The following is a 71,576-nucleotide window of genomic DNA, read 5'->3' on the forward strand; positions in this document are numbered from 1 at the left end:
CCATAGACGAGGAAGGACGGTCGGAGTTGGGGATCCGACGCCTGGGCCTGAGAGGAACCATCCAGGACTGTCCGAACCCGGAAAAGAGAAACTTTGGACTGTTTTCTGTAATAAATCTTGGTGAACCCTCATTTTAACTGTGGTTTTTAACTCTGCTCAACCTGATTTTAAAAAGAACCTGTGTATTTTAGTTATAGAGTCCTGGGCTCTTCAACCCAGGTGGCGTTGTCGGCAACACTTTTAAACTAAATTATTATTTTAGTTTATTTTTTAATTCAAGCAAACCTCGCCCCGTGACATATTTTTCTGGCGTCGTCGGCAGGATCAGGTACCCGAGCAGAGTTGAAACCAAGGGATTTTGTTTTACACTTGTTTTTAGTGGTTCCTACCCTTTTTTAACAAGTTTTAAAATTGATTATGTCTGTATTTCCTGGATGTGTACAGACTGAGACTGGGTGTTTTAATGAGAGCATTAACGGGAGAAGCAAAGAGGACTGTTGCAGAGACTGCTAACCTTTAACTGTGGGGGGATGTGACGGGGTCAGTTTTTATTGCATGTTTTCTTTATTATAAGTTATGAAGTACTGTTGCTTTTATTTTGCATGTTGTGTTTTATGTTTTTTCTAGGTTTCGATTGTTGGACAATGTTTCTTTTTTACGAACTGACCCTGAACGTTACAACTGACTAATCAGTTCAACAAGCCACAGGTGTGACCGAACCAGGTAGCCTATTTAGGCAGCAGCAGCAAGAGAGAGACACGGAGCGGAGACAGCGACACAGACGCAGAGGACTCGCTGGGTCGAACAACAGGCAGTCGACGTCCAGGTTGTAACAACGTCCAAGGCAACGAGATGTGTGAAGAAGGTACTACGAGGCCGCGGCGCAGGTCGGTGGGACGAAGTTGACCACTCTGAGCCGCCGCTCCTTCCGGGATCAACATGAGGGAGAGGCGAGCGGCGTGGGTCCGCAACCGGAACAGACGCCATGAATAGAGGACCAGCCAGATGACCAGGGGACCACCAGCGGGACACACCTACCTTCCCTGAAGTGCAGCGGCCTGTGTCTGTTTGGCGCAACGACTCCAGCCTGGGTGAATAACGGGACGTTTTCACCCAGGAAAAGCGTGAGTGTTGTTTTCTCCCATATTGGGCAGCAGACACAGGGGGGACCAGCTGCAGGGCCAGGCGGAAAGGAGTAGAAGTGTGTGCTGGTGTGTTCGGAGAACTGGTGGCTGTGTTTTCTGTATAACAGGCGGATCGAGTGCTGGACCCGAGGGGAAGAGTGGACCATAGACGAGGAAGGACGGTCGGAGTTGGGGATCCGACGCCTGGGCCTGAGAGGAACCATCCAGGACTGTCCGAACCCGGAAAAGAGAAACTTTGGACTGTTTTCTGTAATAAATCTTGGTGAACCCTCATTTTAACTGTGGTTTTTAACTCTGCTCAACCTGATTTTAAAAAGAACCTGTGTATTTTAGTTATAGAGTCCTGGGCTCTTCAACCCAGGTGGCGTTGTTGGCAACACTTTTAAACTAAATTATTTTAGTTTATTTTTTAATTCAAGCAAACCTCGCCCCGTGACACATACAAGTATCTATATCGATTGTCCCGTCACACTGATGACAGATCAAAGGCTGTCGGCATGTGTAATGGAAACTCAGCCTGACTGAATTAACATAGATGAAATAGCAGGACTGTGAGGGTGGATGACTGCATGTCGCTGCTGTGTTGACACTACACACTGTGCCGTTGCGATGATCCGCTATATTTATTTATTAGCGGGCGAACAGCCGCATCGTCACGCGACCATAACGAAAAACTGAAAACAAATAAACTAATCTCTCTCAGCAAACCACAATCAGCCTCGGCATCAGATAGTGAGCATATATTCACATCTCCCATCTCAGGTAAATTCTAAAGAAAAAAGAAAAAGAGAGACGCTCCTTGATGCCTCCTTTACGCACAGCTGCTTCTGATTTCATTCCAGTTACGCATGGTATTTGTTTATGTTGTGATATGTGCACACAGGTTTAAATATTGGTTACTAAATGTGAGCATCTTTATTAATGGAAAATGGGCAACATCTCTCAATATGTCAGAGCAAACCTGGATAACAATATCAGTAACCTCCTCCCTCCCAGACTACTTTTGCATAGTCAGCCCGGACTCTGCGAGCATTGGACTGGACCAGAACATCAGTTTCTTCCCGTCTCACTGCTGCCTCCCTCTTCCACGGTGAAATCAAACTTGTGCCTCGCGCGCAGCGGATTTAAAGGTGAGGAGAGGAGCTCATTTGATTGGTGAAGAATGGACTCGGCTGTGTTAAACCCACTCCACACCTTCTCTCCGCCCTCTATGCCACTTGCGCCTGTGCAATGAACGGAAATTGCAAACTGCACCTGGACACACCTCGTTGGCGAGGCGAAGCGCAGGGCAGATCCGCCCCGCTTGCGCCTAGTTTGCGAAAATAGAGCCCTTTGTCTCTTCCCTGATGTAACTGTGTATCCAGGCTGTCAGAGATGGGCACAATTTTAAGTCCAGTAGACAGTTTTGTATCAGGGTCCCGTGGTCAATTCGGTCGAACGCCTTTGACATATCTGCCAACATTACTCTCACCATTGTTGGTTTGAGTCGGTTTCAGTGAGCCAGGTGTTCATTGCTCTAACTAAAGCTGTTGTGGTACTGTGCTTGGTCAGACAAACCGTTCTACTGTTTTCCCTACACAAGAGGTTAGAGAGATGGGACGCCAATCTGAGATTGAGCCGGGGTCTTCGCCTTTGGGTATTGGACAGACATTTGACTCTTTCCATATGTCTGGAACACGCCCTTGTTGGTAGGAGCAGTTGGCCAGATGTGTGATGACCGGGGCCAGGTCCTCTGCCTGTTCTTTAAGCAGCCATGTTGGAATGCCGTCCGGCCCACTTGCTTTCCGGGGGTCCAGGCAAGTTAGAGCTAGCTTCATCTCACCTATGCTACAAATGTCACTTTGTATGGGAGGTCTAGGTAAAGGGGAAACACATAGGGCCGGATTTACTAAAGGTTTGCGTGTATTAAAACGTGTGCAAACGTGATTGCACGCGCAAACACACGTGGAACCTGATCTACTAACCGGACGCACCGAGGATTGCGTCTCTCAAAAGGGCAAAATAGCGCGTGCAATCCATTTAGCGTGTTTGCCTTGATGAATATGTAAATATGGGCGTTCTGCCAGAACACGCAAAATACTGGGAGGAGTAGATGCAAATCGATTTATTTAGCGAGGGCAATGTGATTTACCAAACCAGGAAGAGATTGCGGTGGCTGTTTTTGCGTCTTTATTTACCACGTCTGAAAACCATGTACTAACTGATACAACTTTGCCAAAACTTATGCGTTTATTGGTTTGATACCTGTCAGAGCCCCGTGATCTTACATCTCTGCATTTCCTCACGTCTGGGTAATTCTGTAACAGTTTTTCAGCCGTGTTAAAAGTCATTTACGCGCCGTTACGCACGGGGCACGTCTGTCCTGCAGTGCGCTCCTCTCTTTTCCTCTCCTCTCCTCCCTCTCCAGTACCTGGCTGCTCAGCTCCGTCTCTCAGTCCCGGTCCCGGACTGAGACACGTCACCGCTGCCTTCACCCGTCTTTGACCCCTTTGGTCAGTGGTCAGAGCGTTTAGATCCGTGTGTCCCACCTGAGCTCTCTATTAATCCACTGGATCATGGGCGGCATACACACACACGTTATAGGTGTGTGATTGTCGCTGCAGCTGCTGCCTGTTCGTCACTATATGACGAGTTGGGCCCTATAGCGATTTGCGTTTATTTATCTAAACAGAGCGCGAGAGAGATGAACACACATGCTGTCATTGTATGCATCGGATCAAATGTCATTCTGTCGTCCGTCCAGCTCTCTGTCCACTCTCTCCATGGCGGAAACGATTACCACGCGCTAAACCCTCATTTACATATTGCGGTTTGCACGTGTTTTCATTTAGCGGGTTACTCTTAGTAGATCACCTGTTTTGCGTGCACTAACCAAACACGCAATATTTTAGAGGGCGCAAACAATATAGCGCCTGCTATCTGGGATCTTAGTAAATCCGGCCCAGAGTCCGTTGTTTTTGTCCATGATTTGGCAAAGAAGTTATTCAGAGCTTCTGCAGCTTAGTTTTCTTCTACTCCCTGTATTTCTATTCTTGCATCAGGTGATTTAGTTCGTCCTAGGCTGTTATTTATAAAGTCCCACCACTCCTTGGGGTTCTTTTTCTTTAGATTTTGCATTTCATTTTTGTAGTATTTTGTTTTTGCCTTATGTATGAGTCTTTGGACAGAGTTTCTAATTTCTCTCCATTTTCCCACTTTCCCCCATTTATTATAGGCTTTTTGTCTTTTCTCTATAGCCTGCTTTATTTTCTCCATCATCCATGGTTTGTCCGGAGTTGTTATTTTTTTCTGTCTCACAGGCATGCATATGTCCATCGCTGTCTGGATATAGTTGTTAAAACTCGCTGCCTTGGCATTGATGTCCTCAGCCTCGTAGACAGCAGACCAGTCATAGCGATGCATGTTGCAAGGGGCTCTTTTCTATCTTTCGTCACTAGCCGGCTCCTCCTGTGCTTCACCAGTTGTTTCTGCCCGGTTGTGTTTATTGGGCTCAGCACCAGACACTTGTGGTCGCTGGACCCCAGGGGGGCAAGGGTGGTTGGAGGGCTATAGAGTTTAGCCATGTTCGTAAAAATCAAGTCTAGGGTGGCCTGTCCTCGAGTCTGACATTTAACTATTTACACCGAAAATCAGGGTGGGAGGAGGTTAACATTTTTGTGGGTAATTTATTAAAATCTCCACATAAATATACATATGGGGGGAAGATGCTTTGATTGCGTCTATGGTGTTTATTAAATACTCCAGAGTTCTGTCCTGGTGTGGTTTTTTATTTGCCCAGGGGGGGTGATATAGATTCCCCACAAAGATAGATGAAACACTGCTGGGGGTCCAACGTGGTTGTATTTGGACCCTAACACACTCAGTGTCATCGCTCTCCAGGTCCTTTCTCCTTTTTGCCTGCAGTCTCTCATGGCAGTACACGGCCACGCCCCCTCCGCTTTTTCCATTCATCCTGTCTCTTCTAAAAAGTTGATGATCCTTAACTGACAACGACTCATCCGGTATGTTATCATGAGCCCATGTTTCAGTAACACATCCGATGTCAGCATCTAAGGTTTTCAGCAATACTTCATATTCATCAGTCTTTTTTTGTCAGTGATCTCACATTACAGAGAGTTAACTTTGGCGTCCAGGCAAAAACAATTCCTTGCAGGCTGCCTCGAAAAAAGAAACGTTAAAAAATACGACTAAAACACATAAAAAACATAACAACGCTGAAGGCACACACCTACGAGAAACACCTGCGGCCTTGAAGCACCACTTGACACACTTGACAGCGTCCAATCAATGCGCGCCTCATTACATATTAATACAATGAACATCCGGACCAGTCAAAACCTCACACTTACTCTCACGAGAGAAAGTTGCCATATGAAAAAGTGTCAGAACAAGCTCTATGTTTGATTTTTTTTTTAATTTCTAAAAAGTTTTAAGTATTGATTCAAAGCATTTCAAGGGGGACTGGATATGTAAAAAAAACAGGTGATGACTCCTTTAAAAGATCATTTGTTGACCACTTTAAGTATTTGTAGGTGACTGAGGGAGTTTTCAGTCATTGTTATTTATTTTCAGGACAGTTTTTTTATTGCCATTGTCAGATAGTAGGAGCAGGAAAATCACCAGGAGGTGGCAGTATAACTGTGTGGACAGCATGCAAAGAGTGTCTAAATTATTACTGCCCACATTGTTTGTGCACTATGGGGATATTTCAAATGTATATATGGTGTATCTATATATATACTATATATACTATAGCTTTTCTTTAATTCAACCACAAAATAAGAATCCTGATTAAGCAAACATTAGAGACCATTGTTTTGTGGTAATTCCAGGATACCTGCTTGAAAAGCATCAGCTGGTCCATAGTAAATGTGTCATTGCCAATATGTCCAGTGCTTTTCACCCGCATCCTCTGTCCAAGAGCGTCATACTTAATTGTTCCTGTCGATGAGACGAGTCCATTATCAGCCATCTGAAAGAGAGACAAAGCAGAATGTGAAGAGCATGCGACAGATCCTTTGGTCCATCCAAAAGTTCATCTGTAAGACAGGTTAATGACTCACCACAGTGAAGCCTCCACTCATCTGCAGTGGAGAAACTGTGAAAGATGAAATTGAAATAAATAAGAAATCAGTTGTTAGTGATCTAAAATAAGACACAAGGTGAATTTTATCTGCCTACTTTGCATTTACATAAATACAGATAAATCTGCCCAACATTTTTAAATAGCATTGAATTCTAGCTTTGTATGTACTGTATGTAGACACAAAGTCATAGGCATCAGTAATACAGTGTCTTTTCACACTAAGTAAACTAATATAAATGACTGTGAAGTGCAGATTTCACACAAACACAAACCTCCTTAACTGCAATCGGCTGTTCAACAGGAACAGTTCATGTCTCGTGTTGTTCATGTATGAGAGAACATCCCTGTGCTTTACAGATTTCACATTCAGATTTTCAGATCCAACTCATTTTGTCTGCAGCAACTTTTTTTCATGTTCATTTGTTAAAACTCAGCAAAAGTACAGCATCACAAGATATTTCTCTAAGGTCACCAGTGAGGTTGTCCATACTCACCACATGGTTTCGGTGCCTGGGCGACGGCAGCTGCCAGCAGCAGGCTGAGGCAGGACAGCACACTGGTGAAGTTCATTTTGAGAAGCCGAATGAGGAGAAGCTGTGAGCGCTCTGGCATCAGGGAAGGACACACACTTCAATATATACCTGCTCACTCCACATGGCTCAGCCCCCTCTCAATTTTTTCTGACTGACTGAATTACAAAATAATTAACAACCCCCTTTTGTGAAAGTTGGTGTGACATAGACCATTGATAAGATTATGCAACGCATCACATGCTTCTTTTTATGTTTCAGCTCATCGGATATACAGAGATATGAAGATATTGTGTTTGCCCTTTAGTCTAAGTCTATTTATGGGTATTATGCCTTGTAATTATTTTTCCACATTAAAGAATAATTAGATTCCATGTTTAGAAACTAATACTTTTATTTTAAATTAAATGTAATAGGCTATTCCAGTTGTTTTTCTATTTTGTATTTACTAAAATGTCTACAGAAATTGTGAATAGGTGTTAGGCAGTCATTATGCAAAATACCATACTGACTAAATTCATGAACAGTAAGAGTCCAGGGTTTGGACAAACTATGGAAAGAATTTTAATGTCCATTGGGGGAAGGGGATAAAATCTTTTTAAATACATACTACTACTACTACTACTGATTAGAAATTCAGAGTAGCTGTACTGCATTTGAAAACTATTTTCTAACCCTTTAGTTGATTTTCTGGACCAATATTCTTACAGTAAGTTTCAATCACACCTGGAAATTCGTGTCTTGTTAAAAAAGCACATTCAGTCTCACTCCATGACATAGCTACAGTTTTTGACCACAGTGTAAATAACGTCAGGTTGAACAGAACAAGTCCAGCTGTGTTTTTCTCAGCCTGCAGGGCTGTGTTTATCTGGAGTAGCTGTCAGTGTTACAGTACGGTGCCTAAAGAGACCTTTTGGTTTTTCTTTTGTTATTGAGTTGAGCTGTCAAGTCTTTTAGATTAAAGTATTTATCACTAAACTAGAGTTACTGAATATTTCTTGAACCCTGTGAATTAGTTTTGCTCTATTACATTAATTTGGTGTCAATAGTGAACAATATGTAAAGGGTGTGTGTAAATACCCTAAATGACCCTGGTCATGTGAGCGTTGTTAAAATGTAATGCAATGAAAATGGAGTCATAGTCAGGTGCTCCATCCTTATCTGGTTCAGAAAGTCACTGAGATACAGTGGACCTGCTCCTAAACGTCACAAATAGTGCAATGGCACAACATGTTAATGGTGATAATAATAAATAACAGTAATTTAGGTGAGTTATGCAATATGTTGATACTGACTGATATAATTGATGTAAATGATAATGAAACATAAATATGTATACAGTACACGAAACAACTTCAGCCCCCAGCATAAATTAGATTTATTTTTTATTTTTAAAGTAGCCTTTTTTGGGGGCCTTTTATGCCTCATATTGATAGGACAGTTGGAAAGGAAATGGGCACAGAGAGGGGGAATGATATGCAGCAGAATCGAACCAGGGCCGCTGCAGTGAGGACTATAGTCTCTGTATATGGGGCGCCTGCTCGACCCAGCGAGCTACAGCGTGTAAATGAGAACATTTAAGTGTAAATGTGAAAGAGAAATACGATTTTTAGACAAGATAATGAGAAAATGCAAGATCTAAGGTAAGTTGAAAGAAATTAGGGTAACTGTTAAATTCAAGGCAGTGAACGAGGTAACATCAGTTTGCTCCATCAACATTATTCAAAACTAATTTCATCCAGATATACAGTAATGGTCAATGTGGCAGCTATTGCTGATATTGTGTAATGCAGAATTCACTTCAGAATCATTATGTTCAATCATTATTTTTTTCTTTTTACCACACTTTCACACAAATTAATAAATGAAATATATACTGACAAAATCATGAGTCTTTTCTTATTTTTTTATTAGCACAAATATATATATATAAAACAGCATATTAAAGAGTAGAACAACAACAAAAAACATACAATGTATACAGTAGATACAGCAATGTGCAGGAGAAACCAAAAAAACAAACAAACATTGGCTTGGCAAGTGGTCCTCCTAAAGATAAACATTCAACACAAAAAATAAGCTTTACAGTAATGTGAAGAACAACATAAAACAGTTAGATAAGAGAGAGAGAGAAGCAATGTCGTGTGGTGAGGTGGTTTATGCATTGCTCAACTGGGCCAATAGAAAATGAATTATTAGTTTCTTAAATTAATTTATGCTTGTGCAGTTTCTAAGGTGGATTGGAAATGCATTCCAAAAGTGCGGACCTCTAAATCTAATTGAGAACTGAGAGAAAGTACAGTAGACTTGAAAAAAGCCCTAGTGTTGAAATTATGAATCTGGGAATTGAACTGAAATACAGTTTGGAAACCGATTGGAAGTAACTTGTGAATGGATTGATAAACAAAAATATATTTGAAAAGTATTTACAGCAAAAATAGGAAGAATACTCAGGGATTGAAACAGGGGTGTGGATCTAGTGAATCTGTTAGAAAATGTTATCATTTTGATGAATCGTTTTTGTAGAGTGAGAACACAGTTGAGGGAGCCCTTGAAAATACTTGCCCAAATAATATTACAATATGAAATGAAAGGATACATCATAGTATAATATAAACAGAAGTCTTGAGTTTGACTTATAGACATAATATGGCCCCTCAGTGGTTATATTTTTTTTTTTAGCCCTGCCATGATTAAATTGGTATTGTTAGTGGTTTAATGATTGAGAGATCACACTGGTTAATCTGACTCGGGTGTGCTTCATGTCTCAATATGAAGAATATGTTTGGTAATGACTGAACATTGACACTTGGTGGTGAACATTTCATTTTCTTTGTGACTGCATGGTTCTATATTTTACTTGTCTTCCCTCTATCTTCAACCTATTCCCACAACTTCAAATGAATACAGTATTTTCCAATGCTTTTATTTGACTTTATTGAAGAGAATCACATTACACCAATACAAATCCTGTTTTATGACACAACAAGAGTGACGTGTGGTTCAACAGGAGGCTGTGCCGAAAAATCAACCTTGGAGATAATGTTAATCTAAATGGCTTTGTATCCCATAATGATCACTGGACCATTTGGCTTAGATTTGACTCCCCTAACAAGAGCATTAGTGATCATTTTAATGAGATGCTCCAGATGTTTACTCCTCATTCTTGGTCTTCATGGCCAGAGACTTCAAGGCAGTGATGATGGTATCTGGTGTCTCCGTCTCCTCCAGTCGAGACTGGGCACAGAAGGGAGGTGGGATGTAGTCCATGGGGTTTGAGTTGCCCAAGACCCAGTTGAAGGTGCTGAAATGGAAACAGAGATTTATTCATTGTTAAAGCAGGCTTCATATTGGGGTATTGGTGCACTGTATCAAATACAGTAATCAACTGTCTTTGTGGATGAAAAATCTTGACAAAGAATCATTCCAATACAAATATTGTTTGAATGTCCATTTTGATTGTCTTCATAAAAAGATTGACATTGTTTTGACTGGCAGTGTTGATAATTCTCACCTGAGGGTGAGCCATCCAGACGCTGGTGAGTAGCTGGTGTAAGTCAATGGGATGCAGCCGATCTCAGAGAAGACATGGCTGTACGTGCCTGAAGACATAAAGTATAGCAGAAGTTACATGTCAGACTATAATTACCACACTCGCTGAGCTGCATAGAATACGTAGTCAGAATCCACCTACAATGTACTCTAGAGGTTAATTTGAATGGAGGTAGTATTTTTTATTCACATAAGGAGGACTTTGCTCCACTAATATTGTTTAAAAATTCATGAAATTTGACCTAGTAGCAGCACTAAAATCCTTTTGATTCATCCTTTTTAAACCCTTTCCAAACCTCTGCAAAACAGCTTTGGTTTTATATTCAGACTTTTTGAGTTTAGCATTTCTTAGCCGAGAATGTAATACAATCTCTTCAGGTTTTGTCAAGACAAAGCCAGATTTTCTTCACTCTGAAACATTGCACCCTCTCACCGTTGTTTGGCAGTTCTCCATACCAGGTGTTGACTAGCATGCCCATTCCCCAGGAAGAGGAGGAGCCCATGAAAACCTGACCCATCAGTTTAGCATCATGGGGCACTTGGAAGGGGACGAAGTCACAATCGAGTGGCTTCTTCTTGCAAGACATTTTTCTCCAGTCGATCTCATAATAGATTTTCTGAAAGGATGCACAAAACCAGATTTGTGTCAATCTGTGGTCACCATGCTGCTTATTGCCTTTAAGTTAGTATACACCTGCAGAATATTAGGAAAAGTTGTTGTAAGCTTTGAGGTGGAATGCAACAGTGACTCATTTCACTACATCTGATACTCCTCCAAATAAGTCACACTTGAAGATAAGATTAGAGACCATCATTCATGGTCAAGGGACACAGACTATATTGCAAAGGGAAAGGTTACACACTGAGAAATGAGAGGGAGGGAACTCTGGGAAATGTGGGAGACAGATTCCTGGTTTGCTCTTTCATTGGATATCAGTTAGGTCACGGTAACAATAAAAGCTAATACACATTTCAGTCACATTTAGAGTGCTGCTCACTCAATCAACACATACAATGTAAAAGAAAAATGTTCAAGTTCAAATACCTGATTGAAAAGCATCAACTGGTCCACACCAATGGTCTCGTTGCCGGAAAACCCATAGTTTCTAACACGCATCCTCTTTCCAAAGGCATCAAAACTTATGGTTCCTGTCGACATGTAGAGCCCTGCACCGCCCAGCTGAAAGAGAGAGACAGAGTAAAAAGTGAAGAGAGGTGCGCTGATCACATGACATGGCTCCATCCAGGAGAGATTACAACTGAGGTAAGGAAAGAAAGAATATGTCATTGACTCACCAGAGTGAGGCCTCCACTCATCAGTGGTGGAGAAACTGGAGGAGGAAATTGAAATCATTAAGAAATCACTTCTGTCACTGATCTAAAGTAAGATACAAGAAGAATATATCGCCCAAATTTTGTAAATCTAGCAAAAATCTGCCATATATTTAAGTAAGGGATAATGTATAGTTCGGAGGTTGTTATGGAGAAATAAACCCCGACAGGTTGTATGGAACCCCGACGCGAAGCGGAGGGGTTTCATTCAACATGAAGGGGTTTATTTCTCCATAACAACCGACCAACTATACATTATCCCGCTTATTACACGGTTTACGAGTGAAATAATTAATTTGAAACATAATTCTGATCAAAATACGACTTTCATTGATTTAAAATTGCATAATTTAGCGAATCTGCAAGACCGGTCACTTCCGCTGTTTTGCCGAGCCTCCTCCCGTTCGTGCATTTGAAGCCTTTGATAATCAATCAGTGGATCGATAGATTACCATACACGTGTTCAGATGTGTGTATTGTGTGTAGTCGTATCTGTCATAAACAAGAGATTAACTTTACTGTTTACGGGGTGCGTTTGTGTCGCGGAGCCGCGGTGCCAGCTGCACAGAGACGAGAGGAGAGCTGTGACACCGGGTCAGAGGCTCTGATCAGCAGGTCTGGTTTCCAGCAGCGATGTGAAGGAGCCTCCACTCTACTTGTAACAAGTTACCAGTCATTTATCTCTAACATCGCTATTAGTCCGACGCTGTTTAATGACGGTAAAAATGAAACACAAGGTAAATATCCTGCATAGTTTCTCTTTTCTGTACTGCGCTGATCAGAGCGCCGTCCCTAGCAACGGTCTGTTATACATGACGACGGTCCGTTATACAGAAATAACAGACCGCAGAACACAGCGCTGGACCAATCAGAGAGCAGCATTCAATAGAGCCGTGTAATAAATAAGGTTACTTGACACATGTAAAACAATTCCATTAATGCATCTAAAACACATCAATTATAGAAAAAGCATTAATAGCTGCTAGTCATTTAATGACATATTTAACCATTGGTACATTGGAAATAATGCAGCTTGTCACCAATTGCTTTAAATTACTGTAATAACTTTAATATTATGGTGTTTGTATAATAAGAAGCACTACTGTGTGCTGTAGCTCTGTCCTCATCTCATCGACAGCAAACAGTCAAAACTTTGATCACTTAAATTATTTGTGTAAATTCAGTTAACTTCCAGCTTCACACACAAGTCAATGACATCAGAACATTAATGATATAAGTAATAATTTAAATATCCTAAGGTCACCAGTGAGGTTGTCCATACTCACCACATGGTTTCGGTGCCTGGGCGACGGCAGCTGCCAGCAGCAGGCTGAGGCAGGACAGCACACTGGTGAAGTTCATTTTGAGAAGCCGAATGAGGAGAAGCTGTGAGTGCTCTGGACTCAGGGAAGGACACACACTTCAATATATACCTGCTCACTCCACATGGCTCAGCCCCCTCTCAGTTTTTTTCTGACTGAATGACCAAATAATTATCAACCCCCTTTTGTGAAAGTTGGTGTGACATATGACCATTGACAAGATTATGCAACGCATCACATGCTTCTTTTTATGTTTCAGCTCATCAGATATTGCAGAGATATGAAGATATTGTGTTTGCCCTTTAGTCTAAGTGTATTTATGGGTATTATGCCTTGTAATAATTTTTTCCAGATTAAAAATTAGTTTCCATGTTTAGAAACTAATAGGTAAATTATATATGCCATTATATATATCATATATAATAATATTCCAGATGTGAAGGGTTTGGACAAACTATGGAAATAATTGTTATGTCCTTTTTAATAAGGGGATACAATCTTTTTATATGTAACTAAAATTCTGTAAAAATCAATTGATTTTCTTCATGCATATAGAATATGGCCTATGTAACTTTCTCTTACAGGTAGAGTCATTCACACTTGGGGATTCAGCGTCTTGCACTATCATTGTGTTTTTGACCACAGGTGTAAATAACGCCACGTTAAGCAGAACAACACCTGTTTTTTTTCTCAGCCTGCAGAGCTGTGTTTATCTGGAGTATTTTTTTTTTTTTTTTTTTATAAACTCTAAACGTATGTGAATTAGTTTTGCTCTATTACATTAATTTGGTCTAAATGAACAATATGCAAAGGGTGTGTGCAAATATCATAAATGACCCTGGTCATGTGAAAGTTGTTCAAATGTAATATAAAAATGGAGTCATAGTCAGGTGCTCCATCCTTATCTGGAGGTTCAGAAAGTCACTGAGATACAGTGGACCTCTGCCACAGTCATTACAATAACAGCAAGTATAATGGAAAAATGCATCTCTGATAAATAATACAAACCTGCTACATGTGTCTTTAAGCACATTTTTTGTGAAATGGGGCTGAAGTGTGGCAAATGAGGGGCGACCATGCAGATCTTATGAATAAAATGACAGGTTTTGAAAGTTGTACTCTGCTGCACAAATGTATAGTTTTTTAAGAATGTTTCTTAATGAGAAATGTGGTATAGATACTTTTTATTGTTAGATATTAATACTTTAATACAGTCTCTTCAATTTTTGTAATTTCCACAATAAATAGGCTATGTGATTCAACATGGAATCATACATTTGTCTATTGTGGAAGTCTGTTTCTAAATGATGAGAAGACTAAAATAAACAATGTATCTGTTTTTTCGTCTAATCATGAGATATTCATTTAAATAGAATAAATTACAGGTAAGGTCTCCTAGGTAAAATAACAAGCAACATCACAGCAGAAAAAAAGAGAAGAAGATTAAATCAACTTGTCAATATCTTTTAAATAAAAAGTGGTGAGAATTTCATCTCAACAATCTGAGCATTCAACAGCACATTTAATTGTGAACATTTATGGTAAATCTCATAAATGAATTGTGTTCAAAATTAAATAGAGATAGTAGGAGATAGTAGGTAGACCTAGAGATAGTAGGTACTGGGTCTACTGGGCTGATGTTAACTTTTACTGGGACCATTTCCATCCCGAGTGACTTCATACTTTCCATTTATCCTGATCCACAGTAGTATATTGCTTGTGTGTAATGATGATTGGATATTTTCCATCAGATCAGAGTTATAAATACATATAAGGTAAAAGGAAAAGGGAATGTGAGACAGATAAACCTGCATCACATGAATGTTCACAGGTTAAATCATGTCCGCTGGAAACACTAAACACTGATAATGATCATAAAGACGAGTCATGCGCTTGGTCTTTATCTGAAGACTGACGGAAGTTTATCAACAGAGCACACACCACCTACAGCATGTCGATACACATCAGAGGCTCTGTCTGTTTTGATGATTTTATTTGTCCAATGAAACATTTTGTTCTTCACCCGCCCCATATAGCCTAGCTACTATACTACACAGGATCATCTAACTGTGTTTGAATATAAAATGCCTCACAGTGTTGACCTGACTCTGTGGCCAAGAGGTGCAAATAGCAAGACTTTGGGACAGAGAAAGACATAACGGGCTGCACTAAGTTCACATATTGTAACACATATAGGCTGTTTTACTGGAATTTGAACATGGTCTGTCTCCATGGCAACGTCAGCCTGCTTTCTATATCTTTATGTGTGCTGGCCCACCACGGGACAGACGTGTAGTCCGCGCACGTTCACATACTTCTCAGCTTTATTTTGATAACCTACTAGGTTGAAAACTTACAGTTTCAATTAATGTCTGTAAAATAATGATAGCTACCCCTTCAGCTCGTGTTTTTCATTGTGCTCTGTAAAATGTGTCAATGAGCTAACCAGCTAACACTGACTAAACTATGGGGCAGCATCACCTGCCAGTCTGCCATCCAGTACTCCCATTAAGCTGGCCTGCTCCTTGCCTTTCCTCCCACCAGAAGCTGCCTTCATCAGCTCGTTAACCATTTTCATGTTTTCCCATAGTCCGTGGCCGTGTTGTAGGCACTGTTTTCTTGTCTGTATACAACATCTATTGCATGTCTACCAGTCCTGGCTGAGGGATCCCTCCTCTGTGGGGGGCAACCGCCATTCCGACATCCCACCAGTCCGACATAGGCCTCCAATTGTCTAAATGGCATCACTTAATTTTCTGTCAAATGTCCCATCATTCCGACATTTTTTGCCGCCTATATGGTCGGAATGACAGTATTTTTTTTTTTTTCTTTTAAACATCCTGCCTTTCCGACAATGGGCTCTATGCACAGCTCCACTACTTCCTGAATTTAAGGCAGTTCCTTGATTTCCTGTCCTACATGGGGTCATTCCTATGTTCCCACAGCCCTATGTTCCCTCAGCCCTATGTTCCCTCATTTCTAACTTTTGTTGTCACTGAAAATTAGGCCCTATGTTCCCTCAGCCCTTTGGTCCCACCATTGGTTGGGTTTAGGCAATGAAGAAAGGAGTTGGTTAAGTTTAGTAAAAAGACCAGGTAGAGGCTAGACAGGCCAGATAGGTAGAGTCCAGATAGGTAGAGAGTCCAGAGGGAACATAGGGCTGTGGGAACATAGGCACGCTCCCTCTTACATTATTGGACAAACTGATTAATCCAGGTGTGTCTGACCATTGTGACTACTCCTGGATTAATCAGTTTGTCCAATAATGTAAGACAATCAAGGAACTGCCTTAAATTCAGAAAGTAGTGGAGCTGTGCATAGAGCCCATTCCTTTAATAGCTTATTTTTTCCTCCAAAAGATTTTGCACTGGTTGGGTTTAGGCAATGAAGACAGGAGTTGGTTAAGTTTAGTAAGAAGACCAGGTAGAGGCTAGACAGGCAGACTAGTCCCTGTCTGCGCTCTGCTGCTTAATTAAGCACAACCATGTGGGTATTCCGCAATCAGCATGTCTTAAAGAAGGGAGTCAGCTGTTGAGTAACGCATGTTTCCTTATATTGAAAGCCTTGTCAGAATGGTGGGACGTTCACATGTTGGAATCGTGGTATGCCGGAGTGGTGGAATTTAGATATGCAGCCTGTACCTACGTCTAGTTGGCCTAGGCTTTTACTTGCACTCCCATGATTTTTGTTTTGTTATGCTAGTCCACCAGTCATGACTTGCTTTAGGGAAGTCAGGAAAGTTCTCCAGCTTATTGTCTAGCACTATCATTGTGTTTACGTCAACGAATCATTGAGATCAGCATGTTGACTGTTGTCCTGTAGACATGCAGGCTTTCTCTACAGTCTAAACAGTAACTATAATATATTTGTTTTGTTATTAAGGCAGGCGCTTTGCACGTGCACATACTGCCCTTTTATGGTGTTGAGCCCTTGTCCCTCTATAATCATGTACATAAACATTCTGTTAGGATGTGAGATGAAAGGCACACATGCTTGTCATGTTGAAATTGGAAAATGACAACCTGTGGTCCGTAGGCTAAAAGGTTCTTGAACCACCTTAAGACTTAGAACAACATGGAAGATATTCTTCACAATGCAGAGTGCTGTCTTCTAGGAAGTGGCTATGTTGCCAAGATATGAAATTTCCAAAAACACTTATGGCATGTGAATGTGTACTTGTGGTGCCCAGTTTTCAAAATGAAAGAAGACAACTTCATGTGATTGAATCGCAGCAACCACAACACCTGTAAACGTGTTGACACTTCAGCATTTCAACACTCTAATATTATATATTATAATACAGTGTGACTCATGACTCTGACTATGCCTGTCTTTGAATTTGGTCGTGTTCATGTAAAGCACACACTTGCACAGTTTCATGAGTGTATCTTGCAGTGGTGAAGCTGTAGCTGGAGACAGGCAGAATATGTCCACAAACAGATAAACACCTGCCAGTGTACTCAAAAGCCCCGCTGGCTTGGCTCATGCTGCAGTAGGTCTCTCTGGGAACACATTTTCCATGATGACACAGACACATAAAAACTCACAAGGTTGAAATCAGTACCAGTCCCATGAGTGAGACAAACATGGAGTTCCTGTGCCTTGGATTTTTCCATGCCGCACAGAAAATCAAACATCAGCTTAGCAAATATCGGCTCTGCTGCTAATAATCAACCACTCGTTCATCAGAACAAAAGTTGTACATCCTTGGATCAAGCCACGAAGCTCATATCATTCATTCAACAGTGTAGAAGAGAAAAAAGTCAACATAACATGATGCATATTATATTTATTTCCCAATATGCATATTAAATTAGCATCTCTTTTTACTTATATTCCCTTGGCATTTCAAGGTGGATGGCAATTTTTAAACCAAACATCTTCTGAGCAAGGAATACTTCAAATATTTCAGTGCAAGTTAATTAAAATAAGACAGCCCCCACCCCCAAATTAAAAAGAAAATCATTTTTGAAAAGCCAGTAGTTAACATGTACAAATAAAAACAAAAATCAAATCTTGTGACCATCCATAAAAACAGAATGGATTTTAAAAGAGAAAACCCTTTTTTGTTTCTGTGTTGGTTCACTTGTTCTGCAGCTAAGCATCAACTTAGAAATTTCCACCTCATATACATATATGAATATCAACATTGCGTGTATTATAATATAATCTTGTTACAATTTCTACATTAGGTCCATATTAATTAAATGTTAATAATTACATGAGGTGAATATCTGTCCATTTGGAGGTTTAGGTTTACTCAGAGTTTCTGCAAATTATCCACGTCAAAATTTGTTGTCACTGGTTTTGGAGATTTCTATACCTGTTCATTCTGAGATTCACTGTCATATACACAATATTGCCCACTAGCAATTTCCTCTTTTTTTTTTTTACACTTTTTATGTGGAGTATCACACAGGAACTCTGAGTACTGTATATGTGACCTTGTGCAAACGGAGACGGGCACACACTGGCTTGTTTTGTAGTGTCAGTCAAATGATCTCTGTTCCCCACAGTCACCGTTTACTGCGAGTGGATTGAGCATTGGTTGGAAAAGGCATCGTCTTTATCTAATATCATCTCAAACAAAACAGCTGAAACACAAACATCATGTCATCCACTCACTGAAATCATCTCATTCATCCCTCATCACCATTAAATCCATCCCTCGTTCAGTTTAGTCTACCTACAGTGCATCAAGCTCACTTTACTGTTCTTAGTGTGGATTTTAAATAAATTAAAATAACACTTGGCTCACAGGTCCACCTCCTTTCATGTCTACACACCTTTATCTCTTTATCTTAACAAACCCATATTTCAAAACTTTCTACAGCATTCATCATAATAGCTATCTCTATAAATATTAATCCACTCTGATCCCTTACATTGGTCCAGCCTCTGTTAATTCAACATACACTCAGCTTCAGCGCCTACATGAACATCTATTCCCCTTCCAGCCTCCCCTACCTGACTCCCTACTTCACATCTACTCTAGACTTGCCTACCTTACTAACTACAGCTCTACTGTCTTTATTTCTTACTTTTCTTTTCTACTGTTGCATGTGTGTACAGTCAACCTTACACACAGGCAATACAAGCACACACACACTCTCACACACACACACACACACACACACACAATCCACCCTTCTGTGATGGAGTGCAACAAAGCTGTACGTACAGAGACGTACTTGCAGATTTGGTGATGCAGATGGAACATGCAGGCATTTTGTATTAATGGGTTTGAAGTTTACAGTGTACATGTTTTGTTGTGTTTGTGTCTGGGGGGAGTCCTGGTTTTGGCAGGTTTTGGGAGTTTGCAGGCAGGTTATTCTGGCAATGACTCGGACTGATGTAGAGGTGATTGGCATAAACCTTCAAAGACCATTCTTATTTGGGGCTGCACATAGTAATTTCTGACAGTGGTGTCAGAATGTGAACCGATGAAGCCGGGGTGAGAGAGAAGAGGAAGCCACTTGATGCAAAGAAGGTTCAACAGTAGAGGATGAACTGCGCTCCCCTCCAGTACAAAACAGTATTTCAGAGTTTCAGAAGTTGCAGGAGCTGAGAATGACGTCCACGTCTCTGGCCTTCACTAATTTATGAACCTGTAATTTGGACCCTTGTTCTTGTGTAAACTCCCTCTCCTTCTCAATGTGGGCCCTCTGTCAGCAGTCGGACACTTCCGAGGTGTTCGAGTCACTCGTGAGTTTCCTTCGTTGCCTCACAGATTTCTCTTCATCCTGCAGAGCAAAGCAGAGTGTAAAAAATATGTTTTTATTCTGAAAATGGTGAAAAAAATATCCAGATGGCACTGTAAGTAATTAAACAGGAGTAAAAAGTATTTTTAAAGGAACAATTTCCACAAGCAGATTACGCGGTGCTTCAGTGAGCACGTACAGGAGCGTCATGCACAGAAGTGCAAGAAATGTTGCGCACCGATGTGTTTTTTTTGTTTGTTTTGTTATTGTGAGTGCTTACCGTCTGGAAGACTCCATTCTGCCCCCACTCTCCAGGGGAGTGGTCCTCGGGGTCCTCTGCTTCTTCCTCCTCTTCCTCCCCCTCTTCCTCTCTCACTGTGTCCATCCCATCTTCCTCATACTCCGTCAGACAGTCTGACTCTTCTCCTGAGTAGAAAGATTTGGGGGAGATATTACAGAGAAAATTCATTGTGTGACTGTCCCACCGGGTTTCAATAGCAACCACAGAGGTGCATGAAATATAGTCTCAACCTTCCTTTCCCGAGTTGCAGTGTTATGACGAGAAATGTATTTAGCAGGACATTATGATTTGAAAAAAAACATTATGATTTGTAAAAAAAAAAAAAAAAAGGACTTTTAAAATGATATAGCCTTTGCAAGGTGTATACATTACTTAGCACACTGTGTTCGTAGTAGACCTAAGTAGAGTATGATCACTGTGACAAACAAAGACACCGGCTCTCTCACCATCTGCTGCTACATAAGTCTGGACAGGCTCTATCCTGGATACAATCTCTGCGAGGTCAGTGAAGTCAGCTCCTGGACACGTGCAAGACTGCAAGGCAAGAAATTAATATTATATGGAACTGATAAGATGGGGGTGTACATTTATTTAGTTACATATCAACCATTAGTATATGTATGTGCTCTTCTCACGTCAGTTCGCTTGCTGTCATTGTAGTCGGCTGAACGGTGATCTTTCAGCATGTTCTCGATGATGTCACCTCGGGCCCAGCCAGTGAACACCAACTTGCCGTGCTGGAAGCCCACATCCTGAGATACAAGGCAGTTTAAACTGAGACAGTGGGTAGACCCATGTTTTGAGTAAACATATGCCTCCAATATAGTGCATGATGCATTCACTGCTGCCTGGTAGTTATGACTGATAACACTTAATCAGGAGGCAAGGCAGTCGTCTACGGTAGTTTCTGCCCATCCAGGCTACGGTGCAATGCATTCTTATTTTCCTCACTAAATATGGTCCAGCAGCATTTACAAAAGAGCTATTAAAACGCCACGGCACGGAGTATTGGACACAAGATTGATAATGATGAAGAAGTGTCCTCCTCAATTAACAGTTTGTAATAGAGTTAACTACTGACTGCCTATTATACATCGATTGTAAGTCTGTGAATGAGGGTGTGATTTCATACAGACCAAATGCACCACATTCCTAAATAATTACGTGATATTCAGGGAAGTCACTCACATAGATCTCATCAAACTTCCCAAAGTCCATTGTCTTGAAGCGGTCGATGGGTGGTCTAATGTACTCGCAGTAGGCACTCTTCTTCACCACCTCTAACTGGCGCACGCAAGACACGTATGCCAGCCGCGACTGGATCTCTGCCATGTCTGGCACCTGCAGAAGTTTGTAGAGTGAGAAATCACAACTGGCCAGAGCATAGCAGAACTGAGCAGAGCGGAGCCACGGCTGTTACATGTTTGTCAGGGGCATTAAACACTCGATTCTATTATATCTATTTCAAGTTGGTGAGTCATCAGGAGTTTCTAGTATGTTGTGCTGCCAACCCGTTCTGTACCTTTACTTTCTCTGCCCAGGGATTGATCCGTTTCCACAGCAACCACCAGCCAGACAGGCAGTCACCATAGTTACAGAGGTCAGTCTCATCTTGGCTTCCCACATCGATGGCAATGACCGTCCTGGCACCCATGTTCCTCGCGATGTCCGCTGTTGGACGTGTAACGTGTCCACCAACATTCACACACATGCACACGTATGCACAGACGCACAAACACGGCACGAAGAAAATCCAGCAGCACAGATGGTAAGACAGTGAGACCTTGTTTCAGCATGATGTCTGTTTCTTTATACCTTCATTTAAGAGGAGCCACAATGTTCAAACAGACTTGCACCACAAAAATATCAGTATTTTAACTCGTCAGATACATTCCAGAGAATTTATGACAAATTAGTGATAGTTAGGGCACTGCAATTAAAAAAAAAAAGAAAACAGGTATACTTGCCAACAAGCAGAGGGCCAGAAGTCATAAACTTGTTCACTGAATTGGTAAGTGTTAAAAAGAGCCTGAGGCATTGAGCATTTTTGTGGTGCTGAGCCTATTCAAAGATAGAAATGGGACGACATCCCACAAGCCCAAAGCACTGATCCAGTGTGCCAACAACAACAATAAATGCAGCTGATCAAGCCCAACCCTTTGAGGCAGAGTAGTAAACTTTAGGAATGAAGGATGCTGATTTTACAAGGCTCCCTTTAAATTGGATCAATCTTTGGGCCCAGACAGCACTATATTTCACAAACTTCTGAAACATATATTGCGTGTCTAATGAGACAAGATTCCCAAACCAAACAGAGAGTTACAATAGCTCAGTCCAGAGCTTTGTGAAACATGGCTGTGGCTCATCAGAGCAGAGTAGCCTAATGTCGTCATCACAAGTACAAACAGTCAGACTCAGGGGGGGTTTTGTCTGCATCCTATAATGAAAGCCAAAAATAGTTTGTGTTTCATGAAGTCTTGCTTTGTATGAACATTACAGGAAACTGCAAATTTGGTCTGGTGCGATTTCAAATATTTAAGATGTGCTTAATAGTCCACAGACAAAACAACAACAACAACAACAACAAAAAAACAGCCCCCCTCTCCACTGTCGAAACAGTCCGCAATTATTGTTTTTTCTCTCTGGTTGATAAGAAACAGAAATGTAGAGCTGGGTGATAGAGCTGAAATCATTATCACAGTATTACTTAGGACATTACCCAATACGGACAAATATATATATATATATATATAATATCAAAATGTATGTAAAAATCTGAGTAATTAAACTTGAGTAAATGCATAAAACTTTGTTTAATTGTCACATTACACAAGACAAAGTCATCGTGGGTGTAAACCAAACTGATAATTACGAATTTTGGAAAGACTTGCAGGTTTATTCTGAACAAAGACTTCTGACAGCATACATTTTAAGAAATGAATGATAAAATTCTGCTGAAAGTCAGTAAAAGAATATATCAAATTATCACCCAGCTATACAGAAGAATTCATCTCAAACCAGACTGGTGTCCTGTGCCTCAATAAATAATTTACACTTTTTGCTTTTCATTTTTGGGAACATGAAATGTTGATTTTGATTTTATCATGTTAGGTGAAAATCATATCAATCTCAAATTCAAATGTGACACAAGGAGGAAGGCCTCCCGCCAATTTGTAAATACATACCGACACCAGGCTGTTTGATAGACATATACCACATCCCTGTTCATGTTTAATATTTTTATACACCTGAAACAGTGCAATGTGGTCTTTGTTCAGGATGCTGATTTTCCCCCAGCTAGTAAAACAGGAATTTCAGAGTCTCATTGATTTCAGTGTTGTTGTTTTGGTTTTTTTATCCATAATTTTTTATCACTTTGGTCAATTGATTCAATTTTTTTCACCAGATTAAATAGTTAATGCGTCAGCTGCTTATCCAGACAGGGAAAACTCAGCAACACCACACTTCCCTCCACCAGCATTAGGACGAGCTAACAACATATACTTACACAGTCTACAAGAATTTGGTAGGTAAAAATCTTGATTAAAAAACCCCTCCTAATAATCATCCGCATCCCTCCCTTCACCTCCCCCCCTCCTCTGGGGGACAGGAGTTGGGTGGACATTAAGGACCGTACAGTAAATCGGTGGAAGGGGGGGAAGGGCACCACCTCTACTTGCCTGGCAGGTTGTTGATGTAGCCACCGTCCATTAGCAAGTTGCCATCTTTGGGGTCACAGAGTGGCGGCAGGTACCCTGAGAGGGTCATGCTCGCCCGCACATAGCGCCACAGAGAGCCTGGCACACCAGGGAGGGAAGGAGGGAGGGGGGAGGGGGGTGGGATAACAGCTCAATATTGTTCGCTAAATGCTTCAAGTTAGTGTTTGACAGACCACAATCCCAACGCCAGCGGGAGGCTGGCTAACGGAAGGTAGCTGGTCCCTGCAGAGGCTAGGACTGTGGCTCTGCTCACCTTTGGACTCTGTTGTACACCACTGCAAACCTCATTACCTCGCACACAGACCCTGCATGACTTGTGCAGAAGGTAAAAAAGTAAATGGCAACCATCACAGAGCACCAAGGCTGTTTGAATCTCCAAACCATGCCGCAACAATAGCATCACCAAGCACTTATCCATACGACTTCTCTTTGGTGTCATCGAGATTCACAGACACACTATGTTGAAGCTGAAGACTGCTCATGACAAACAGCTTCAGTTGTCCAATAGAACGTGAGCGTATTATCTAGATCAACAGCACTTGTTGTGGCAGTGTTTGGAGATATGTCACCGTGAACATGGCAGGGAAGCACACAGCCTGCTCAGTCCTGCAGTGCAGCTTAATGCCAGCAGGGGGCGGGAGCAGGCCGGGCACTGCATGGGTTGGAAGGATAAGGAGCACCGCAGAGAAAAGCAAGGGGTGCCTGTGCGTGGAGTGTGCATAAATGCGTAGGTAGAGTTATATTACTGATTTTAGAGGAATTACTAAAACCTACAGCTTTTCATTTCAGTTCACTTTTACTTTCACTTTTAATTTAAAGGCTTCCAGTTTGTGTAAGGGGCTAAACAGGCAGGATCCAGAACACATACCCATCCAAGGAATAAAAAATAGTAACGGTAAGGCAATGCATGCAATCTATATATATTTATGAGAAATATATAGATAGGCTCATTGTGTCTAATACTGGCATGCACATGAAAGCAAGCAAAGCCAGGGAGGAGGACAGGGGCTGTGTAGGAGAGACTGAACATGTTCCTGTAGGTAGAGATGATTGAAATGAAACAGGAGGGAACATGGGAAACGAGCTGCATTTCAGTCCATAGGAGAGAGACATGTAAGCCCAGTGATCCGCAGCAACAACAACAGACAGATGTGATGTTGTGACATAGTGCAGCCTTTCACTCTTGCCGGTTAGGCAGAAGGATCACCCGAAACACACAGTATATATAAATATAAATATATATACCTGATCAAATCTATAGCTGATCTCACACTGAAAATCCAGCAAAACTCTGTCTGACTGCCTGAACTACCTGCAAGTTAGTAAATAACTGCCTTTTCGAAAAGTTGTATCACAATAAGCAAATACAGTGGTGCATGAAGACATCAGTGTTTACAAGCCACATCCAGAACTTTGTAAAGGAGAAGGGATTTTTTTTTTTAGCAAACAGGGGGCCTTAAAGAGCCAGACCATCATGCACCTCTCTATAACCCGTAGAGGTCCAGACATGCATAGGCAAAACCTCACCTCCAATTAGAAAATGAAGATAGTCATATTCAGAAGAGGCAATAAGCCAATTGGGAAAAGTGTGTTGTGTATGTGACTAGGGAATAAGATGTGCTATTGGTCATGATTTAGTAAATGAGGTACTGAATGCATCAGCCCCAAGATATATACTGTACATATATGTTGGAATAATTCTTTCCTTCCAAACCATGGGCTCCCAGTGTCCACCTGGTCAAGGTGGGGTTAGTTAAGAGTGAGAACTTGGGGGGGGGGGGGAGAGGACAAGAGAGAGGAGAGGGGTAGCCAAGAGGTTGACTGTCGACTTAGGGATGGGAGAGGAGGTTCTGGTGAGCCGGTATTTAAAATCTGACCTGGGACATTGTTAACATAGCAACCATCCACAAGCAAGTGGCCATCCTTGGGGTCGCACAGGGGAGGTAAATAGGGGGTGTAGGAGGCGCTGGCTCTAACATAGCGCCAGACGCAACCTGTCGGGAAATGGAGATGGAGAAGGAGGAACACATCAAATATGGGCCGGACTCCACGTCACGGATGGAAAAAGAGAGAATGACAGAGAGAGAGAGAGAGAGAGAGAGAGAGAGAGAGAGAGAGAGAGAGAGATGGAGAATGACGAAAAAGAGAGGAAGGAGGGAGAGAGAAGAAATGCCCGCAACAAAGAGAAGAAGAGTGCAAGAGGCTGCCAAGAGCAAGACAGAGGAAGAGGAATACAATGTCAACAAAATTGCGGACTTATGGTTTTTCTAACCAGGGCAGTAAATTCTTTTTGAGGCCAATTTGCTATAAAAGGACCAGTGTTACACCACAGCCAATTCAATTCAACTGTCTGAAGGCTAATCAAGGACATATAAACAACTCTGCTCAGACTAATGGAAAGATACCAAACATCAACTCAGTATAATCTTGTGACTGTGTTAAAACAACTCAAGCTAAGTAAAACAATCCATGGTATCAATATTGAATACGTTGAATGAATGACAACAGATGTGTGTAAATGATCTTTACAACCTAAAAACAGTGATGCGAGGTTGACTTGATGTGTCGATTAAGAATATTAAAAATAATATTAGCACTGTTAGATGGCTTGCTCAACAAACAAGGTAAGAGGAAGACAGGCAGAGAGGGGGAGAGAGAGAGTCAGAAAGAGAGAGAGAGAGAGAGAGAGAGAGAGAGAGAGAGAGAGAGAGAGAGAGAGAGAGAGAGAGAGAGAGACCTTCAGTATAAGAAGTGCTGTGGGGTCTTGAACTAAATACTGCAAGGAACACTGGACAAGGTTTTACAGGAATGAATTTCACTTTCTGTTTAGTTTCCAAACAGTTTTCTCTGGATGTAATCCAAACCTGTGACACTGTGTACCTGTCCTGTACACCCGTCAAAATGGCATACAATTGGCTGTAGCCAAAATGACATACATCATAGTAGCACCACGCTAACCATGTTTGACAAAAGCGAACCAGAAAAACTACAGAAAGCACAGAGTGGAGGTGAAGGAGTAAGGGAAGCAATATGGGATGTCATTAAAGAGCAAGGAGGGAGAGGCAGGGTGGAGTGTTCTGGATCCTACATTGAGATGGACATGGGAGGGGGAGTCAGCATTTTGGGGTCAGTGACTACACAGGTTATTTTGACTAGGCTATGTCTCTGTCTGTGAACAAAGAACTGATGTAACGGGCATACTGTATCTTTAGACATATTCTGGGGAGTTTTAGACGCAAAAGTGATGAAAAATACAATGGAAAAGCTTCAGCTTCATTTAGCATGTGAAAAGGAAAAAGAAAAGTTTAAGATGGACAGAAAAAAATTAAGATGTAGACAGAAAGTTATTTTTAAAAGAAAGAAAGAAAGAAAGAAGTTAGTGCAGCAAAAGGTAAAATAAGCAGATGATGGGAACAATGAGACTGAGAGAGAGTAAAGGCTTTGCTCCAGCAGTTAGTTCATACACATGCCAAGATGCAAACGTAAGCATTCAGTGTTCAGTGTTAACTTCAGGACTCAGGCCCACAAACCCCTAAATCCCTCAAATCCAGTAATCACCCTGAATTATAATAATTCAAAACATTACAATGAAACTAGAAAGGCCTCAATTTGATGCACAACATTTGAAATGACATGGTAGCATTACACTGAGTATGGTAAGTTGCTTTTAAAATTACTTGCTGGATTTGTGGGGTTCACATGGGGTCATTTAAGACTACATGGAGCTACTTTAACTATTGTTAGTTAGTGATGGTGCATTTTTAAGGCAGGTCAAACGGGACACACATAACCATTACATCAGCAAATACAGACCCAAGCGCAGAAACATCTACACAGTGTTTTCTCATCTAGGTAAATCTCCTTCTCAGCCCTGGGCTGTAGCATACTGAGCATGTTTGTGAAGGTAAAATAAGTGGTCGGTCTGCGAGGAAAATCAAGCAGTGTGTTTGGCCTTGATGGCTGCAATGTACGCAGGCACGCCATTCAGATATCTTTTCTCTCTTTGGATTTTTTTTTTTTAACTGAGATATACATGTTTGCTGGTTATCACAAATATCACAGAAGAGGCTCAAGTTTTAGGCATAAATTGATCAAGCTAAAATGTTTTGTTTTGGATTTTGGGGAACTATTGTTTACTTCCAGCAAAAATTCAAAGGCTTCTCCAGCCGGTGTGGACACTATTTAACTATTCAACGTCAATATTCAACACATGTTTCTGTCTAGCCTTAAACCTGAAGGGATGGAGTCTTGCTACTCTGATACATTTGTGTGCATGACCCCTTTTAATTCAATATTTACAGTATAAATCTGTTGTATGAAGAATAAGAGACATTACAGTGCCTCAAGAAGTTTCTGAGGGTTGATTGAGTGCAACAACATGCCAATATATTCACACAGACGACTCACTGAGCCATTTTACTTTTGACACGCTGCTGCAAGCAATACTCACTGTTTAATTACATTTTAAATGTGGACTCACGATAATGCCAATTTCACACATTAGTTTTCTCTCATTCAGAGCAGAATTATTGGATTGCGTTATGTCTTAAGCAATTACTCATGCCGTTTATTATGTGCGTATGTGAATTAATCGTAAATGTACTGTACTAAAAGAGCTATAAAAGTACTGACTTGCGCTTTTTGGCCTATTAAAATAAGATTGTCATAGAGGGGGGTGTTGCCCCTGCAGTCAGCTCAGCTGCCACTCACCATCCTGATGAACACGCATGGCTGAGGCTGTGATGTCAGTGGTGACGTTGAAGTATGGCAGCCACAGGTCCTGAGGACAAAAATTATGTCAATGTCACAAGACCTCATTATTACTTTTCCAGCGACTTCTGACATACCCTTATGACAGTGGTTAATAAATTCCCTGTTAAGTTAAAAATAAATTCTCACCTCAGCTTGCTTGTCCTGGAACACTTTATAGATGCTGGTGTTGAAGGCAGAGCCAGAAAACATGGAGGTGATTGGATAAGTCAGGTCCAGGACTGTTTTAAAAACCGAGTTCATGGCCTAACAAGACAGAAACAAAGAAATTGGGAAAGAGTCCTGTTTATTTTCAGTTCTCTTTCTTAATCGTTCTCTGTCCAGTTCTTCTTCTTCGTACCACAGGCACCACAGGGATTTTGTTTCCGTTTTCATTTTGGGATCAAACCCTAAAAATACGGGCAGGATTGAAATGACTGAACAAAGGCTTGAGACATGCACTGTACCTTTGACCACTCTCTAGCTCTCTGTTTGGTTCGGACAGCACTCCTCTCCTCAGCATACAGTGCACCGATGAATGAGCCAATCGAGGTCCCACCCACTATGTCAATAGGAATCCCTGCTTCCTCCATGGCTTTGATCACACCTACATGGGAGCAGCCTCTGCACAGGAGAGAGCAGACATGTTAACACCCCTAAGCAGGCACACTAGATGACCTCATAGGCTGCACATGCTACTGAAAGGAGGAACTGGAATGGGCATGTTATTCTGTGAATTCACACATTAGAAATCCACCCCTGCATTATCTTAATGGTAAACTGAAGAGAAGTTTAGGTATGCTTAGACACAACCTTATATCCATGTTAGGATATTAGCCAGCATTGATAATACTATATTACAGAAATGTTAAACCCCAAATCACTTTTCTCTGCAGGCGTGTACAACTAGTCCCAGTGAACTGTTCTCACCTTGCTCCACCTCCTCCCAGCACCAGGGCAATGCTGTTTCCAGTCAGGACTCGGGCCAGCCGAGAGAAATCACTGTGCCTGTCAGCTGTTTTCTCAAACACCTTTTCATACACTTCCCTCTGCAGTAATATAGAAAAATACACGTGAAAATGTGGTAAAAACATCAACTTTGCACAGTTTTTAAGTGAAAGTGTAACTGATTTGACAGACCATCCTTACATGACTGCATTCTTAATTTAACAGATAGGAAGGAGTGGCTAATCAATTTCACAGCCCACTAGGTCACATGGCTCTAGCTAGAAAGCGTTTCATACTAGTTTGCTGGGACTGCGCCTGGAGAAGACCCTGCGTGGACACTTGAGGTGCAGATGCCCGGAGCACCAACTACGCATGTTGAGCCACTCGACCGTCCTCGAGGGCCCTGGTCCGTCCTCTTTGTGTAGAAGGACCAGCTGCTTCAGAGCCCGGACTGCTGTGTTCTCCAGCATCTGCTCCAACTGGAGGACAAAACAGGGACAAGAAGACAAAGACATTAACTCTACTGTATTTGTATATTGATGGTCAATTAAGTTACTGTTACCATCATGTTCCTCATTTTCGCATTTCTTAGGCACACACATTAACACACACACACACACCTCTCCCAAGGCAGGTTCCTGGTCTCCCAGGCCAACAATGAGGATGCAGTCAGCCTGGCGGATGCAGCGCTGAGTCCACGGGGTCATGCTGTTGTCAGTCTGATACAGGACAATCCGATTGATGTCCTCCTGCTGTGCCAGCCAGCCGGACAGACGGTACTCGTGGATACTGATGGACATAGAGGACAGCAGAGATGAAACATACACACACAGACTAAGAAACTGAGTAGATAGAGTGAGTGGAAAAGATTATGATACAAAGAATACAAACACAATTCAAAGGGGCAAAAAATAATGGTTTCAGCTAGGAAACGTTTATGATGATGCTTGATATGACTGAGAAAACCATGACGATGTTGTGATTGTCTGACTCACCTGTCCAAAGCAGAAGCACCCAGGCGCTCTCTGATTATGTCACTGGTTAATAGCAGAGTGGGTCCTGCAAGTGTCCAACAGAGAGTCATTGTAATGAATTCAAAAAAACTGTTAAGAAAGTAACATTTGTGTATTCAGTTTGTGTTTCTTTAACATACTAACCTGTAAACTGAATGAATCAGGCTTTATGTAATGTTATACTACTGTATGTGATATTCTAGAAATACAGAGTGCTATCTTGTGAAAAAAAATACAAACAATTTTGGGCTTACCAATGGCACTGAGGGCATGGCTGAGCTCCAAGTTGAACGCATTGATCGGCACCTCGTCACAAACAGGCAGCACAGCCACAGTGGAGAGGTTGCTGGCAGGGTTAGTTACATCTGCGCTACTTGCCATACTGGGCAGACTAAGGGGCGAGCCTGGAAGACAGAAACACAGTGTGTGAATGAAGTAGACAAGAAATACATTAGGCTGCTGAATCAACAAAGTCAGGTGAATGTCTTTGCTATCATCTCACCTGAGAATGGCCCGCGACCGTGCTGCAGGTTCCCCAGGATCTTCTGGCCTAATAGGTGGATCAACCTTGTCACCACCTAAACAAAAAGACAATTGCTCTTATTTCGCCTGAACACAACACCTCGATAGACTACAAAGTTTCACTGATGAGGTCACTGACCTGCGGGTATCGTCTTTTGATGTTGTTGAGTGTCCCCTCGGGCAGTTTGACCAGCTCTGTGTCTCTCACAGCGTGGACTGTGGTGGCTCTTGGCTGTCGGGTCAAAGCCTCCACCTAAAGTGTTAGGCAAGACACACCAAGATATATATAGTTGGGAATAAAACTGCACCACATGCAACAGTGGTTCAGCAAGGTCTGAGACTAAAAGACAGCTTTTTAATTCAGTGCTTTTCATCTGCACTTTAGACTGTCAGAATGAGATAAGGACCGACAGGGAAACAGCCTTGTTCTTACCACACCAATGAGGTCTCCTCTGCCGTATTCCCCAACCAGCTCTTTCTTGCCGTTTGCCTTGCGGATGACTGAACGCAGACGTCCATTCAGAACAATGTAGGTGCAATCTGATTGGTCATCCTGTCTGTAGATATGAAGGAAACAACACAGACATCACAGTAAGCATCAACTACATATTACATACATATACGTACATATTAACTGTAAATGAATGATATAAGTGAATGAATAACATTATAAAAGGCAATTGTAGTTTACACAAAGAAGGAAAATATGTCTCTAGATCTCTCTTAAAATAAAAAACACAAAAATCACGCGTAGAGTACCTGTACAGGGCTCTGCCAGCCTCCACAGCCATCCAGTCAATAGCAAAGTCCATCTGTCGGACAAAAGGAGACATGCGGATGGCCACTGTGTGGGCTGCACTCAGCACCACGCTGGGCTGTTCCCTCATGATCCTGCAGGTGGCAACACACGGCACAGTCATTGATATGACAAAGTACTCACACCATAATGTCAAAGGTTGCTTGAGGAGGACATTGTGTTAAAGAGAGCTCATGTGTGATATTAGTCTTAGTCTAAGTTGATTGCCTGTTTAATATAAATACTTGTCAGTCTAACTTTTTCAGATTTAGGACAAAGGACTTACTCATAGAAATCTGACTTTGAGATCTTGAGGTAAGTACAGTCTCGGACGGCCTTGATGGTGAAGATGAGGGGTTCTCCTGTAAGAACAGCGAGCTGTCCCACCATCTCCCCTGGGTGGGTCACAAACAGGCAGACAGCTTCCTGCTTGTTGATCATCCGCTGGTAGACATGCAGACAACCAGACAGGACAAAGTGCAGACTCACATCCTTCAGGGAGGAGAAGGCGAAGAGAGAGAGACAGCAAAATCAGGAAAAAAAACTTTGTGGTATTATCTAACACATTCAGTTTGTCCTATGAACACAAAACTATGCTATTACATACATGTAGTGGTTGGTTAGTTGTAACGTAAATCCAAAAGAAAAAGAAAAATTCTAGCTAAGCACCTGTGCTTAGCAGATATCAGTAGTTGCCATTTTACGTATGCAGTTTGGTGTGGTCACTGTTACCTATACTATCATTAAATCACATATTCAAAAGTGTATTTTAATTGTAAACATCTCATCATAGTGAGTTCAACTTACAGTTATTACAAAACAACCACTAAAAGCAGAGATGTGTTTTGCCAATTAGCTATGCAGAGGTAATGATCAAAATAAACTTTATTTTCATAAACTAATTACAATGAGCCTAAAGCCAAAAACCGTAATTTGAACCTTTTGTTCGTAATACAGTTTTCTAATAGGTATGAGCATTTTAAACACTATTTCTGTAGTAACTGCACTCTGCCATTGTGTGGCAGTATAAAGGCGGGGGGGGGGGGGTCCTTTTGTGTTAAGTACCTGGTCTCCCTGTCTGGCCAAGACAGCTCCAGCTTTTGCATGGTGCAGAGTCACTCTCCCATTTAACAAAGACGGGTCCTGGGATGAAGGAGGCAGACAGAACAACGGATCAAAGTCAGACAGAGGTAGGTGAAAAATCTTTATTCTCCTTTGTTCATCTATGGATGCAAGTTAAAGACAACAGCATGTCTCATGTCTCAGCCTTTAAGCCTCTATGGTTTGACACCGCAGCCCTTTCAGCCTCCTCATTTACAGACAGAGTCCAGCTTCTCTAGAGTGAGCCCACTGACTGACCTCCTTTCGACATCATAATCAGTCAACAGATGCTTCAGAGAGCTCTACGACAATGTGTTCATTCATGCAAACAGAGATTAATGTAAAAAGCCTATTATTATAATTTCTTAATCCATGATGATTTGGTCCTACAGTATTTTTAGTGCAGCTACGAGAGCATTGCAATTACTGTATGCTTCAACACAGCTTTGATAAAAACATTTATCACAGTAAAGTGTATGTAGGGCCATTTTATTTTGGAAAACCACTGGAAAAGTATGCTGATGAGGGAATTTAATTGCCAATGGAGCAATAATGCATAAATGTTGGTAATTTACAAGCAGGAATAAATTCATAAAATGAACTAAATCCAAATCATTTTATGTTTTAAAATTTTTTTTAGTTATTTGTGTCACATTAAACATTGAATGTCAAGTAACCCCAGTATGTATTAGCATTTAGCACAAACACTGTTTGTGATTAAACAAAAAATAAAATGGCAAACCTCAATCTTCATGAGTTTGAGAACCTCCTTCTGAGCCTCTTCAAACAGTGCAGCGTTGGATCGACAGGACAAAGGTGTGAAAATATTGTCCACTCCGTGCTCTTCTTCTGGATACAAGTAGATGCCTGAGGGAACCTCATCTACTGTTACCCTCCTCTCCCGCTGGTCCTGGGACACAGACTGTAAAAGTGTACATTAAAGAAAATATGTGATGAGTCCCATTCAGAAATAGGACACGGATGGTCATGGCACAATTTACTTTCAATGTCTGGATGTTTAAAATAATATCAAATGTGTAACTGGCATACGAAGAATATCACACTGATATCTTCAAAATAAACAATATGTTGTTTAGGAACAATACCAATATTTCAATATCACTCAGAGGGGATTAGCAAATCATCTAATCTGGAGAGTTTTTGTTTCTTCAAAGGAAAATATAATTGATAAATCTTTCAGAAGCTTTTGAGAGACACTTTATTCTATACTGTATACAGGGTATATAATATACTGTAGGGCAAAAAAAAATATTATCCATATCCAGAGGCAAACTTTTAAACACAAGAGTCACTTTCAATGCTACTAAAATGTTTCAAAACTATGTCAGGTTATCAATAAATTCAAACTCATCGGATTCTCAGTTTACTCACCCGAGTAAAGGTGGGAGGAGTGTTGCCATCCTCTGCAGAGACAGAGATCCTCCCCCTTTCATACGCCATGTCAAAGTCTGATCTCAGACCTTTCTGTATACCTGCATAGACAACATTTAGAAAGCACAAGCTGTGTTTAGGTGAAATACATAGATTTTAAACTTGAGTGGTATTTAGGCATGAACAGAACGAATTAAGAACTTTTTGTTTGATTAATACAGGTGGCAAAATCTGCTGCATGTTAAAACAAATTCAGTAATTTAAAATCTACAGAGACAAAAATATTACTGTAAATGGTCCATAATTAATAGCATTTTTCTTGACGCCAGAGGGCAATCATCCTTTAAGCCTTCTGAGAGCAACAATGTCAGACTTTCCGAGAACAACTTCACCACTGGTTATCACATGTAAACATCTCTGTTCACAGCATGAACCTCTATGTTAACGTGATGGTTGTGATAGCCTGGTCTGCCTATCTAACTGCACTGTGCAGAACAGAGACCAGACTTTTTAAGCGGCTGCACTTTAGTTCATAACTGTTCAAACTTGTCCACAAGACGCTACAGTGGGTTGCTGCTTGAATAAAATGCTTTCATCGTGACCAGTGTGAACTTGTCCAACATGTTGGCTACATGCAGTGAATAGTACAGAGGAATCACATCAGAGAAGCTGAGTGAGGTGGTTTTAGGTCACATGCTTAACCATTCTGTGGATTCACATAGTTCAGCTAATCTGTTTTCCACTTTGTCAAAATAGCACCAGATAGTACAGTTAAAATGTGTCTGGTAAAACTAAAGAACATCACAAACACATTATCCCCTGTAAACGGGGAAGTTCCTCACCAGCGATGTCCACCGGCATAGAGATAGTCCTGCTCAGAGTTGGCACTGCTCCATCCTTCCCTTGTTCTCCTCCTGTAAAGAAATCAAATATGTAGCATTCAGCTGTGGAAAATGTACAATCCATATATTGATCATTTACAAAGAGTATCATTTTCCCCCAACCTGCAGCTTCGCCCTTAATGGCAGCTTCCCGTTGTTCCTCAGGCACTGTCAGGCTGCCAAAGCGCTTGCCATGGCGGATGGGACTGGTGCGAGTTGGGTGGGGTGATGGTGGTGGTGGCAGACGCGAGGGCTGCATTTCCTATAGAAAACACGCAAATAGCATGTAGAGTGAATTATATGACGTACGTGTGTGTCTCAGTGTGTCTGTGTGTGTGTGCAGGATGCAGCATTCCTGAAACCACATTAGCCACAGATGTTTACATGTGACTGTGTGTGCATGCACATCTGTCCATGTAGCGAACTTACATGGCTGAAGAGCTCGTTGGTGAGTCCCAGATAGTTGTGCAGGGCTAGGACTGTCACTCTTTGGAGACGAACCATGATAATCTGAACAGATACAACGAGAAGAGGAAGAGGAAGAGGAAGAGAGTCATTTGAAATATCATATGAAAAAAAACAGACGGATGACTTCATCAAAACCACTGAATGCATACATTCCTATAGATAAAAACTACGTATAAGTATATGTATATATAAATATGTCCAACTCACCTGTACTACTCGCACCAGGCTCTCAGGGTACTTCTCAAATATAGAGAGGAAGGCCTCTACAGGTAAACGGAGAACAGTGGAAACCTCTGCAGCCCGTGCCGACACCGTTCTGTAAGGCTTCTGGTGGCCCTGCATGCAAGGATTGGATACTTGAACTTTTTTTCCCAGTCTATTTATGGAGTGAGTTTTATTAACTGCAAATCTTTACTTGTTTGTTAAAGCTTCAGTTGGTAACAATTATTCAGTCATATTTGCTGGAACTGTCACTATATTCTGATGGTCAGACATTAAATGAGTAATTTAGGACAAAATCCATGTGTCTGTGTGTGTCTGTGTGTGCAGAGGAGCGCTTGGCAGAGGTTCATAAAGGTGTATTGTCTTGAAATTTCCAACAAAGTCACAGAGTTTACTTTCACTTTCACCAACTTATCAACTGTAGCTTTAACGGGCAAATTCAGAAATCTTCATTGTTATCATATTAACATCCCTCATTTAAGACATTTATTATCATACTGATTCCATCCAATCAATGTAGGTTTTTCACCGAAATACATCCTAAGATCAATGGATGAGTCGTATGTACAGTATGCCAAGGGGGGAAGTTATGGTGAGTCAGCTTGTGAAGGAACAAGGAATTTATGTCAGGCAATGAATACGGCCCAACATCCACACCTCACTCCTGAAGGTGTGTGAGTTGATGTACTGTATGTGTGACACTAGTGGAAATCTGTCTACAGAGGTGTGGCACCATACTATTCTGTGTGTGACCTACTGTGATGACATCCAGGATGCTGAGGAGGCTGTGGACGCTGTCTCCTGGGAAAACCTCCTTCACCACACTTTCTTTGCCATCCTAGGAACAACAGTGTACACATCAAACCGCAGAAACTGGTTCGTCACAAAATGTTTTTCTTAGAACTGACAGGCCTGAACTGACTTTCTGGCCCAGTTCAGACCTGGCATTAACGTCATTTCCGCATGATCCGGGTACGAGTGGATAGCTTTAGGTTAAGATCTGAACATACATTGAGGATATCTTCTGAGATCTGGTTCCTCAGATAACATTTAGAGCTGGTCTGGGCGACATTTGGCCACATTCTTGTAGGAATGTGAACTGTCCATTGAAGGACCGCCTACTTTACTGACATCCTTTGACACCGTCCAATTACTGCCGAATGATGATGAACCCAAATATTTTAGTCTCTCTCACACAAACACATTCACAATAGAGTTGTCTGTCACAATCAGATGAAGGAAGAAAACAAATTATACGTGGTCAGTTGCTTATAGAGCAAAGGGAAGTGAGATCCAGTCACAAGTGGCCACTCCAGAGTCATGTGAAGAGACATTATAACCCCAGGTGTAAGGTCACTCCACTTGTGATGCGATCAGCCAAAACACATGTTAACGCCAGGCCTGATCTGGGTCTCTGATGTCCTCATTGAGAATTGTAAAGGCCTTTGAAACAGCCTGTAAGATACTTATTTGCCATTATGAGAACAACCTTTGCCAACAGTCAGCCCCCAGTAATGAGATTATCTGAGTCAAATGTTAATAGATGCTAATGAGCTGTTAAAACCAGAAATCTCACAGTTAAGCTGTTTGGCAGATTTTCTTCTTTGTGTGCATGAGTTTACAAGTTTTTTACTACAACAATTATTAGACCATGTAATACTGAAGTATAAAAACAAGTGTTAACGTTCACAAAAATATCAGGGATATGGGGCTATGCATGAACAACACAAGCTTGCATACCATTCCAGTAAGGCACAGTTCTAGTTTTCCATCCTGAACCACGTAGATGCTGCTGTCAGGCTGGCCGGGCCTGAAGACGTACTCCCCTTGTTGAAACTGCAGAAACACCATGTGTTTGCACAGCTCGAGGAAGAGCGGCTTCTCAAAGTGACCCAGTACACTGCAGTGAAGGACGAAAGAGAGGATGGGGGGTTAGGAGGCGGACACACACCTGCCTGCCAACAGGTGCACAAATGAACACTGCACAGCTCACCTGCATGAGTTTACATAATCAAAAGTGTGGGTTTTTGAGGTCAGATAAGAGCGCAGACAGGGAACTACTTCACAATAGAACCACACATCTAACGGGCATGTCTGTAGGAGCATGTGTTCAACTAGTTGTGCAAATCAGTTTGGTAATGTACAGACATGTGCGTAACCAAGACACCTGTTTGCACACTGTGCTCTTAAGTACATGATAATGTGATTACAATAACATCATAAAGAGCATGAGCTTACCGGACATTTTTCAGCATGTAAAGCACCTCTGAGGGGAGGTGGGAGTTGGCCACATCAAATTCAGTAAGGTCCGCCTCTAGCACTGACGGAGGGGGCTCCTTAGCCTGAAGGGTGGGCACCTCCTTTTTAAAGCGCAGGATCCTACACAAGTGAGAAATAGTGGGATGAGGTAAGAAAATAAATGCATGGTGGACTAATCATCACTAACTATGTATGACAGAGATGGGAGTAGGTGAGAATGAGTTTTGTTTTTTGATGTACTTTTTGGCAATGTTGAGCATCTTCTGCTTCTTCTTGAGGCGTGGCCGAGAGGAGGAAGATGTACCCACCAGGGAAGAGGTAGACTGGGAGACCTGTCGGGAAACATGTTGTTATCCCTGTGGCATTATCCTTGCATAACGCAATATCCTGGAAAGGCAGACATGGCACGTGACTCACTATGAGTCAGAGCCTTGACAACAGTTATTAGTGGCTCACTCTTTTCTGTCAGCCAACACACTCACTTTACGCATAATCTTTCGCCCATAGAACATGACTTTGTCTCTCTTGCGGAAACGGTACTTGGGTGCTTCCTGAGCTTCCAGGTCTGTGAAATGTAAGACGTTACAAATCAGTGTCAGTTTGTTCTCATTTTTTCACGACTATGGTTGTGTGTTCTGAGCACATGGCACAAGAAATGCGTCTCGGCATTCACTCACTTCGAAGCTGGATCCTCCGCAAGATGAAGAAGATGAGGATGGCGATGAGAACAATGGCGATGCCCGCACCAATCACCATCCCCACCATCTGAAAGGGAAAAGAAAAAAAGGGTCAAAGGTTGCATAATAACAACATGTAATTGCCCCTACTGGCTGCAACACTAAAATGATATTTACTTGAGTGTTATAAAAACGTGACTTCACTATTTGATCTGTTTGCTTCTGCTCTGTGAACAATATAAAACAAAATGTAACTTCCTGAGTAAAGGTGAAACATGTTGTACAACTTCCTGCAGGAGTGACCCAACGGCAGCTACATTAAGGCAATGAGAGAAGATATCTCAATGAGAGCTGATTGCACACTCACCATGCTTGTCTGTAGTTCCTCCTCCACAAATGTCTTAATGTTATTAAACCCGTCCTATTGCAACAGAAAGATACACAGACACATTACTTATCTGAAGGAGTGGGGGAAAGAACAACAATATCGCAATTTCTAAGTCAGATGTGTCTGGTGGCTGCTACCTCCTACAGTATATTCAGACCAAAATGCTGTGTGGGTCTGGGCCCAAAGGCTTCACTTCCACTGAGGTGTAATGGAATGTGGGAATAAGGGATTTTGCCCTGAAGGCAGGAATGTCCGGCCCGGGAAACAAGAAAAGAAGAGAATGGAGATGTAGCATCTTATCTGACCTTTTCCATGCTCATGACCATATCTTTGGCTTCTAGCTATGTTTCTCAGGGCCTTTTCTTTTCAGGTTTTGCCATGTGTGAAACCACACAGCTTCGTTGCTGCTATGTTCCCTATTTATAATAACTTGGCATAGACTCAGCTATTTATGGACTCGTGATTCCAGGTGTAAAGTTGTAAAGGCAAAACAAGATCACGTGAACGGGACAGTTGCAAGGACAGACAGTCCTGAAAATATTGCGTCAGGCCGTGGCTATCGTTGGCACGGATGCATAAATGTCCCATCAGGTCTGGTCTGGAGTCCACCAGAAAGGCCGCAGTCTTCAGTTCACACACTGTGCTGAATAACAAGCCAAAGAGCTGCCCTAACTCCAAACTTACTCTATTAATTGGGACTGGCCATTCTGGCTCTGGACAGACCTAAAAATACAAGAGTGAATGAATATCAGAAATTGTCATTCACCCCTGTGTGGTGTTACTGTGCTCATCACAGTCACAGTTAATGTATGTTCTAAATGTATGTTAGAGAAACAATCAGTGGTTAAATTGGCTTTTGTAAGGAGGGGGAGCCCTTCTTCACTCAAAAACATTTTTATTTAGGGGAGACCGGGGATGGTTGTAACAGTATCACTTTCACCAATAAGGGATAACATTAGAGTTATGTGATCAATATTATGTGTACCCACTCACTCCCTGACATTGCTTGTGAATTTGCATGGCTGTGTGAAGGAGTGTGTAGGTTTTACAGCTAAAACACTTTTTTTTTAAGGTCAAAAACTAATATTTTGGACCAAGTCTAAATTTTGATTAGTATCGATACCGTTGAAGTTTGAATTAGGTAACTTATAGGATGAAAGAGCAGGTTTTTAGGTGAAATATGAGTCATTTCATAAATGTTTATTTTAAACCACCATGCTGGTACAGCTAGTCAAACAGTGACTGACAGGGGTGGGGGTGGTTGTAACACCTTTTATCTTTGTTTTATTAAGTGTCACCATCTTCTCTGGAATTTTCATTCCAGAAAAGACTTTCAAGGCCCGTTTCCTCTGCTTCACCATGGGCTTCTTTCAGGCCACATTTTACTGTTCCACCACTTCTGACTTATCCTCATCTCTATCTTGATAGCTGTACTGTCAGGTGTGAAAGGAGGCTCCCACATGCTTATTTTAGGCCTATACTCTTTAGCCTACAGCATCTGATCTATCTGATCATACAAATCAGTGGCCCTTAAATGTGTGTTTCTCTTCTATAATAAACATTCTACATTCCCATTTGGGGTTTGCCCGTGACACACACACACGCACACACCTGCTGCTGTGCTGTCTCTCTCTCCTCTGCTCTCTGGACTGGGCTGCCTGTCATGGAGCCCTAAGGGCTTAGGTTTGAGTTCCGGACCGGACCGGACGCGTCAGTTCGAGTTGCGTTCGGCGGGAATATGTAGGCTACAAATGACTTAAGTCAGTTTAAAGACTTTGTTAACTGTTCTGAATTACAATTTGTAAAAGCATAACTAATGATTATGCTTTTACAAACTGTAATTCAGAACAGTTAACAAAGTCTTTAAACTGGTCTAGACTTGGCGGTAAACCCCAGCATCTGCTTATTCACATGAAACTACTACCCCGTGTCCACCAGAGCCAGTTGCTCTGAGTTGAAATCTGTTCAACTTTTATTTTGGAACAGCGCGATGCTCGTCTGACACACCGTCGTCTTACCGGTGATACTCGCCCAGCTGTTTTCGTGCTCGGTTAATGTCATGCATCCACACTCGTCTTGAAGGTGCGTCGGGGTCGATGTCAAAAGCTGCCACTAATGCTGTTATTAATTTCTTTATCCCCATTGTATGCAAAGTAAACTCAAAGTTAGAGATAGCCTAGTGTTTGCGGCTCGGAAATGAGACAACTCGTTTTTGTAACTTGGTAACAGCAGCATTCAGAGAGAGAGAGAGAGAGCGTCTGTTGACACGGCCCTAATGCAGCGATCTGCTAACCAAGGAGATCCAGCTGAAAGAACAAGTGGTGGACTTTACAATGTTTATGCAGAACGTTCACATTCTCATCCATGTGACTCAGATTGTGCAGTGACAGGGCCAGATGAAAATATAGTTTGAAAGAGCAGAACAGCCAAAAGGTCCAGTACTCTGCCGGCCCATCAAAAGATGCAACATCATCATTTACTCTACTCACACTGTTACAGACAGAGCAAGGGCAAATATAGCATTGAAGATTAAAGATACCCACTCGGAGAGAGCAGAGTAGTTTGAGTTCTGGCTTGATTAAAGAGACTTTTATCACACAAGTTCAGTGATACTATGTCTTTACTCATCAAAGCTAAACTGTCAGTGCAGGGAGTGGAAAGATCCCAGGGCCAAGATAAGCTTGTTTGTTTTATCGTGTCTTGTGTGCGTGTGTTTCCTTAGGTTGCCATCAGATACAGTATTGTAAGAGCAGGAGTAATAGGTTTTTAGTGTTCTGGCCGACAGCCACTGGGACTGCATGTCTGTTATCAGTGGTTATTGATTAGTGTGTGAGGAGCTCAGGGTTATTTGGCAGTAAAATGCCTAAGATTGGACACTCAGGATATTGACAGTGGGGCTGTGAGATGGTGAGTGAGTGCATAGCTAACGTGTGCACACAGAAGACGAAGGCTTCGAGCGATATGTAAGAGAGTTTGTAAAATGAAGTGTAAGTGAGAAAGTGTACGTGTGTGCAGCTGTGTACAGTTTTAAGGAGACAAGATGAGGTCTGCAACTAAAAAACTGTCCGAGTGCCTGTAAGGACAAACTCTTTCCCATCCCATCTTTCATCACAGAACAAAAACTATTTTCTGCAATAAACAATAGGTCGCCAATGGAGAAAATAACTTTATTTGAAAAGGAAGCTAAAATCCCCAATGACTCAGAGAAGGCAGCTTGATTATGGGAAAATGTTCTGTGTGTAGCTGCTTGAACTATCATCTGACCAATATTCAGACAGGGTTGAAGAAGCAGATGGCTTGTTGTCATTATGAGCAGCTATTGTGCTGCTTGCAGTCTGTGTTATTATCATTGAAGACAAATGCCTTAAGGCTTAAATGCTTGTTTTTTTATTATTAGTAAGACGTTTTCTGTGTTTGCTAGAGGAAGCACTTCTTCATGAATAAGAAAAACTACTGTGGGTTTTCTGTTTTTTGGTCCATTATACCATTATTGCTCCCCTCCATGTGTTTTATCATGATGCAATCAATATAATGAACAGACCAACCTCGTGGTTGTCTCCCTGGACCTCTTGTTCCGAGGTACTTTGTCCCATTGTAACCCTGTTTCTTCATAGGGATGGTCCATCAACGGCCACTGGAAACAAATACAGATATGCGCACTCAACATATTTATATTATTGTACATTTCATAGCAGGAAAGCTAAAGATGGAAAGAAAGAATTGCATTAGGGCTGTACACAGTATTCAATTTCACTCCATCTCGCTGCTTCACTTTCAGGGTAATGTTATTGTGCGTGCTGGCTCACCGTCACACTGCCGTGGCTTACTGGGACACTTAAATGGAGCAGGGCAATTCGTAATGTTATTAGAAACACCTGTGCTTTTTCTACTATGTCAACCACAAATATCAGCTAAAATCCTCTAAAAGGCATAAGGACGGACGCCTATGTCCACTCATGCACAGGCATGTACAGATATCTAAATCCTGGTCCTGACTTCTTTGGAAAGATGTCTGCCTTGTTAGGCCTTAGCAACATTTCACATCCATTCACATCTCAGGACTCAGTCACAAGTGAGTGTTTGGCTTTTGACCAAAATCTGGATATCCCAGTCTTTCTCATTCCATGTGAACTACAAAATCCCCTAGGCTAACTTTTTACTACCGCAATTATGTCTTATAGACACATCATGTATGCAAACATGCAATAACCTTCTCCAAAACCAGCCTATGTGGTTGAACGAGAAAGAGACTATATGAATCAGTTACAGCCTTGCCTTTGGGGCAGAGAGGCCCTTTTTGTAAACTGCTTGTATGCTTATCTGTTTGTGAGAGCTACACTTAATCACCCCTTAAAAATGTTTGACTGAATGCTAGACTCAGAGAAGGATCAAATTATAGCATCCTACAGTAGCACACAGCCAAGGACACTGGGTCTGGGTTTTGTCTCTGTTACATACACACCAACGCAGCAGACTCTCGAGATAAAAGATAAAAACCTATCCAGATGGCAACCCTCTCCCCTCTTTTATCCATCCGTCCCTCCCCATTCACCTCCCTGTGGGATGATCTTCTTACTGACCCAATAATTGTATGCCACTCTGAGCATTCAACACAAAGCATTACATCTGCTTTCACCAGCATACAACTTGATGGCTTTTAAAGCACTTCTTTTGTTTTTTCCACTCCTTTAACAAACCATTGCATTTACACAAACGGTATTTTTGTTTAAAGTGCAATTTTTAACTTCCTTCCTCTCACGCACTCCTCTAAACACTAGATGGGAGCAGCTTTGTGTAACCAGAATCCTGCAATGCTGGACACTAAGCTACTGCACTGAAGTAGTAATTCCCAAAGTTCACCCAGGCCGACAGCAAAACATCTCCCTCCCTGCCCACATCTGCCCGTTGATTCAGCTGACACAGGCGTATGTGCTGTAGCTGGGATAACAAGCATCATTCACTGTCTATGGTCAAATAAACAGCAGTTCTAGCCTAGCTCACTGAAGTCCACCAATTTCCCACTCCTGCTCCAACGACTCACAGCAGAAAGCCAAGCCGGAGGGAAGGAAACAAGCTGGATAACAACACAGACTCTGTGTTTGCTGAGGGCATACAAAGTAGGCTACAACACAAGCACCAAGAGGCATCTAGCTAAACAACCCAGTGCCTCGTGGCTAATGGACAAAACTTCACAACCAGAGAGAAGGAATTACCACAAAAAGCGGACAAATTGTAAACAGGCTTCTAGATAATTCTTCATAATAATCTATAGAGAAAATAAGTATTGATGGGAAGCAGATGCATTGTTTCCCTCAGTGTTTAATTTGACTTTTTTCAGTTGAAAATGTAGTCAATGAAAGATCAAAATGTGGCAAAGACAATGCCTTATCACAGCTCCAGAGGGTGAAAAATTCAAATGTCAAAATACTTTTCGATTAATTTTCTTTTGTCTAATCAATAAAACCAACTAGGCCTACACATTTTGGCTCTAATCTGGGGTTTTGTTGCAGATAAAAAACAACAACTAGCCTATATTTTGTACTACTGACCATCTTGACTTCTATAATTTGTACAACATATCCTCCAGTGACACCAGAGATGGACTAATATTGTCCTGGGTTCATATAAATCAACAACACACAGACTAGCATCAGCTGCATCTGTCTAATGTATTTCCTGACATGAGAGGGTGGCTGAACTGCTGTATTGATGAAATTCAATCAGTGACCGGCTAAGGGTGGAGTGTCATGTTACATGAAATAACCCTAAGGGAAATGCTCAGTTTCAAGACCCCACTATAGAATCAAATGACATCTCAGGCACTAACATGACTTATGTTTTTCCCATTCATATATATCTATATTTTAAGATATTGGAAAAAAGTGAAATAATACTGCCAGGAGACACATTTATTGATTTTTTTTTTTTTTTTGCAGGATGCAAACACCTGCCCTTAATGCAAATTAGCCTGCCATAATTAGCATCCTCTGAAAACTGCCTGTTCAAACATTGATCCTGGTTTGAGAACTGGGGATTGTGACTGATGCTGCCGTCTCTAGTGCTCTTATCATTTCTCAGTCTGTGTCTCGTACAGCAGCCTCTGTAACAAAACTTTCATCATCCCGGATACGAAAGTTGACCAAAAGTTGTTGCTACACAAGACACTTTGCCTCAGATCTTCTCTCTTTCTCCCCATCGCCTTGTGTGGCAACGATGCTGTAAGAGAAGCACGGGTCTGCCATTCCCAGGAGAAGAGACAGTAGCCAACCTCTATAGCCTCCGAGCAGTGCCTCCCTCAGTGCAGGCCTACTCCCATTGTTCTCTATGAACAATAAAGCTAGTGTTGACTCCCACTGTCCAGTGGCAGACCTGGACTGACCACAAACACAACCGTGTCTGTTTTCCCCCCCCAACACAATACACATTCTCAGCCATGATATTCACAATAACAAGTCTGTAAGGTGACTAGTCCATGAAATGTATTTGACCTCTGGGCTGTGTAGCCTACCTACCATGATACATTTTTTATAGAGTGTGGTTTGTTTTAACACCAAGTTGCTGTACAGTTGCTAGATGTTTGACAGTACACTTAATAACGTCATATGGATGTTTTTAATGATAGTGAAAGTGAAAGAAGATTCTACTTATCTATAGATGTGTTATTTTAAGGGTAAATATTAATAATAAACCAGCTAGTTTTAGTAACACTAGCTGCTCTGTCAAAGCAGTGACCAAGGTGAAGCAGGAGGACGACATCAGCTCCTATTTCCCTCTGGCCAAAATAGTTTTGCACCCACAGACGTGTTGCCTTACTGACCTCTCGTAACCCCTTGGACGCACTGCACGCGGAAGCTGGGCGCGCGCGCTGCGCGCGGCTTCTCGGGCGCTTGGGTGGTCGCACTGGGAGCTACTTCTCCTCCTCTCTCCGCGCCGGTCAGACATCGACTGCAGTCGTTCATACTCGTATTCACTCGGTTTTTCACACACACGTCATTTTAAACATGTGTCTGTGTGTCTCATGTGCAGACGCAACGGTCAAATATGTATAGATGGACAAGCAACAACTTAATTAATCATCATTTAATTATTTTATTTTGAAAATTGACCGGATTCTCTCGCCTTTTCTGTGCCCAACTTCCTGTCTGGTACGACCACGTCTGTCCAGCTTGACAGACGGCGCTCTCGGCGCGCGCGGCTCGCGCGAAAAATAGAAATGAACCGAACTGAAGCGCTCCAGGCGCGCGCACTGCGCTCCACAGCGCGAGATGTGCGGCCAGGCAGACCTGTTAACATGTGCGCCGAACTGAAACTCCCTCCGCTCCAGGGCGCTGCGCTTCGGTTCCGCGTCTAGTGCGTCCAAGCTGTAAGGCGCTTGGCAGGGTTGTTTTGGTTATGTTGTAAACACACCGAGCTGAGCTGTGAGCAGCATAGTAAAGAGCTGAGTTTTCTTTCAATAAAAACCCAAAGCTGGTGCTAAAGTGGGCAGATTCACGCCAGCAGAGGGTGTTTTGATGCAAAGGCAGGTCCCGTTAGCTAACGGGCACGTCAAGCCTATAGGTGACTGGCTAATAGATGCAGTTAGGCCTTATTGTTTACAGTGGAAATGACCACCACCCCATTGGGAGAAACGTTACGGGTTTACAGCCATACTAGCGTTTCTCCTCGGTTAAGTCCGTGTGGTTGAAGCCAGCGAGGTGAGGCAGCAGCAGCGCTGGGCCGTCCGGGGCAGAGGGCACCGGCCGGCCGCCTGCTCCATCCAGGACGTACCGGTAATCTCTGCTGCTGGGTAACGCTGCTGCTGCTGCTGCTGTTAGCGGCTGTCGAGGAGCCACTAGCCGCGGTTCACTCTGCTGGTGGTGGTGGGCGTCATCATCCAACAACTCCGAGGCGTAACGTTACTGACTGAAGCGGGCTGTGATGGTTTGTCGTTTTTCATTTTGACCTCCGCAGCAGTACGTTAGTCTGACTAAGCTCCACGGTTACTGACACACCAAAGCGGATAGCTCCTGTTTTCAACAGCGGTTTACTCACCGGCGCCAGCACGACACAAACCCTCGGTAAACCACAGGCCGCTGAGCCACGACATGTCCCCCAGAAAACGTGTCAATGAGTCCCAAGTAGGATTGTTAAAAAGAGACATTTACCTGAGCGGATGGTCTCCCGTCAATCGTCACTGACTGTCAAATAACATAAAACGGAAATCATCTTTCATGAAGCCCCGCCTCCTTCTACTTCCACAAGAACTTCGGCCAATCAGCAGTCGAGGATCTGTATGGCTGGTCCAATCAAATCGCATATCTGGGTTGAGGCCCTGATGTCCCGCCCACTTTTATGTAAATAAATAGCAGGCGTCCAATGAGGGTCGAGGGATGCCGCCAGACGAGCCATTATTGGATAACAGTAATAATTGACATTTGACGTTAACCTGTAAATGCGGACGAATAGTTGAGGATGTTGTTCATCTGCGGAGAGGACAGTTGAAAAGGTGTTTATCATTAACTACGGTGAGTAATTGTGTCAACTCTCATGTAACACACCTCTGTGCTTCATGGTATCTAGAAATTGATTTAATCAGTACGTCACTGCAGCCTATTTAGAGGTACCGGTAGATTAGTATCAGGTAAATTACTCTCTTCCGTTCTCCTGTCAGATGCTGTACACATATCACGTGATGAAAAGAAAAACATAAAAATATAGCGTATGTTTTTTAAGGGGTCGTTCAAACTGCACGAGTTTACCCCCTCCAATGTAAAAGTACAGCAACACTGCCCCCCAATGGCCACTGCCTTCAATATCACAAGCTCACCCTCATTCAGATGCACCATCTTCAGATCAGTTACTCATCAAATAATGCAGTCATCAAACATTTCTCTTTAAAATACATAACTTTTATTGTGAGGTGAGTGCTCAGTAAGAGGTTTACAGTTCAGTAATGGGCTTGTGGGGCCAGTAGGGATGTTTGACCTTGTCCAACTTTGTCTCAGGGAAAGTGTTGTTGAGGTCCTCAATGGTCATCTGATCGAAGGGGATCATGTTCTTAAATTTATCCAACTAAAAACACACAAAACACAACAGGATGAGAGAAAAGAAGAAGAGTTAGATTTTAAATTAAAATTGTGTAATGTTCACGAGGTACTCTAGCAACTACTGCAATGGCAGTCTCACCTCTTGCTCATACTGGACAATGCGGGCCTTTGATCCTTCAATGTAAGCCAATGCATTTTTGTTCTGTCAAGAGAAAGATGAGGTTATTAAAAGGTGACATAATTATCTGGAAAAGCAAAACAACAGCATCCAATAGTGGGATCTCTTCTCTGTGTAAGTAAGTCTGATTTAGCATTGAATCTTCAGTAAGTAGTGCACATTTACAGTTCCTGCAGTAGTTACAAACACATACACACAATACTGCTGCCAGTTTTCTTTTTGACATTCACATAAGTCAAGACAACAACTGACTTTTAAAACCGATATTTAGTCAATGTTTTGTAGTCACTTACAGCCTCGGCCTCCTGGGAATTGATGGAGCTGGTCTGTGTGTCAGCAGGCTCAGGGATCTGCAGGGCTTTGAACTGTGTGAAGGAGTTAAGATATGAGTTACCACTGAATAGCAAACCAACAAATGCTGAAAATGTCTCATGAAATAACTATTAAATAAGATTTTTGTTGCACAGGGAATATGTCTTTCATGTGTCCGATGATTTCTAAAAGTGACCAACTAAAATGTGTCTGTTAATTAGATTATTGCCTCCACAATGGCAATAGGCACTAGGAGATCATTTCCACTGAGAATTTACCATTAATGTGGAAGCAGGTATGGTCTGCTGCTGAGCGCTGTTGTAAATTAATTTCACCACCAATTTAAGTTAAGTTGCCATTCAGTGTCAGAAGTGGGTTTCTAAACCCATTCCTCACCAGGTGCACACACAATGTTCCCATGATGTCTGAACTCACCTTCTTCTCAAACTCATCAACCATCCCGGCTTTGGCCACTGCGCTCTTGTAGTGGCTCCAGTCAATGGTTACAGGGGTTTCGGGCAGGGAGACTAGTCTGGTATAAGGAGAGAAGGTGACATGGTAACAGAAAGAAAACTCTAAAGATCATCAAAGAGTGAAATGAAAAACCAAAAGAAAAAATGAAGAAGTGGACTACAGGGAAAACTAAATAACCAGATAAGTGTGGTCAAGTCTAATACTCTAGATGAACTTTAAAGGAAACAGCTTAATGAAAATTTACTGATAGTGACATCCTGATAAAATGCAGTTAGAAGCGAGAGATTAAATTATGCACTGGTGATAAAGAAATCCGAGTATACAGATGTCTCTCTTCCTGTCAGGCTTACTGCAAAGCCTATCAACCAGATGAGCAACACCACTTAGGCTCCGTCGACTTGGTACGTCCCATTCTCTCACTGAAAGGAAGATCGCCTATCTTATCAGCAGCAAACTACTGATGTTTAGTTGTGGAAGTAAAATTCTACTGTACTAAATGGACAAAAAACAAAATTGCCCTAACTTGATAGTTTCCTAGTAAAGCCTGCTGATGGTGTATGACTTACTTAGCAGAAATGGCATCACTGCGAGTCTTCAGTGCGTTGAACATGCCCCTCTGGTTGGGTGGGATCCGCTCAGCGAAAGCCACCCAATCAACGGCCTTCAGGGCAACACGACGACCTGCCATCTTGACTGACTGAGAGGAAAAGGAAAGTCCTATTAAGTCCAGACTTTGTATTCTACAAAAACATCACAATAGTCAAGGTTTTCTTCTCTTTTACATTAAACAGGTTGCTCGCAGGCACACACACAATCAATGCTCAGTTTTAAGTGACTTGTATGAGAAATCTAAACTCAAAGTTCCCCTTAGTAGGTACTGAACTTAAACACTTGATGTTGGAATAAGACGTTAATTCAATTTGGAGTTTATTTTGAATGGTAGGTGTAAAAAAAAAAAATCAATCAACAACGAATTAACACCTCAGTTAAACAAAACTGAACATTGTAACCTTTATATTGCAGGATATTTTCCAGGTATGATTTAAATTGCATTCATCTTTGACTAGGTGCCCAAGGTTGTACGTTACCACTTTCTTTCTTTAGTATCTCAATGGCATTTCACGTATATGATACAGGTGTCGTAATAGAGAGCTACCTCTGCATTACATCGTGTTATTTGAACAACGTAGTCATTTACGTTGAAGTATATCTCTGTGCTGCTAGTACAATGTTGCATATTAACTGGTGAAATGGGGGATTAAAAATGAATGCAATTTTAAAACGCTTTAATTGAATTGTCTTGTCACATATTCAAGGATCTCTGTCCGATGGCGAGACACGATTAGTCTGTATTAAACCAAACATGGCTGCAGCGCAGTCTTCTCAGTGTGCGACTTTAAACATACACCGGCTGCAGTAGCTAAATGATGAGGCACGTTTTTAACAACTTGCAGAGAGATTAAGAAATAGATAAAACACAAATGTGGTCAAAACTGATCAATGACACCAGGTCCTTGACATTTTGTTCAGTTAAGGACCGCTGCAAAGCCGGCTAATGATACGTTAGCTAGCAGCGTTAGCTGGCTAGCCAAGGTCAGAGAAATGTCCCTGTAACACCAGTGTTTTAAAACACCTCGAACACGTCGAGTTCACATTTTAATCACCAGCATGATTATACATAAGCATGGTGAACAAATAGCGCGTTAACTGTTGTATCATTTCAGATTCATGCCATCCACCGCCCGCTCCGCCAGTGTTACTCACCTCGATGCACCGAGAGGTTTCTGTGACAGGACGGGACACCGGAAGTCCTGCTTTTTCTTCTTCAGGACCTGCAGCAGCGGTAGCAGCGGTAGCAGCGGTGAGCCCGCCAGCGCCCTCTGCAGGAGGAACAGGACGGCTGCAGTCATCGGAGAGGTCGTCTCTGGTCTGCAATGCAATGCAGCTGCAGCTGCCGTAACCTCATATCTGCACTGTGTTTCAGAGGAGGCTTATCTGACTCTTTGTGCTTTAATGGGAAATAATGATGCAAATACACCTAATATGTTATTTTAAAAAGACGCACGCATTGGCTTCAAGGACAGCAAAAGGAAAATGGCAAATACGATATTAAAACAAATATTGTCGAATAAGGTCTGATTAGGCTATGTTTGTTTTTGTTATTTTAAAATGCCTACAATATGAAAGTGTAGTCAACGTGAGTGTCGGCTATTGAGGGCCAAGTGTGGAGGCATTTTTTTCCAGGAGAGTATTGACAAATGTCAGTGGGGACAATTAATATAGGTCTATCTAATATCTAATAATATATTTTAATTTGAAACATTGTTATCACTTTTAAAATCGCCAGGGCCTTAAAATTATTTAATTAAATGATATTTCTAAAACTTGAGAGTTTGAGCATGTATAGCCTACGGCATGCCACACCGCTATGTCTGACTTTGTTGAAACAGGTGATTTTTTTTTTTAATGGTTCAATTTTCTGAATGGAGAGTAAACGTGTATAGGCAAGTCTGATGATTTGCTTTGATTTTTAACACACCTGTCTGAAATGTAAAACAAACTAAAGACATAGTTTACTGAAATGTCCTCATTAGTTTGTAATTAAACTCTATTTAATATATTATTACTATCCATACACCATGCTGAATTAAAACTGTGCAAATGGCTCAGCATCAGAAAAAACATATGCATGATATAGCCTAGGCCTAATGTCAGGAGTGGGTTGATGCTAACGAAGAAAATCTTTCTCTAAAAACACACACAAAAAACCAACAACAAAAAAACAAATTAAAAATTGTATTCAAAAAAGTTAGCCTATCTGTACAATAATCTATTCTAACGTGGCTATGTCATCTATGTTATTCTCATATGGTCATCTATGTTATTCTATATTCCTCTTTGGCTTTAGTATAGCCTATTTCTTGGAAGAGCTCGCTATAAACCTCTTATCCTCCACTGATGGGCCGTGTCAGGCCAGGTCTAAAATGTGCTAATAATCCAAATGAAAAACAGAGAAACATCAGACGTTGTATAATGTTTATTTACTAAAAATCAGTCTTTACAAGTAACTGAACATTTAGATAGGGTGATGTATGTACACAGTACAGATACAAAGATATTAAAATAAATATCACTTTTCCTGCCGCTCTCCAAGCGAGGCTGCAGGGCTTTATCAACACTACACTTTCTATTTACATTTACAGCAAAATTCCCCGAAGAAGATCTATTATCACTCCCACAAAGGCCACATTGAGAGTAAAAGAATATCTAATACATGAGTTTTCTAAAATATAATTTTGCTCCATGTTTACAAAATATAGAAATTGTGACAGGAACCGCTGTAAGGAAATACAAACATTCAAACAGCAAGTCTGGAAAACTGCAGTTTTACCCGATGACAACAGAAAACAGTCAATGCTGAATGAGCAGAAAAACTTCAAGTGAGACACTCGTCTTAAGGCACTAACACCGTTTAAGTACTTTTCTTTTGCTTTTAAGCATCTTTTCCTCCGCTTCAGCAGGTTATTGCCTTCATGCCTGGACACACTTTCAATGTCCAGCTTCACAAACTACTGCTGAGCGCGGTGGATGGACTGGAATGAGAGATTTAAGGCATGTCGTGCGGAAACCTGACATTTAGGCCATACATTTGGACTGCTGCCTGAACTGGCCTGTGAATCCACAAGCCACAACACTGGACAATATCTTAAGAAGAAACGAGGATAGTAAGTGAACGCACCGTGTCCGATTACACTGGTTTCAAAAGTGTCCCAAATTTTAATTATTTTGAATTCTGGAGACTATAGAAAAAATATCTTATTATATAAAAATGATTTTCCAATGTGTTTAAGACGAACCATCCCCATTCGCGTATTGCAATCAGAAGAGAAGACATCATATTTATCTCTCTCTCACTCACTCACACACACACACACACACACAGAGACACACACACGCACGCATTTAACATAGGACTAAGACAAATAGTACATCCCATAAGTAACAGGTCCACTGAACAGTCCTGGGACCGGCAGACTGGGCCTCGGGAAGGCGTTTGAAGGGCCCCACGTTGGAGAGCCCATGTGCGCTCCGATGGGGAACGGCAGCGCGAAGGCGGGCAGGACAGGCTTGGAGGCCAGTTTATACTTTTCCAGCTCGGCCTCCTGCAGTCTCTTGGCTTTGGCCCTCCTGTTTTGGAACCAGATTTTGACCTGAGTCTCCGTCAGGTTGAGAGAGTTGGAGAACTCGGCTCTCTCGGCGATGGAGAGGTACTGCTTCTGGCGAAACTTGCGCTCCAGTGCCAGCAGCTGAGAGGTAGTGAAGGGAGTGCGAGGTTTCCTGTTGTTTTTGTGTTTCCTTAAAGTACACTGATTTGGACTGGAGCTGCCTGTCGGAAGAAAAGAAAAAGCAAAGAGAGACAGGTGAGGTGAGATTAAAGTGAAGTTTGATCATCACAGGTGAGCGTGCAGAGCCTTAAATATGGAAGACAAACATGATGCTGCAGCAAACAGGCTTCACTTTATCTGTTGATTGATAATGCTGCAGTGTGCAGCTGCATCACTATCTCAGTCGTTTCAACGTTTAGAAAAAAAAAACAATACCATGATCAGATTTTAATATCTGCTTGCATATCAACACAAACACGTGTATTTAATTATTTAAAATATCAAGAATAATATAGGGTAAGAATACAAGAAAAAAAAAACCTGGCAAAAAGAACCAGTGCAGCTGTCAAATGTGTGATTCACGTGCACAGTGGCACAGAAGTGTCTCATATTGTTATTTGCACTTTGTGAGACATAAAAAGCAAAAGGCAAGACAGAAAATTACGCGCATCATGTGGCAACATTAACATCACTGTGACACAACAGGGACTTTACAGTTTGATGTAACTATAGTCAAATACACAGATGGCCAATACTTGCAGCTCTGCTATTGACAATAATAAATGATGAATAAACGCACTGAGTCCTTGTTTGGAGCCTCAGCGGAGTAACAGCGGAGGGACGGACTTACGAGGAGGAGTAGAAAAGGAGGACGTCTGGAACCAAGTGCTCTGATCTTTGTCACAAAACTGCGGGCTGTCCTCGCTGGAACTACTGGAAACCCCCTGCGAGCTCTCCGCGGAAGCCTTGCTCTCCGCGTAAAAAGTCCTTGGAGAGAACTGCGCGCCCTGCCCCGCCACGGGCTTGGGCAGGACCAGAGCCAGGTCTGAGGGGGAATAAGAAGTCCGACAGGTGGTCTTCTTGGAAATCAGCGACTCAACGCTAAACGGGAGGCTGCTCCGCTGCAGTTTGTATCCTTTCTCTGTGGTCATGTCTTTGGGCTGAAGCTCCTCTCCCTCCGTGTCCGTCTCCTCTTTTTGATGAAGCTGTTTGGCGTCTTGGGACGGCGACCCCTGCACAGGATTCATCGCGACGCAAGGGGATGGGGCCATGCACCTCCGTGTGGCCCGTTCAGAGGAATGGAGTAGCCGAGGTGTACAGTGTCCAATATGCGTCTCTGCGCTGTCAGCTGTGCCCAGTAGCTCGTACGCGCTGGACGGGGTCGTCTATAAAAGGACAGGGGCTGTCCCCCCTCCCCGCTCCCACCAATCAGCTCGTCAGGTCGGCCTCGTGACGTCTGCGAGTGCGGTCGTGATTGGCTCGCTGCCTCTGTAGGGAACATCAAGAGGCCTTTGAAAGGAAGGAGAAGTTAATCATACAGACCCCATGTGGTGCGGGGCTATTGATGGCTCTCACAAAGTAGCTTAGACCAATTTTAGCGCAATTAACCAGTGGGGAGGACTCTCTTGACCATTTACATCCATTAGCCGGACGCTCTATCGGACCTACTCTCCTGCTGTAAAGCTGAACAGGAACTAGAGTCATGTCAATATCAAAGTGATACCTTTATCAAAGAAATCAGAAAAGACAAAGAGAAAACACTCAAACATATAGGTTAATATCAAACATCACAAAAAAGCATAACATTCGTGAGGAAATGAACAAACTATGTCTAAATAAGCCTAAAGATAGATAAAACGAAATTGCCCCAGTTCAATAAATAAATTAACAGAGAATGGCATGGAGTCAGAAAAGACGTGCAGCCGGGGTAGGAATTGGTTAGGTAGCCTGTGAGTGTTGGTCACACAGCATTACTGCAATTTAAGGCCTGTCATGAGCTCCTCTCGCTTCACAATGGCCTCAGTTGAGAAGCAACAGGCGTTTTCTTTCTCCAGGTCATACTATTTAATAAGCCAGACAAGTTGTGTTTTGCACGGCGCCAGGCTCGGCGGGATCAAAAAGGAAGATACCTCGGGGAGAAAAGGCAACGGTTAACTCCACTTAACCAATTGTCCTCCAAATATTTCATAGTCCACTGCATGGAGCTGCGAGGGAGCAGACGCTGACAGTTAACTGTTTCACGTCTATGGCCACAGTTTGGAGACAGTGCGTTAAATTACATTTTGACACGTGCAACTAAATATGATCAATAATTTGATTTCTGACGCTATCGTGCAGTCTGAAAATAATTCTGTCGAGGGGGTAAATGTGATTTTTCTTTAAATGAATCATGTGATGACAACACAGTATACTGTGTTGTCATCACATGATTACTCTGTGTAATTATAATTACACAGAGTAACCTATGTTCCCTTTAATTACTATAGCTCCAGGACAACTACTAACAAATGAGTGTCCATCTATCACAGATATAGAGATGCATTCAGAGTTTCATATTGATAAGGTAAAATATTAGGCTACGTGTTACATTATCATATTGCAATACTGCATAATTATTAGACATGCATGAATCCTAACACTCATATGTTAGGCTACCTGCTGCCTACAATAATAATACTAATCATATCATATCTATAATTAATAATCATATTTTAGCAGCTGATCGGACATGTGTTGTAAATAAAGCACCTAATAGCTAAGACAAGAAGAGAAAAGAAAAATAACCTAAAAATAACTGAGTCACTTTTCCACACTTCGTTTTCTAATGCTAATTATTTCCCCCCCAGGACATAAACTCCCTCATACTTCATGATTCGTAATCTAAATTCTTCCCTTTCAACATGTCCAACCTCCTGGACATAAGTCCAAACCAACACAAGACCCCACTGAGAGCTCCACAGTCATCAACACTATCCAGTGTTAGCGTCACTCCAAGACCCCATGATCCACTTCTTTAATGCCACCAAATGACTTTATTATTAGGCTTCTTCATGCTTAATCGCTTTATTGGACGAGACAATGAATAATTAACCTGATCAGACTTGGTCAGTATAATCAAGAGCAATTGGGGATTTTTTTACAGCCCTTTCTCACAGCATATGACAGTCATGCAAGCAAATAACTGAAGAAACAGACAATAGTTTGTTTGACTGATAAAATTCTTCAGTGACGGTCGGCCTCTTGATAGCCCTCAGGTGCAAAGACCCCTCATCAAGTGAGAGGCACAATCCACAGCTGATGATTCAGCTTGAGTAAATCCTGATGTTGGGTCCGCTCCTTCATTTCCTTTATGACAAAGCTAGCCCTATGTCTTCTCACACAGCGGGGGCCTCTCGTCACCCAGCTGGTTTGGGTTTTAAAATCCCAGCGATGGTGTGCCCCTTCTCTCTATCTCATCTCCATAGTGCCGTGCAAAAAAGGGATGAGAGTCGGCCCTGTGGAGTGCACACACTCATACAGACATTCATCCGATACAGGTACACCCAGAGATGGGTCTACACAAGAAGTACAGTTACCTCTCCTCCCCTGGTGTTTGGTCCAGTGTATTTAGCTTCAGCCCCCCCTCTCCCCTACCCCAAAAGACATTTCTGTAACAGCATGCAGGCGAGTGAACTGTGTCAGAAGGTGTTAGTGAGTTTGAAAGCAGATCTGTCCTTCAAGGTCACTGCGAGCGCCATGGGAAGCACTTTCCCCTCAGCTGGCACCAGAAATGAAAACTTCTTCACATGTATGTGCGGGGGCCAGTACTCTACTCTCATGCATCGATGAAACCACTTAGGCAGTTCATAAAGTGCATGGGCCAAGTGACGACACAACGAGTTATGTGAGAAAACAGTTTCGTATGCTCTTAAGGTGATTCTCATGTCACACATTTCTTCCCCCGGTCTGAAGATGAGCCGGTCCGACTCTGAATGAGTCCGGAGCTGCAGAGATGGACTCAGACTTTGTGGGAGTCCAGGTGAGCTGGTGTCCGTCTTCCATCAACAATATGCGAATTCCCCGCTGTAGTGAGGCCCTCTGACAAACAAACAGATCATTTAGGAGAGTGAGCGAGCTGGGGAACCCAATCCCTGTGAGATGTGTCGACAGTGACACAAAGAGCTGTAGCTACAGGCCTCAACGAGATGGACACTTTGCTGACGCGACATGAGTGCAGAAAAGATAGGGACAAGTGAGCGTACTATTCTCAGCAACACTTCTTTTTGTCTGAAATCAGCAGGAGGCTCCAACACTGTGGTAAAGTCGCTCACAACATTAACATTTTGGCAGGAAAATTTAGAAGCAACTAACTTTCTGTCTCACTATGTATTATTTTCATTTTGTCTCTGTCATCACCTTGACTCATTCGCTCTCCTCACATAAGGTGACCAGCATGGCACTCTTCATTTAACAACAGCTTAAATAGCAGTTCTTTGGGTTGCTCAGTGCTGTGGAAAAATATCTTTGACCTTTCATTTGACTTAACAAGTTGATCCAATCCACATCAGACTGGCTTCAGTCCTGCACTTAAACGCTGGTTTGACATTTTCTGCCAAAGCCACTTCCTCTTGTGGCATCAGAGTGCTCTGTGTTTGAATGTCGGGTAATGAGGGAAATATTCTTGCCTTGCTGAAGCGAACGAAGCAAATTGCCTTCATCATGGCTTCTCTTTTGGACTGTAAAAAGCAATCAAAGGTTGGAGTGTCCTGTGGCGTCATAGCTGCTGTTTTTGACTCAAACCTAAACACAACAAGGTTTATTTCATTTGCCTGTGGTGGTGGAATTTGCATTTTTAACTCAAGCATAAATTAATGTTTACTACTGATGGCTGCACTTTAAAATAACGTCTTTAGCGCCGTTCCTCTTTCTGGTGTCTTCAAAAGCAGATGTTTTCCTCACGAGGGTTCCTCCTGAGCTCGGCTGCCAATAGAAATTGTTCAGAAGAAAAACCATAAGAGGTGACAATGCAGTTGGCAATTTCGTCTGGCTTGCTGTCGGCCATAGAAATCCACATTCTTGAGGAAAGTCTAGAGACAATGCGAGTGGGCGAGTTAGGTTGAGGACTGGAGATGAGGAACTCTGTGTGGCTACTCTGTGGTCTCATTCACAAACCAAAGAATGTCACCACAATCTCATATGCTCTTAGCAGCCAAAACTGTGATGCAGTGTATTTGAGAATAGGGGAAAAAAAAAAAAAAAAGAATCACAAGGCAGCAGCATCAATTTTCTCTTTTACTGCTGGCTTCAAATCGAGGCCAAACCAGTAACTATTGTATAAATTGCAACAATTTCACACTCATTACATGAAACTCATTACATGAGATCTATATCAGCTGTTATTTAAACTATGTGAGGTAAAATAGAAACATTTTTGAGAGGGATTTTCTTATTTTGTCTCATTTCACCATTTTAATTAGATGATCTTTATAGTTGAATGTGGGAAAATACCCAGAGCTCACATTGTTAAATTTCTTTAAGTGAAAGATAGATGTAGTAACAGTGTATATGCAATATTATGTAATATCAAATATATCAAATGTAATTTGTTCAACATTTTTGTTGCAGGAAAAAATGAAAACAAGTGCCATAATGATAAACACAAGCTCCACATGATACATTTCTTACTAGATTAAATCTTGATCTCACTGGTCTCAGTGTGGCGCAGTAAGCATTGTTTTCTTTAGAGAATTGGTTCCAGGTATAAAGCTCTTTGTACCAGCTCTTTCATAAAATTTAAATCATGGCATTTGTTACAGAACTTGCTTTTTTTTAATTTGCTCCGACCACAACTTCCTCTAATTATTAGTTCAAGCTCTCATTTCCACATCTACCTCATCATATAAATCCGTGGTAAGTGGATAAAAGCACCGCAGATCCAAATTGGCAGAGCTTGTCTGATAGTAATAATGTTATTGCATGCATCAAAGGTCAGAACAAATGTGCGTGTTTGAATGTCCTGAGATTACAATTTCAAAGTCCTCCCCATGAGAAGTTGAACAATGGAGAGGGTGGGAAGTTAAAAAAGCGGGGTCTCTTTCAAATAAACAAGCATGGGTTGATCCTGAATAGGGCTGCTACCGAGCAGCCGGATTGGTTCTCAGAAGATCGAGAGCAGGAGCTCCCCCTCCTCCTCCTCCCTCTCCCCCTCCTCCTTCTCCTCCACCGGTTCCCAAACAAACTGATGTAGTACACACACAGACAACCTGATAGAGCCCCAGAACTGTAATTTAGCACTTTGCTCCATTTCTTTATCCGAGCTTTTTTATCTCCTCTGTGCTCGCCCTTCTCTCCTGCTGAACAGAGCGTGGACGGGAAAGTAGATGGGGGGTAAGAGCTCCCCTTTTTTGTGCTATTGCTTAATGAGCCTGAAAATACAATTGCAGTGATCTGGCTGTGAAGGTAGCCTGCAGGCTAGTGTAAATTAGCAGTGCAAGGAAGCCCAGAGGGTTGAGTCTTGCTGAGCGGCCAGAATAGAGAGGTGTGGTGAGAGGGGAAAATCCTGTTAGGGCAGTGCATGCGGAGGAATCACGGTGCATTTTCAACTCGACTGGAGCCGACGGGGACACTTGTTGCAGCGGCGACATGGCAACCTCAACTGCTGATGTGTGAGATTTATTGAGACTGCACCACAGCCATGAGTATTGGCACCCATTATGTGAGATGTCAGTTGTTTGTCACATTTCAAACCCATAATTCCAGTTTGTTCCACACAATGGACCTTTTGAGCCGCTACTACAATCATCATTCAATTGAATTTTCTATTCTTCTGTAGGTTGCAAGGCGAGGCAGCAGAGGCGAGAGTCTCCCACATTGCATATGTCCTCTCAGGAGCTGGAGCTGCTCTTTTGACCGCTCCGCTAGGCATCTGCTGCCCATAGCCTGCCCATATCTGCATTCTAATGCACATATCCTGCTGGGATGTTAACTTTAGGCCCTCAGTAATTGATGGCTTCCACACTTCAGCCGAGTGCCCCCTCTTTCCCTCTCCCTGCCGATTGTTGGTATATCTCTGTGGTTTGGGGGTCTTTCAGTCAACCATTGTTCTTTTATGGAGGAATTATAATAGACTAAAGGACAGGGAGAAAAGAGAAAGAGAGGAGGGGGCAGGAGAGGGGAGGAGATAAAAAGAGAGTCGCTGCTGATATTTAGTGAACTCCTAAGGGGGAGTTTTCATTCTCATTCTGCAAGTTTGGCACATGCCTTCTGTTACTAAGTGGCAGTGCACTGAAAGAGTGCCTTGCATTTCCCATTCTGCGGCTCTGCTAGGTGCCTAGACTTACAACCCTGGCAGCTGTTGGGCCTTCTATGCAGCTATAGACTCCTCTCCACAGGTGAGCTCCCCTACCAAACTCCCAGTCTCCACTTCACTCAATAGGGCCTTTCTCAAGTCTTTTATCAGCGGCGAGAGGCTGACTTTATGTGTGCCACTCACAGGACTGCAATTCATGGTCCTCAAGATTGCAATTAATGTTATTCATTGTGTTACACATGCAATTCAACTCAGCACCGGGGTGATTTATATCTTGTTTCAGCTCATTTGGATGCAAGATGTTCACATAATTTGTCCCTTTGAGATGTGTGTATACAGAAGCTGCAATATCCACAAACAAACACGGGGATCACGGAAAAACAAAAAAAAGTGGGGTTGCTTTGGCAGAGACCCGGGTCTTTTCTGAGGTTTGTCTCAGATAAACAACAAACAAAACAAATCTGTGGAAATACAGTACAACACATTTGAAGAATAATTAAAAAAACACAATTTTCTTATCTGTTTTCTTTCAGATTCACCACAGTATAATGTTGTATACAGGATGTGTTTATATGATATGCTATGGCCAGCGGTTGAGTCTGTGTTTCCATCAGGCCCCAGTTACGTTAGCTATGGGCTGGATTGGTAAACCACTCTAAATGATGTTGTTGTTTTGGTTTGGGCATGTTTCAACACCTTTTCTCTTCTGAACTCAGCGGCAGAATACTCTCTTGTTTATTTTCGTCTTCTCTTTTTTTGCTCTGTGATGCGAGCTGTTACATATTACTTCTGAGGTGTGGTGCCTCTTCCCTCAAAGGCCTCCACTGTTTCCCCCAAACTGCTGCCAAGCTGGGCTATCTATTCATTTGGTTACTTAAGTGTAATTGCTCCCCTTTGAAGCCTCAGAGAGGCAAATCATTTGCTTTGGCCCCGGGGCAGTAATGGTCACCGAGCCAGCGACCCCCTCCTGGTCCGAGAGCGTCGGAGAGACCGCGAGAGGCCAGCTCCCATACGGAGAAGAAATAATATGGCCAGGGCCGCTCAATTTCACCTCCCTTTTCATCCCATTCTTTGAAAACTTTTTATTAACAACAGCTTTCTCTCTCATACCAGGGCGCCAGGAGAGGGGAGGAGAGGAGGCAGAGAGGTGGGGAGGGAGGGGGCAGGGGGGTGGGGGGGGGTGGTGGTGGCATGAGAGGATATCGGCAGCAGGGGAGGGTGGGTGGGTGGGTGAGTGAGTGGGGGGGGGCGGTGGCTGTCCCCCTGTAGATGTCTGCTGGATTCTCACACACACACATACACACACATGGACACGCACGCACATACACACATCATCAATAGTGACAGGTCAAGGAGGCATTGAGAAAACAGCCCCCTCCTTCCCTCTCCCCCACGGTTCACACTGCTAAACAGGGACTCATGTTTCATATGCCACAGGCCTCAGCGCTCACACACACACACACACGCTCATGCGCATGCATGCACACACACAGGGATGATCCCTGCTCGGCGGCAGCCTGTCACTGTGTTCGCTAATATGAATGAATAAGTTACTCTACATTTACATGGGCACATGCTCCGATACACACAGTGTATGTATCTGTATACCTGCTTATCCAATTGTACGCAGAAGAACGTATTTGACTTGTTGCCAGAATGTGCTCTTTCAGCCTATGACAGGCCATGGAAATATACAGCAACATGGTACACAAAGACCCCATTTAATGCTGAAAATCACTCCACCACTTACTGTAATTGTCACAATTCTGAGCACATTGACATTGTAATCTCATAATAAGGTAATGGAGGCTGAAACTGTGTACAGGAGTGCGATTAGAAGGGTGTAGCTCAGAAGAAAAGGGGTTAAAATGTCAGGGGATAACATTTTCTTGTCTGACAGGGGGGATTGTGTGTTTACTGTGTGTTTGTGTTTCAGAGAGGCTGCAATGATGAAACCAACCAGACAAATTTAAAACTGATACCAGAGTCCTGTTTTGTACCTCGTGTTGGTAACTAAAAGGAATTTTGTTTTTAGAGCAACGCTAACACATGTAACGTATATAACACATATAACGCTGTATTTGGATGCCGTAGTGTCAGTGTGAGTTAGTGAAAGCTACCTTTTAGAAAGAAAAAAGATTACTTCTAAAGAGCCCAAGTTATCTTCAAGACACCGTGGAGCCAAATCGATGCGGACAGGCATCCATAAAAAGCCTACCTGCTTATGAATGCTGCGTTTTACTTGTATCATTTTGACTTTGAGGTTTTTAAGAGAGTAGCATTCCCTGCAGTCAAGCCAGATGGTAACAATTCTTAGACATATTACGAGCTGCTCTCTGCCAAATAGCATACCTTTGGGCTATGTTTTCAGTGGGCTATAAAAGCCAATAATGTAATTTTGATCTATTTTATCAGATATCACCCCGGCCCCGGCTACGTTTATATAAGACAAAGTTTAAAACAGGACAAGAATTCTCTCTGTTTTGCTTTTCACTCTATAAGTGCACCATTTTCAATATCTGACCTGCTGTGTGGCTTTGCTTGTTTGACTTCTGCACTGGACTGAAATGTGGAGTGGGCCAAAACAGTGAGGTTAGCCTCCATGTTGTCAGGCATATGGCACTGGGTACATGTAAAAATACACTTTACTATAGGTGCGTGGTTGTCCACAAAATGACTTGTGCAGACCAGCGCAGAGAGAATAGGGGATTCTTTGTGGAAGCACTTAGAAAACTCAACCTTGACATCTCTTAATGTAACGATGACACAGTAGCAAACTATCCCAGCAGCACTGCACCGCGCTCCCCAGCGGGCTGCCATCAGCTCTGTGACTCAACGCTGACCTTGCAATAACTTTCCAGCACTCCTCCAGACCCATTTAGGAAATCTTAAGGGACTGTCACACGTTTCAGTATTCACCATGAGCTGCTGTAACGCTAAACACACCTGAAATTCTGTGTGAGCCTGCAGAAACACACACACACACACACACACACACACACACACACACACACACACACACACACACACACACACACACACACACACACACACACACTCCTCAGAGCAGCAGAGCCGAGGGATTTTATCCCATCTGCGGGCATTTCTCTCCCATAACGTCAAAAGAATGTAATTGCCCCAGAAAACAACCACAACAAGGTGGGACGATCAAGGACATTAGCTCAGGTTTTCCATTGTGAAGCTTGTTGTTTTCTTCTCATCTGATCACATGCACAACTGGAGGCCTGCTGTGTGGAATTACTCGCACTAATGGCGCTACACACTTTTGTTGCAGGAAATCGGACAGCCGCACTGTAACTGCTAAAACGGTGATTAAAAAACCCAAATTGCATCATGATGTTGGGCAATTTAGCAGAGAGGGAGAAAAAAAGTGTTCCAAATGAAGCGAACGGGATTATTGACCAGTTATGGGATGTGTAAACTTGTCTCATGGAGCTACATCCCGGTCTATTGGATTTCTTTGGAAAAATAAGACTTTAAAATAACTCTTCCAAATCTGAAAGCAGCTAGTAAAGTCTAATTAAAGATTGCAGTATTAACTCTGTAATTTGCTCGACTGTGGGGTCATTAAGTATCTCCCTGGCTTGGTTTAATGAGATACAAAGTGCAGTTAATGAGACAAATAGTTAGCTGTAGTTATGCCTGGCTGACTGTTGGCTGTGGATGCTGTGAAGACTAAACAACTCAATTTGAGATTTCTTTGTACTCTGAAGGTGAGAATCATTGGCTGAATGATGTGCATTGTGTGTTTTAGATTACTGTGTTTAATGATAATTGAAGGTGGACCATGAATACCTAAGGGATGAAGGGGGAAAAAAGATGATATGCTTGATTAAAAAACGAGAGAAGAGCCAATATTGCATCAGTTAGGTGCCACTGAAAAGAGGGGAAAACAGTTTGTGATCATAAAGCTGCACCAGCTTTTAATCATATCTGACCTTTTTGGAAATGTGGTCTTAATTTAACATCAGAGGGAGAAAAGTAGTGTGTGTTATTCTGAGGTTTTATCTCCTTACAGTCATATCCCCTTGTTGCTTGTGGTGCTTGTTAAAAGCCATTGTCGATAACAAACAAAATGTTCCTGTGATAAACTGAGTAAGACAGGAGAGCCTTATTGAGCAGTCTGCACAAGACTGTCTTTGTCTCTCATCTGCAGCAGCCGGTTACAAAGCCGAGCTTCCAAGCGACGACTGAAGTCTGAGTTAACTAAACATTTTTTCTCTTTATCCCCTTTTCTCTCTGTGAATTTGTGGTTGTGTGCAATCCTTTAACGAGCTCCATCTTTGACCTGGGTTGTATGTTTCCAGAGATGTCATGTCTTGTAAGTCAAGGAAAGACTTTAATGTCCACATGATTTAACATTAAAGGGAGGGATTCCAAAAACAGGGCTCGGTGCCAGAGAGGTAATAATATCCCCGTAAATGAGAAATTGTAAATGCTAAATACATCCTTCAGATCATGGGAATAGGCTGGGAGCAGCTCTTTGAATCCACATCCAGAGGGCTTCTGTTTTTTTATGCACAAAACCAAGAGAATAGGCGAACTTGTAATCAGCAGTGACTCAACATCTCTCAGTCTTTCCTCTCTTTCTTTCTGTCAAATGATTTCTAAATCTGGACACTTAAATGTGTATCTACACACGAAAGATGACGTAATCGATGAGTAGGGAGTTCACTGACTCTAGCCAAAATTTAAGTCCCTATGTTCTGCTTTTTTATGTTTATATTATGCACGACTCAGGATCCATATTTTTCCTCCATGCAGCTCAGTTTTTTTTTTTTTTTACTGTAAATTTGTTCTGCGTGTTTTCTGTTAAAACACATGACTTATGTCTTTATTCTTAACTTCAGATCCTAAGGATGAAAAGAAAGAAAGAAGAAGGAAGAAAACACACACACACACACACACACACACACACACACACACACACACACACACACACACACAGACGGACTTTGGCTTGTGACCGTAAGTGACATGCTTGCCACGGCATTGTTTGAGGTTTTTGCAGACCTGTAATCAAATTTGGGAAGGTTTGGAAACCTATCGTCATGGTGTGCTCTCCAAGATAGAATGATGTCCAGTAAAGAAAGAAAAAAAAAGGAAGAAATAGCCTCGCTCACATTCACCACGCTGCTATACTTTTGTGAGAAAAGCTCCTTTTTTTATAAAGAAATATGCCCCACAAAAGCAATTTCCATGCACCATGAAAAACGTTCCTATGACAAATACAGTTGTTATGTCCTTAAAACTGTTTGTTTTGTCATATTGCTCCGGGGCCGTGCTTTTTTTTTTTTGAGAAACCCTGCTTCAATTAAGTGTGATGGAACACATGTGTCCCTTATCATGGGCCAACATCTTCTACTGTTGGCCTTTGAAACGACACCGGCTCCACGGGATAATTGGGTTTTAAAGGGGGATTCTCCCGGGGTGCCGCTTCTTGTGCCTGTCGGCATGGATCAGCTGACGCCCGCAGTGTCTCTAGACTTGTTGTAAGTGATCATAAGTGGTTGTGCATGTAGTCGTAGCTGCAGGGACGATAGTGATCCCAGGAACCAACTCTTTTTATTTGGGGCCCCTGGCACACAGACAGACACAGACTGGCCCCTTGTAGGAGTGTGACTGAATCTAATCAAATTATATGGTTGTGACTATGTGCAGGTTCATCGCCAAAGTTTCACGCTTTCTGCACAATGATGTTGACCTCGCATTAAAAAATACACAGTGAGGGTTTTTTGTAAGCTTTAATTATAACCAAAGCAAAAATTACAAAGCGAGAGCTTAGTGCTTTCTTGTACAGTATTCACTCTCACACACACACACAGGTGCGTGCACTCACACACACACACAGACTTAAGCTTATGACTCAGCTGCTGCTCCTCCTGCCCTTCACATACTGTAGAGTCTGGTGATCTCACAATGGCCCAGTGTTTACTGTTACGCTCCGTTTGCGTCACATCACAAAAACAACAATTTGAAGGCGTATGTGAACAAAAGACTTCATATTAAAAGCTTGTGACAGTGGGTGCTTTTTTTTTTTTTTTTTACTTAGAAACATAGGGAAAAAGATAAAAGTTTGTCCTCCTCATTGCAGAAGATAGGTTTGCTCTCGCAGGCCATTGTGACAAGGCAGGCAGAGCAGAATGGAAAACTGATTCCCTGCAATCATCTCCTGTCGTCTTTTGTCTACACTCGGCACCACTTTGGCCTACACCCCAATCATCCCTGCACAGACTGCTCCTTTGAACAGATGAACTCATTTTAACCCTTTTTGATTTTGTTTATTCCTCTTCATGTCGTGTTTATCTTTTTGCATATACTTTCCAGTCACTTGAAATCTCAGAATAAGAAACTCAATCAGTGCGTTGCACTGAACAACCCGTGTGCAAGCCGCTCACAAATACACATGCTTTGACTTTTTTCAAAGTAATTTCAGCTAACGATGGAGACCTCCTAAAGTGCTCTCATAATAACACAGGACTTAGAATAAGGTTTTACACCGGCAGAGCGAGGAGCTGCCGGGGGCTCAGAATAACTGCATGAGCCGTCAACAGGAAGAGCGTGCTACATGACTACAGGCCAAGAGCTTTAATTGGCTGTCTGCAGGAATTTCTGCTGTGGCAAAGTAATTGACCCACAACTCCCTGGTGCTTTATCAACACAGGGAAATGCCACTGGGCCGATAACCAGCCAGCCTTGTAAACCAATCTATAACCAATGGCCAATTTGAAACACGTGTTATTGGCTATTTTACGACAGGTCCCGTCATCTACTTGACTGAGATGTATTTGGTGCGTAACGCAGACATTTTCAGGTTTGCTCGGCAACACTTTCAGATTGACAAGCACATACGTGGTGGTAAGAATCAAGACAGTGTATGCTCAGTTTACAGTGTAAAAACTACTAATTACTTTACCTGTTGTGGGGGTAAAGAGTCAGCTCCCCAAAATAAAAGGGCATATGTTCTTCCTCACCTCTAGTAGCTACTATCTAGCTGTGGACAAGTAATCAAGAAAACTTTTTGAAATCATATGCTAAAGTGTTTATTCATATAAAAACGAACTACAATCATGAATACAAAAAAGGAAATCCATTACCAAAATAAAGTAGTATGAAACCTCTTCTTCTTCATCTCCTTAAAAATGTCTACTCATTCAGCATAACAAAGGGAAGGTAGGTGGTGGGCTACAAATGAAAAGACGTGGTCATCCTTGTGTTAGGACAGCCAAAGGGCATTGGTCAGTTGACCTCTCGCTGTGCTCTCACAGTGGTCAGTGGACAGAGTAATGCGGAAATATTAAGTGGGGCCAGCCCGTGTTCTGCTTTATAGGTTACAAAAGGAATTTTAAAATGAATTCAGCTCTCTATGGGTAACCCATAGACTGGCCAACAGTGCATGGTGTTTGGACCGACTGGAGCTGAGACACAGAGGAAGGGGTCACAGTTTTGTGAACAAATTGTAAAAATCTTGAGCACAAAAGCTTGAATGATTTTTTTTCTCGATCTAGTATAATCATATTTCTGATTGCAATGTTTCTCAGTTGGAGGAAACACAATTGGGCTACTTTATTTATGTGCAACTTGAAAGATGAGGAAGGGGGTTGTTTAATGTTTGCTCCTACCTGACCAAAACACTATATTGTTTTCTCAGAAATACTCCCAGGGTGTATGATTGGACTTGTGTTTTGTCCTGGTTAATTGGAGGAAATTATCTGACATCCAGGCTTTAATAGCTGGAATTTTGCAACATTTATTAGGGTCATTTGAACTGAAAGAAGGCATAGCAATATAAGAAATGTAAACAAACAAACAAAAAAACACTTGAGGGACCAAGGAGGTGCATGTAAAGGGAAAAAAGAAGAGGACCGAGGCCTAAACCTTGAGGTACACCACAGGTTACACTCACTCTCTTGCTAAAGCCTATTGAGGAGAATAGAGTGGTCAGATGCTTCGAGAGCTGCTCTCTGTTCAAGAAGTCACATAACAGAGCTTTTACCAACATCAGTATGTTTTAAGAGTCTTAGTTTTAAGTCATTGTCTCCTTGCATCCTGTGCATTAGTCAAACACTGTGGGTAAATGTAAGTATAGTGGTAGCTATAGCTTCTTTGACGCCCTTCTCTTTCTCATTAAGTTCAAGTTAACATAACTTCTGTTCTGTTAGTGCAGCCTTTCATCGCATACTGTAGTTTTTGTCTTTGTGTGAGCTGTGTAAGTTGTGGTTTTACCACACCCTGCACATGCATGCCCAGGTATTTTTATTATTTAATATTTTTAAATTATTTTTATTAGCCTTGTGTGCACGAGGTGCACAGCTACCAGCAAAAATTGTCATATTGATATTATACTCGCAACACGATTGTTTTGAAATTGAATAGATGACATTTAAATTAGTCCCTTGGAATGAAAGGTTTTATTAGGCCTTATCTGTCCAAGTTTTAACTAAGGTTTTTTGTTCCGGTGCAATGGAGGTATATGGAACTTCTATCATGGTGGACACAGCAATGAAAACAATCTCTAAAGGTTATATTCTTTCATCTTTTTCCTGAAACATTGTCCTTGTTGCTCTGAATAATCCACAGAACTCTGTCTAGTTAAAGACAAATATTTCAAGTGCTATACACTATTTGTTCGTAAAATTGGTTGACTGTTGACAATCGATGACAATAATAATAGATAGATAATAAGATATAACTACTTAGTGGGTTTTGTTCATTGTTGTATTTTTAATGTGAAAATGAAAAACTCTACTAAACTTTGATGACGTGGTATAAACTAAATTTGAAAAACTAGCATATTAAAACAACAAAAGCAGTAAATGAGCTGTAGGGCCTACCTGACTGAACCATGTTACCTTTGCGTCAGCAGCGATACACTGGCACAATACATGCTGCAAACATGACGTGGTGAAAAGTCACATCTGAAAGGCTCACAGACCTGGTACTCACTGTGAGAGTGAGCTTTCCCAGTTGACTGCAAAAATTATGCCATAAAATTTCTGAGTGAGTTTGACAGGTCGTGATCAAAACCAGCTGCCAATTAACTTAATGACTGGATCTATCACATTCAATTAGAGGGAGTCTATGAGCTGTCAATCCAGCTCGTTAAACAAAAACACAGGCGGAGAATGATCACTTTCGGAGGCATGTCTCTGTCTTTGTGATTCTTATCTGACGGGCCCTGTGTCCCATTTGAAGCAGTTGGCCCTGACAGGTCCCACGGATAAACTGCTGTACAAGAGGGGTCACCTCAACCTCTGGAATCCATCGTCAGCTTTCTGTCTTGCGCAACTGACAAATGGTTTCAAACAGCATTCGAGGGAGCTTTAGAAAGGTATTCCCTGATGTGTGTCTGCAGAGAGAGCAACCGAAAGAAACAAAGAGAAAGAGAGAGAAGCGAGAAAGAGAAAAAATGAGATAGGCGTGCACACGATTCCAAGTGAGATAAATGAACCAAAACAAAACAAAGAATGAGAACCACTTTCCCTCAATTGGCTCCTTGCTTTGGTAAAGGCCCTACTGTAATCCCCCAGAGGAGCTGCTATCAGGCAGGAGTTTGCTCCATGGTCAGTGTCTTTAACCCCAGATGATAACACTTAGCCTGGCCATAAAGAATAGGCCCTTTAACTGATCCATTAGCGTCCGATCCCCAGGAGTGGACCCACTGGTGTCTACTGAAACTTACCAGGAAGCCTTGAAGGAAAACAGCATGGCAGACATGTAGAGAGATCAAAGACAACCCCCCCCCCCCCCCCCCCCCCCTCTCCCTCTCCTCCTCCACATCCAGCTCTTTCAATCTTTCTCTCTCCCCTTGTGTCCTCTAAGAGTGTATCCACTTTATGTGTGAAAATGCATCTTGTTGCTTCTTTTTCATTCTTCCTTCTGGCTGTGCCTGGTTTCCAAGCTCCAAGCATTTAGTAAAATTATTTTTAAGGAATTATACAAAATGAAAACAAACAAAGAAGGAAAAAACTGACACTCTGAAACATGTCTCTCCATATAGGTTTAAGTTATAGCTTAATTGTTGTTATTGGAAATGATGTGACAATTTAGAAATGTATGGGGACTTCCTAAATGCAAAGCCAAGTGCTTTTGATTGGGCTGTACCACTGATGTTTAGCAACTGAGTCGCTCATTGCTAAGAACTTTACAAGATATTAATTGAGTGGCACTCGATTTAGGCAAGTAATTGTGTAGTTTGAAAAAAGTAATCAAGACTTCATAATGGATTAATCAATCTATTATATTACTATATTACTACATCTTGTACATAAATAATGGGGGACATGTCGTTTTGTAGTTTTCTGTCCCTTTAGCCCCTTTTGCACAAGTCAAAAAAACAAACATGTTTGTCAGTAATGTTAGGTCAGCAATCACTCGACAGCCGATGCAGGTTGGCATCAGTTACGATGGCATCAGCTACGCATTGATCTAATCAAACACAACACCCAAGTCAGCTGCACACAAGCACTATAACATACATGTAACCTGCCCAGTGTAGCACTGTTAGACCACAAACACATGAAAAAAGGCCAGTTTAGTCATTTTGTCTCCTTTTTGGTCATTTTGTATCTCTGTGGCTGTTTTGCATCTCTTTGCAGTTGTTTTGCTTTGCAGTCATCTGATTTACTTTCCAACAAGAAATGTTGACAGTCACTTCAAACAGAGGGTCTGGCACAGGGCTCCCGTGACCCCTTGGCCCCCCCGGGACTGTGCCTGATGGGTCTGTTTAGCAATCCATCCATGGACGCAACCCAAGGCCTGATGTTTTGGAAATGAGGCTGTAAATATGTCCTGATGTGCTCATGGTTTATGTAAAGTGAGGACAAATTTGCTGCCACCAAAGCAACTGATCAGACCATACAGGTGTTGTTATTAATCTGTATTTTATGCTAATTTTGTCAACAACCATGTGAAAACATTAAGGTGTTCATCTGCGTCTCAACACTGGAAATACTCTCTGACACATTGTCCTTACAAACAAAACAAAACAAAACAAAAAAACAGCAT

At 42.1% G+C, this 71,576-nt stretch overlaps 5 protein-coding genes across 7 annotated transcripts in view; all 5 read right to left on the reverse strand.

Moving 5' to 3' along the window:
* Positions 1-6,801, reverse strand: part of LOC310994019 (ependymin-like) — a gene marked incomplete at both ends in the record, with an annotated part of 12,002 nt that extends 5,201 nt beyond the window's left edge. Inside the window, 3 exons of the mRNA XM_083982520.1 lie at positions 5,983-6,117; positions 6,209-6,243; positions 6,726-6,801. Coding sequence (XP_083838646.1) covers positions 5,983-6,117; positions 6,209-6,243; positions 6,726-6,801 — 246 coding nt within the window. The remainder of the gene's footprint in view (positions 1-5,982; positions 6,118-6,208; positions 6,244-6,725) is intronic.
* A 2,967-nt stretch (positions 6,802-9,768) lies between these two features.
* Positions 9,769-13,007, reverse strand: LOC310989463 (ependymin-like; the record flags this gene model as incomplete). The annotated part of the gene is made up of 6 exons (XM_083976536.1): positions 9,769-10,065; positions 10,276-10,363; positions 10,747-10,930; positions 11,359-11,493; positions 11,610-11,644; positions 12,932-13,007. 6 exons carry the CDS (start codon positions 13,005-13,007, stop codon positions 9,915-9,917), a joined length of 669 nt encoding a protein of 222 aa, XP_083832662.1. The 3' UTR covers positions 9,769-9,914.
* Positions 13,008-17,741: 4,734 nt separating this feature from the next.
* pnpla6 (patatin-like phospholipase domain containing 6) lies at positions 17,742-47,325 on the reverse strand. 3 transcript variants are annotated; one of them, XM_083973459.1, is made up of 36 exons: positions 47,249-47,325; positions 42,650-42,738; positions 39,084-39,137; positions 38,717-38,804; positions 38,522-38,604; positions 38,280-38,371; positions 38,019-38,159; positions 37,521-37,680; positions 36,538-36,618; positions 35,766-35,894; positions 35,520-35,600; positions 35,214-35,352; positions 35,052-35,123; positions 34,210-34,310; positions 33,560-33,739; positions 32,782-32,859; positions 32,003-32,208; positions 31,680-31,811; positions 31,354-31,477; positions 31,060-31,173; positions 30,901-30,976; positions 30,653-30,802; positions 30,381-30,444; positions 30,006-30,174; positions 29,682-29,864; positions 29,368-29,486; positions 28,905-29,061; positions 28,588-28,704; positions 28,399-28,468; positions 23,650-23,766; positions 21,492-21,640; positions 21,158-21,310; positions 20,605-20,721; positions 20,416-20,503; positions 19,949-20,094; positions 17,742-19,710 (listed from the first exon to the last, which is right to left on the reverse strand). In XM_083973459.1, exons 2-36 carry the CDS (start codon positions 42,695-42,697, stop codon positions 19,636-19,638), a joined length of 4,053 nt encoding a protein of 1,350 aa, XP_083829585.1. In that variant the 5' UTR covers positions 42,698-42,738; positions 47,249-47,325; the 3' UTR covers positions 17,742-19,635. The 3 variants fall into 3 exon arrangements, with proteins under 3 accessions (XP_083829585.1, XP_083829587.1, XP_083829586.1); XM_083973461.1 differs by lacking the exon at positions 23,650-23,766 and adding an exon at positions 25,566-25,682; XM_083973460.1 differs by lacking the exon at positions 47,249-47,325 and adding an exon at positions 47,136-47,242.
* Positions 47,326-47,970: 645 nt separating this feature from the next.
* On the reverse strand, positions 47,971-50,927 carry LOC310986833 (ATP synthase subunit d, mitochondrial-like). Its single transcript, XM_083972922.1, has 6 exons — positions 50,859-50,927; positions 49,661-49,791; positions 49,056-49,152; positions 48,602-48,673; positions 48,270-48,332; positions 47,971-48,155 (listed from the first exon to the last, which is right to left on the reverse strand). Exons 2-6 carry the CDS (start codon positions 49,780-49,782, stop codon positions 48,024-48,026), a joined length of 486 nt encoding a protein of 161 aa, XP_083829048.1. The 5' UTR covers positions 49,783-49,791; positions 50,859-50,927; the 3' UTR covers positions 47,971-48,023.
* A 2,141-nt stretch (positions 50,928-53,068) lies between these two features.
* Positions 53,069-54,580, reverse strand: LOC310984148 (homeobox protein MSH-C-like; the record flags this gene model as incomplete). The annotated part of the gene is made up of 2 exons (XM_083969283.1): positions 54,111-54,580; positions 53,069-53,481 (listed from the first exon to the last, which is right to left on the reverse strand). The coding sequence occupies exons 1-2, from the start codon at positions 54,529-54,531 to the stop codon at positions 53,069-53,071; spliced, it is 834 nt and encodes a 277-aa protein (XP_083825409.1). The 5' UTR covers positions 54,532-54,580.
* Between the last annotated feature and the right edge of the window lie 16,996 nt (positions 54,581-71,576).

The sequence above is a fragment of the Trachurus trachurus genome, assembly GCF_905171665.1.
Source record: "Trachurus trachurus genome assembly, chromosome: 1".
Taxonomy (NCBI): Eukaryota; Metazoa; Chordata; class Actinopteri; order Carangiformes; family Carangidae; genus Trachurus; species Trachurus trachurus.

Bases quoted from the DNA above. Each gene is read 5' to 3' on its own strand.
- pnpla6 (XM_083973459.1), bottom strand. From the start codon at position 42,697: ATGGGACAAAGTACCTCGGAACAAGAGGTCCAGGGAGACAACCACGAG. The intron at 36,619-37,520 runs GTATGCAAGCTT...TGTTGTTCCTAG, and splicing joins AACTGTGCCTTACTGGAATG to GATGGCAAAGAAAGTGTGGT. The intron at 35,353-35,519 runs GTAAGTTCGCTA...TGTTTTCTATAG, and splicing joins CCAACGAGCTCTTCAGCCAT to GAAATGCAGCCCTCGCGTCT.
- LOC310986833 (XM_083972922.1), bottom strand. From the start codon at position 49,782: ATGGCAGGTCGTCGTGTTGCCCTGAAGGCCGTTGATTGGGTGGCTTTC. The intron at 49,153-49,660 runs GTAAGTCATACA...TCCTTATACCAG, and splicing joins AGTGATGCCATTTCTGCTAA to ACTAGTCTCCCTGCCCGAAA. The intron at 48,156-48,269 runs GTGAGACTGCCA...GTGTGTTTTTAG, and splicing joins TTGTCCAGTATGAGCAAGAG to TTGGATAAATTTAAGAACAT.